This window comes from Phascolarctos cinereus, unplaced genomic scaffold (assembly GCF_003287225.1).
Source record: "Phascolarctos cinereus isolate Bilbo 61053 unplaced genomic scaffold, phaCin_HiC Scaffold_5;HRSCAF=322, whole genome shotgun sequence".
Classification (NCBI taxonomy): Eukaryota; Metazoa; Chordata; class Mammalia; order Diprotodontia; family Phascolarctidae; genus Phascolarctos; species Phascolarctos cinereus.
In genome coordinates this window covers 338734567-338806655 of record NW_027555958.1, presented here as the reverse complement: position 1 = coordinate 338806655, position 72089 = coordinate 338734567, and the positions used below count along the sequence as shown (strand labels likewise).

The 72089-nt window shown below is 39.9% G+C and overlaps 1 protein-coding gene and 1 long non-coding RNA gene across 2 annotated transcripts in view; one reads left to right on the top strand and one right to left on the bottom strand.

The window, feature by feature from the left end:
- The window catches only part of NID1 (nidogen 1), a 108980-nt gene extending 108137 nt beyond the window's left edge, over window positions 1–843 (top strand). The window contains exon 20 of the mRNA XM_021000400.2: window positions 1–843. This exon is cut by the window's left edge and continues 2791 nt beyond it. The gene's annotated coding sequence lies outside the window, so the exon portion shown is untranslated.
- Window positions 844–37766: 36923 nt separating this feature from the next.
- On the bottom strand, window positions 37767–62427 carry LOC110217811 (uncharacterized). Its single transcript, XR_002327146.2, has 4 exons — window positions 62288–62427; window positions 61608–61676; window positions 57596–57727; window positions 37767–37881 (listed from the first exon to the last, which is right to left on the bottom strand). It is a non-coding gene; the product is annotated as an uncharacterized LOC110217811 (long non-coding RNA).
- Between the last annotated feature and the right edge of the window lie 9662 nt (window positions 62428–72089).

Here is a 72089-nt window from a genome sequence, read left to right as displayed (position 1 = left end):
ATTTTCAAAATTTCTTTTAATAACTTTATTAGCTGATAAAGGTTTATAGTGTGACCTTTCTCAGGGCTGTTTGCTCTTTTTTTCCATAGGGGGCTCTTAGAGACAAAGACATTTAAGACTCAAAGCAATTAAGCCATAATGGCAAAATAACAAGTGGGTTTTTCTGTCATTGGCAGTCTTCAAGCAAAGACAGGATGATTATTTTTTGAGAATGATATAGAGAGATTCATGCCTCGGGTAGAGCTTGTATTAAATGAACCTTGAGGTCCACTCCAATCTTGCAATTCTGTAATTCAGTGATTTTTCCTTCCCAAGAATGGTCTTCCCACAACATCTCCCCTCTATGCTCACTCCAGTTCCTACCCGTCTCCCTCTGTCTTTCTATACATCTAGAGAAGAAGAACCTTGGGACCCAGGTGAGGAGAGAACCTTTCCTTACACATGATAAGTATAATTTTATTTTATGATGCAGGCAATACATCTCCATGAAGCACAAGATTGGGGAACCTTTTGGTCCCTGCAGTAGGGTTGGGGTTGATTTGAGGCCTGTTCTACAGATGAGATTCCTTTTGATTTATATTTATCAAAACATATCCAGCTCTATATAAAGTGTTCTTCATGATTTTGTATAACTTTTATAACTTCATTTTATTCATATTTTATCAGATACATTTTTCAAAAAATTTTAAAAGCTGTCAATTCTAAAAAATGTGCAGAACATTGAAGGTGCTTAATAACTATTTTCCCCCAAAGTTATGCAATTATCAGGTGATTCCCTAAAGTTTACATCTGTGCCACTAATAGTGCAAAAAATAATAAAGTGGTTTTTTTGTAAAAAAAAAATCTTGTGTTCAATGGTGTCAGCCTTTCTGAATGATGAATTTTAGGACTTGTGGTTTTCTTATCACTGGTTGATTAATAACTATTTTTTTAAAATCGGAGCAAGAAATCTAACTTAGGAATAAGATTTTTCTAACTTGATTAGGAAACCTGACTTAAGAATAAGATTTACTTTTTTTTTGAAGAAACTGTAAGAAACAATTCAATCCAACGCGTTTAGTAAGTCTTCACTTCAGAAATGATTCTGTTTTGTTTTGTTTTGTCTTGTTTTGCTTCTCTTTCTAGTTCCCAGTGCTTAGCATAGTGCTTGGCACATAGGTGCTTAATAAATGCTGGTTGACTAGTTAATTGACTATTTCGCATGGTGCTCTACAATAAAGTACCTGTTGTGTGCCAGGTGCTGTGCTAAGCATTTTTATAAATATTATTGTTTGATCCTCACAATAATCCCTGGGATTGTTTTTTTTACAGTTGAGGAAACTGAATCAGAGAGAGGTTAAGTGATTCACATAACTACCAAGTATCTGAGGTCAGATTTGAAATAAGTTCTTCCTAACTCCAGACTCTGTAATATACCTGGGGTGCCCCCTAGACACCTAATATATTTGTGTTTTTTGTTGTGCTTCCTAAAATGTGGCATCCAGCCCTGAACACAATATTCCAGATGTTAACTTCTATGTGCTCCCCCTGTTGAGGTTAGAGTTGGGCAAGCTGGTTCAGGTGTGAAAGAATTCACTTAGACCTTCTCTGTAGCCATTGGTGATGTGTTCAGGCTGGACCCCAAGGATGTTGGGGTGCTACCTGAAATGATGAGGAATAGATGTGCAGGTCCCAGTGTCCTGAAAGAATTCACTCAGGCAGTCTCCAAGTTAAAGAAAGGCATTTATTAGGGTGATGTACCCAAGCGGACCTGCTCCCCAAGGCAGAGCCCCAGTGGGCTCTAGCCCACGTAGGAGGCAGAGCATAGGCCACAGGCCCTGCTCCCCTAAGGGAGCACAGCAGCTCCTGCTTCCTGTAGGAGGCAAAGGCAGTTAGCCAGGTCAAAGGTATGGTTTAAATACAATTTTATGGCATAGGGGGAAGGGGACTAGAGAATGGGAGAAGTAAGCATGGCTCCAAAACACCTGATATCAGGTAGTCTGCAGGTGACAGGAAAAGAGAACAAGAAAAGGAGAGGGTAGGAGTTGTTCTGGAGTTGTGGGTGCTTTGTGAAAGCACACAGTTAAGCCCAAGGTGGGGGCTTCAATACATAGTCTTCCTTGATCACTTTTCTGGCTGGTCACATTCTGCGTCTTATCTCCTATCTCATGTCCTGCTTGCTCCATCTGCCTCAAGCACTTTTTTCTACCTCATCACTCACCATTGAGTTAAATAATGTGAGAATTCAAAAGAAATACAACTAATCCATGTGCTTATAAGTCTGTGTGGAGCAATATAGTTCCAAAGTACAAGAATTCCCACCTTATAAACTGGTTGTGTTCCAAAAGTTTATTATTAGTTGGAACTCAGAACACATTTTGTATATTGCTATAAAGAGTAACTAGGTTCCCAGGCTAGCCTGTAAAAGTTTAGGTAACCCATACTGTCACTGTATTTTATAACTTGATTTCCATTTATAATAACATGTAGTTCCAAATTATAAATGTAGATTCCAGGAATATATCCTCTCTAGCCCTTTTAGTGAAAAATGACCCTCTTTCAAGGAAAACTAGGGACCTTTGGTCTGGGGATTTCAGTGAATTACAAACTAAATATACATTTCTAGTGAGGTATGGTAGCCAAAATATGTGGATGCAATTTTTAGACTATGGGAGTTTCCACTGCACTCTGCCTTAGCCAGAAAACATCTGGATTATTGTACTCAGATAACATCTGGAATATTGTGTTCAGTTCTGGGTGCCACATTTTAGGAAGCACACCAAAAATAACAACAACCAAACATTTCTTATATGCCTATGATGCACTGGGAATCCTTGTCCTCAAGGAACTTACATTACACTCAACTTAAAGAAGCGGAGATGGTCAGTTAGAGACAATTCTGAGGAAGGAGACCAGATGAAGAAGGACCTTGAGTTTATGACATAAGATGAGTATCAGTTGACAGAAACTGACTAAATTACATTTAGCATAGAGAAGATTCAGTACTGAGTGGGAGAAGAGGACCTGATAGCTATCTTTAAGTATATTATGTAAGCAGAAGAGACAGGAGACTTTAATCTGTCGGCCTCAATGGGCAGAGCTAAGAACAATGAGTAGAAGTTGCAAAGAGCTTTAATGAGGCTGAAAATTATTAACAATTAGAACTGTCAAAGGGAAAAAGTTGGGCACTTGCTTGCCTCCAAAGGCAATTCCAAAAGAGGCATTCCAAAACAATAGCAGAAACTTTGGAATACATTTTTATCCTCCTAACATCCTTGGAAGGGAGAACATGCATGTGGATTCGTCCATTCCAGTGTGTTTTTATTTTAACTTTTTTGTGTTCTTCTAGGAGACCCATGGTGCTTTAGTTGTCATTATGCATCCTGTCTTTGAGATCATTATGTTTTGCTTGTATGGAGAGCATGCTTCCTTTCAATGTTCTTGCTTTTTTGCTTCTCTTCTAAATTGTCTTCATTTCTGTGCATTTGCATTTTCTATCAGTTATTTCTTTGTTGACACTGCTACCATGGATTCAAGTTTTTATCTTCTACCAATTACTTTTGCTGTACATGCCATAAATTCTGCTTTTTCAACTCTTTATTTCCTTTTTAAACCAGTCAGGAATATCCTCCTAAAGTTCCATGTTCTCTCGGGAATCCACTTGATCCTCTGATGAGTCAGCTGTTGAATCATTTTCCGTTGTCTTCTAACACTTATTTATAGATGCTTGAACTCTTCCCTGAATTGGAGGTCATTTTCCCTTCTGTTTTATTATCTTCCCTATTGTTAGAGTTAAACGGGCTTACATTTCCACAGGTAGAATAATGGAGAGATTTAAAGAACAACAGCTCCAGGTGGGGCATCTAGGTGGCGCAGTGGATAGAGCACCAGCTCTGGATTCAGGAGGACCTGAGTTCAAATCCAACCTCAGACACATAACACTAGCTGTGTGACCCTGGGCAAGTCACTTAATCCCATTGCCTAGCAAATTAAAAAAGAACAAAAACAAGAACAACAGCTCCGGGAAGTAGTACACTGCAGGTGGGCTCGGGCTTAGCCAATAAAAAGTAAGTTGATGGTTCCAAAAAGACCCCAAAATCAAGATAAGGGTCGAGCCAGCTCAGACCAGTTAGGGTCAACCTGAGGACACCTGAAAAATGCTAGTGCGCCTGCTTAATGAACTTCATTACTATTATCTGACACACCCCAAATAAAATTAGAGCCTCATTAACTAGTCATGGGACGTATGACCAAGGGAGGGAGAACTTTCTTGAGCATATCAAGGGGAAACATGTAAGGAAAGGTGTAATCTGGGAAGGGACGGACCAATCCCGGCCTGGGAGGTTTCGGGCCCGAATTCAACTGCATAAAAGCACACTTGCCCTTGCAGTCAGGGCCCACCCCTCCTGAAGAGGGATGGAGCCCACTTCTGGCCAGAAACGTCTAAATCCTCTGGACTTTCTCTGTAATAAACTTTCTTGATACTAAATTTTTGGTGTCAAGCGTATTTCTAACACTATGGATTAGCTCACGTTCAAAGTCTTTAATTATTTTCTTCTTCCTGAGGTCTTTGATAATTTCAACCTTTTTTCTTTATTTTCCCTCGCTTCCCGATTTCCTCCTCTTTGATGGGGAGTTTTCTTAGTTTTCCTGATTGTTGGATCTCAAACCTATCTCAGCCTTCTCCAATAATAGGCAATTCACAGTTAGTTTATCAGCTTAGATCTCTGCCCCAAGTGATTGGAGGGGGCCAGTGTGGAACAGAACTTGCCCCAATTGGGTGCTGGGCTCTTCCCCTCAAGCTTAGTGGAATGCCACCCAGCCCCACCCATGGGTCTTGCCCCAGTTCCCTCTGTTCTCCCCTTGTCTGGTCAAGTTCTCTTTTGACACAAACTACTATGGCTTTTCACTGTTTTTGCTCTCCTTGCTCTTATAGCAGCCTGAGCAAATTTCTGCCAGTTGGATCTTCACAGAACTGGGAAGAGGGGGAGGTTGTGATACAGAGTTGATGCTCTATTGCAAGAGCATGAATGGTCTAGTACATTCAGTTAGGTTTGAAGCAAGGTCCTTGGGATGGGGAGGAGGGAAAGGAATGGCATGGGAGACATGAGGAGAGAAGAAAAAGTTTGGAACAGCTTTTGTAGTGAGTGGGAGAAGGAATCAATTAGTGAGGAGCAGTACGATTACTTTGCTGTAGTTGAGATTAGCTGGGAAATATAGGGGTTCCCAGTGAGCATGGTTTTATGACTTTCTTCAGTACCATTCAGTAGTGAGTAGGAGCAAAGGAGATGGATGGGAGTAATAATCCAGGGTTGGGGTTTAGCAAGGCATGAACAGCAACAGGACAAGGAATTCAAGAGAAAAGGACAGTATAGAGGTGAACCAATTCACAAAAGGGTCAGTGCTGGGTGGGGAGGAGAGTATAGCGAAAGCAGCAGTGATAATATGGGGTGGAACTGAAGGCTAGAAGGACTGGAGGTAATGATGAGGCCAAAGAGTAAGTTTAGTATGAATGAGGAATATGGAGGGATAGAGAGCTAAAAGATTAGGATCAGATTTTAAAAAATCAGAATTCACAGAAGGTACCTTGTAGATCTTCTCCAGTCCCTTCATTTTATAGATGAGGAAATTGAAACCAGAGAAGGGAGGTGACTTACTCAAGGTGCCACTGCTCATAAGCATCAAAGCCAGTATTCAGACCCTAGTAATCTGACTCCTAACCAGGTACTCTTTATCCTTAAAGTGCTTTCGTGAGAGGGAAATCAGTAGAAGAGGCCTAAGTAGTTACTCACTTTCCTGGTGTGGCAGATATTGGAGTATTACTTTCCTAGGGCTGGTTGGCTTGATTTCAGCTTCTACCCTAGCGATAGAGAATCCCAGCAGACAATTAAGGTACTGAACTAGTAGCTGAGAAACCCAGATTCTACTCCCAGCTCTGCCACTAACCATTTATTTGACCTGGGATTCCAATTTCCTCATCTATATAATTAAAGATTGGACAAAGTGATCACTGAGGTCCTTTCTAGTGAAGTCAAGTCAAATCATCAAGCATTTATTGTGTCAGATACTGTGCTAAGAGCTAGGAATATGAAATACAAGCAAAAAGATAGTACTTGTACATATGGAGTTACAGTCTAATGAGAAAAGACATCACACAAAAAGGAACTTAAAAGGGATCTGAGAGAGGAAGTTGCCTTGTGGGGGGCAAGAAGGAAGGATTCAGAATGTCAGGAATGAAGCTCAGAGAGAAATGAAGGAATAAGCATGGCAATGCATGGGTACTTCCTCAAAATGGAGGTTCTGGGAGAAACTCATCCAAGGAGAAAGCTACAGGGGTTATATTATTTACCAGGAATCAATAAAAAAAGTGAAATAAGTTAGTCTAGCTGTGCCAGATCTCAAACTGTATTATAAAGCAGTATTTATCAAAACAATCTGGTAATGGCCAAAAAATAAAGTGATAGATTAGTGGAATAGATTAAGTGCGAATTACATGATAGTAAATGATCATAGTAATCTAGTATATGATAAACTTAAAGAGCCAAGCTTTTGTAATAAAAACTCATTATTTGACAAAAACTGCTGGGAAAACTGGAAAACATATGGCAGAAACTAGGTATAGACCAACATCTCTCACCGTATACAAAAATAAGGTAAAAATGGGTACATGATTTACACATAAAGGATGATACCATAAGCAATTTAAGGGAGCATAGAATAGTTCATCTGTCAGATTTATAATTAAGGGAAGAATTTAGGACCAAAGAAGAGAGAGCATTACAAAATGTAAAATAGATAATTTTGATTATGTAAAATTTAAAAAGTTTTGCACAAACAAAACCAATGCAACCAAGATTAGAAGGAACACAGAAAGCTGGGAAACAATTTTGACAGCCAGTGTTTCTGATAAAAGCCTCATTTCTCAAATATATAGGGAACTGAGTCAAATTTATGAGAATACAAGTCATTCCCCAATTGATAAATGGTCAAAGGATATGAACAGGCAGTTTTCAGATGATGAAATCAAAGCTATCTAATAGTCATATGAAAAAGTGCTCTAAATCACTATTGATTAGAGAAATGCAAATTAAAACAACTCTGAGGTACCACCTCACATCTATCAGATTGGCTAATATGTCAAAAAAGGAAAATGTTGGATGTTGGAGGGAATGTGGGAAAACTGGGATACTAATGGAGTTGTAAACTGATCTAACCATTCTGGAGAGCAATTTGGAACTATGCTCAAAGAGCTATAAAACTGTGCATACTCTCTGATCCAGCAATACCACTACTACATCTATATCCCAAAAACATCCAAAAAAGGGAAAAAGACGCATTTGTACAAAAATATTTATAGCAGCTCCTTTTGTGGTGCCTAAGAATTGGATATTGAAGGGATGTCCATCAATTGGGGAATGGCTGAACAAGCTGTGGTATATGATTGTAACTGGATATTATTGTGCTATAAGAAATGGCTATCAGGAAAACCTGGAAAGATTTACATGAACTGATGCACAGTGAAGTGAACAGAACCAGGGCAGCACTGCACACAGTAACAGCAATATTGTTTGATGAAGAGCTGTGAATGACTTAACTATTCTCAACAATACAGTGATCCAAGACAATCCCAAAGGACTAATGATGAAGCATACTATCCACCTCCAGAGAAAGAACAGATATTGTTTGAATACAGACTGAAGCATGCTATTTTTCACTTTCTTTCATTTTTTCCCTTTTATTCAAGTCTTCTTGTACAAAACGATTAACGTGGAAATGTTATACATAATTGCACATGTATAACCTATATCCGATTGCTTACCATCTGGAGGGGGTGAAGAGGGAGGGGTAGAATTTAGAACTCAAAAGTTTAAATACAATTGTTAAAGAATTGGAAAAAATATTTTCCCGGGTGAAAAGCCAGCTGGGGCATAGAGGAGAGGTCTAGAGAGTAAGGAGTGAAAATGGGGAAAGAATTTATAGTGACACATCTTTTAGAACTGAGAACTTAATTTTGTCATATTGACTATACGTGCTGTTGGAATTGAGAAAAGGAAAATCAATTAAAGTTGAAGAAATCAAGGAAGTTTTAAAAGAGGTGTAACCTGAGCTATGTCTTAAAAAAATGAGTGGGCTAGAAATGCAATGATAAAACAGACAACCTCAATAGCCTATTCCCAAAATCTAATAACTCTCTTAGCCAATTACTAAAACCTTTTAAAAATTTCTGGTTTAGGGGTGAAATAATTTGGTTATGAGGACAGTCAAAGATCATATCTCACCAAAAAATAGTTACTTCTTCAAGCCCAAAGAAACAGAAAAATTTTGAAGGCATGATATCTGTGCCCAGAGGGCTTTGAGTAATGGGAATGATATGGAGAGTTTCTTTTACCATATAACATATATGGAGCATTTCTTATTATCTGCTCCTTCTTTGAAAGAAAGTGTATAAATTGAAAATGGAAAATCGTTAAGTCACAGAATTATATAGCAGGAAAGAATATTAGAGGCCAATGAGACCAACCTGCTTATCTTACAGATGAGGAAACTAAAGTGCAGAGAAATTAAGTGACTTGTTTGTGGTTACATAGCTAAGAAAAGTAAGTCTAGGATCTAGATTTCCTGACCCCAACTCCACAGGCCTTTCCACTCCGCCATGACAGTTCAGTTTCTTCTATAGATGAGAAAGAATGGAGAGGAGACCCTTTTTTTTTTTTTTGAGAGGAGACCCTTCTTTACCTACCTTTACCAGGTACAAATTAAGAGAAAATTATGGGCAAAATTCAATTCAACCACCATTTATTAAGTTCCAGACACTGGACACAAATACAAAAGCAAGATACTGCCCAACCTCAAAAAGCCTACGTTCTAGCAAAGATAGAATGCTAATGCCGTTAGAAGCTGACCTCAGAGAGCAGAATTTTGGGGGGAGTTGGGATGGGGGTGGAGATTGTACCCAGGATCACAGATCTGGAGCTAGAAGGGACTTTAGAAATCATTCCAATCCTCTCATTTTGTAGATGAAGGAACTGAGGCACAGAAAGATTAAACAACTTGCCCATAGTCACAAAACCAGTCATAATAATAGCTAGTATCTATATAGTGCTTTAGGATTTGCAATGCACTTTGTAAATATTATTTCATTTTATCCTCACAATAACCCTAAAAGGTAGGTGCTATTATTATCTCCATTTTACAGTTGGGGAAACTGAGTCAGGGAGAGGTTTTTTTTTTTTTTTTAAGGACTTACCCAGAGTCACATAGCTGGTGTCTAAGGCTGGATTTGAATTTCCTGACTGCAGACCAAACACTCATTCCACTATACCACCCAGCTGCTTCTGGTAAATAGCAGTACTGAGATTCAAATCCAGATCCTTTGATCCAGTGATCTTTCTCAAATATCCCAATATTTAAGTGGATGGATCTGTGATCTCTGATTTGGAAATGTGAGCCAGGCAGCTCATAATCTATCCCTGCCTGCGCATCCTGTTCATAGACTTCTGTCCATGTGCAAACGTAGGTTCAACATGGAAGATTCGTCTAATGTACTGGATTCTCTGGTCATTTTCTCCTGGTCTTGCAAGGATGCCAGTGGAACACTGGCTGTCTTCCTTTCCTCCTTTACCCTCACCTTGTGACCAGTCCATCTTCTCTTTCTATCATTTATTTCACCGATGATATTCTGTTCTTCCCAGTTCTTCATATGCTTACCTTCTACAGAGTCTCTCTCTATTGCCCTGTGGGTGCTAATTTGAAGACTCTTATGTTCTGTGTCTCAAAGCAATACAACTTTATATGCCATCTTTTATATTATTATTTTGTGTATGTCATACCCTCTTCCCCCACTCCAACATAAGCTACTTATGTCTTATTTAGGTTGAAGGGTTGACAAATCAGTGCTTCTTAAACTAGACCCCCATATAGGGTCAAGACCCACAGTTTAAGAAGTGCTGAAGGAATGGTAAATGGAAAAAGTTCAAGAAGCCCTGAATTATTTTCTAGAATAGGGGTGGGGAACTTGTGGCCTGAAGGCCACACCTTACCCTCCTGGTCCTCAAATGTGGCCCTTTGGCTGAATCCAAACTTGTTTAGGGCCACAGTTGACCTAGAGGCCCACATGCAGCCTTCAGGCCACAGGTTCCCTACCACTAATCTAGAAGATTCTAGATAACCTTGGAGTGGATAGAATATCTGGAGTCAAGAAGACGCATGTTCATGAGTCTAAATCCGGCCTCAGACACTTACTAGCTATGTGACCCTGAGCCAGTCACTTAACTCATTTCCCCTCATCTGTAAAATGAGCTGGAGAAGGATATGGAAAAACCACTCCAGTATTTTTTGCCAAGAAAACCCCAAATGAGGTCATGAAAAGTCAGACACAACTGAAATGATTAAACAACAAAACTCTGGAGATTCCCTGGTTCCATGAACTGAGAAATGAATGTTTTAAAACCAATACAAATGATTGCCTTATAATATGTTTTTGAGCTAAACTTGCAACCACACCTCTAATGTACTTTGGAGAGGTTACTGTTTCCCCACGGCTGGAGGGAAGAGGAACGGCTTAAGGATCATGATCCATGTTTCGACTTCCTGGTTTCCAATTACACATTAACTTTTGCTAAGGTTTTTTGTTTGTTTATTTTTTGTTAAATAGAGCTAAGGCAACATCCACTGAACTTCACCTTTTCAGAAAGAATGGAGTAAGGAGTGAGATGATCTTTAAGAATAAGGGGAAAGGTTCCTTAGAGATAGAGCAAAAAGAAGACATTTGTGCACCCTACATAAGGTTTGAACCTTGGGCAATACTGTTTACCACAGGCTTTGTAGTACATATATTATGATGTGATTATAATATGACTATCGCAAAACAAAATACATAAATGTCATGTAGAATGATATTTTCTGGCATTAAAATATAAGCATTTAAACAAAGTCATATTCAAAAACACCCCTTTTGTCCTCCTGCTAGTTATGCCCTGAGGTGGAAGCCCCCTTTGAGTCCCTAGGCCCAGCTCTGCTTAGAGATCATAAGACAGAGGCCATAGAGTATCAATATAATCAAGTTAAAAATGTAGCCCATCCTTTGTGGATGTAGGTGGTGCCCAGAAGGCAACCCAGGGCACTTCTGGGAAATGTACTGTGCCTCCCTAGCTCAGGAAGAGGGATGAAATGGATTACTTGGAGGTAGGAAAATATGTTTCTAGCTGTTCTAGCTGACCTAGTGAAAAAAAGGAGATTTTCTGCCTTTTCAAGGCTGATATATCAGAAAACCATGAGTCTCCACACTTCGATAAACCATCACCAAGGTCTAAGGGCTTCATTCTGACAGCTTAACCAAACATTTGGATATTACAGCTCATATTTACCAATCTTCCCCTTTGTCATTTACAAAAAAAAAAAAAGCAAAGAAGTAGCCGAGTAAATGTGAATGACTTAACCAATAGGGGCTTATTGTGCGCTTACTTTGGGTGCCATTTGTTGTAGGGAATACATGACACATAAAGCATGGTCCTTCCCCTAAATGGGGAGACAAACTCATTTGATGAATACATAACAGTATATAATTGCTTCACTATGTGAAATAGACTGTTAGGTCTATGGGAATTCAGAGAAAGGATAATAGGATCATAGATCTGGAAGTAACCTTAGAGATCACTAAGTCCAACCCCTTCATTTTACAAATGAGGAAACTGAGGCCCAGAAAAGATAAGTAATCTGCCCAGGGTCACTGAGCTAGTATGAAAGATGACATTTGAATCTAGACCTCTTTTAGAGCTCTATCCATTACAACAGATCCTGAAGTTACTAGAGATAAATATGTCAGCTCTGAACACTGTCACAATGTACCTATTGTGGGTCCTCCTAATATTTTGACTTCCCTTTTTTTCAAAAGACCAAGTCTTTAGCTCCCCACATTTAGACATGAAACATCCCCCCCTGAACCAGGCATGGGTTTGTCCCACTTGTATCCCAGAGTGGTTCCTGAAGTCACTGCTGTCACTCTAGAAATAGCTCCCATGAGACAAGTGAGGTCATTACTTCTAGACCCATTCTGGAAGTAGGGGAAGCAGGGGCAGCAGAAGCTTCTTATTTGGCCTGGGAGCCTGTGTGTCAGTGATAAGATGCAAGCTTCTGTCTCACACGGGCACAAAGTCATAGGTCAAACACTCTCCCATGTCTCAGAGACTCTTTCTTTCCTCTCTCTTCCTTCTGTTCTCATTGTCTCTATTGTTCTTTCCTTCTTTTTTCCTCCCACTTTCTCCCCTACCAGTGTTACAGATGGTATTACTTAGCCTTCCTGGGAAAACTCAATAACTGAGATCTTGTCTAGAGGCCTCAGAATCAAGAAATTAATGCCATGCTGTCTGTGGTCTATTGTCTAACCCCCAAAACCCACTAAACTCGTGAAAGTGCAAGCACGGTACAAGCTGCTGTTTGGCTCTTTCTTATTTCTGTTTAAAAAGACACATATTTCTTCTCCACTTAGACCAGTCTTTTCACCATCCCATGAAAATGTCTCGCTCATTCGTGCCTCAGAATCTTTCTTGTTGTTTCCATCACCTAGAATGGCCTCCCTTTTATTCCCTACCCATCCAAATCCAAAGACTGTTTCAAGGGCCATTTGCAGTTCTCATTCCCTCCATTAAGCCTCCCCTGGCCACTCCAGCAGTCACTGGCTTCCACTTTTCTCTGACTCTCAACTTACAGGCCCGGAGGTGTGCTAGAGCTGGCTTACACTGACTTGAGAGAGCTGATTGTTTGACTATACAGCATGAGCATGTACACCTCAGAAATCAGTAAATGCTACAATTCAGGGCTTGATTTGCTGTTTCGATTGTCTAGACTTAAGAAAGTGATGAAAATGGGTGTGTGTGTGTGTGTGTGTATGTACATATACACATGCATACACATATTTTTTATATATGTATACATATAAGTATATATACGTGTGTGTGTGTATGTATGTATGTATGTATATTCCCCCCCACCTCCTGAGACCCAGTTGTTCAACATTTAGCTTCTAACAGTACCTCACAAATTAGGCATGTCCTCATATATTCTCAATAGTGTTCACTATTATTCCATATCTGAAGCAAGCTGGCTCTAATGTACATTTCTGGCCTTGTGTCCTATTACTTCACACATGCATTCTGCATTCCAGACAAACTGAACTAGTAGCTGCTCTCCAGCTCAAAGGGCCATCTCCCTCCTCTGGGCTTTTGCACAAGTCATCCCCTCATGCCAGCAATGCGCTTCCTCCTCCTTAGCTTCCTTCAAGGTTAAGCTCAAGTTCAACCTTCTTGGAGTCTCCCATCTCCTTCCCTGCTTAATTAGTGCTTTCTCACTCCTCAAATTACCTTCTATTTATTGATCTGTGTGCCTGTTCTATTCCCACGCCCAGCCCCATGTTTACCAGTCGAATGTAGGCGTTTTATTTGTGTCCTCGGCTCCCCAGTACCTGGTGTGGTGGGGCTGTTTTTTAATTGTTCTTCTTGACATTTGTTTTTATGTCACTGACATTTCCTCTTAACCCCTCCCCACTTTCAACCCTTGCTTCCTTGTAACAAACAAAAGCAAGTCAACTTAGGTGCTGGCATAGTGATTCAAACTTTTTTCTTTAAAGTCCGGACAAGGGGTTCTTCACCATTTTAGGGTCATATGCCTCTTTTGTGAAGCCTATGGCCCCCTTCTCAGAATAATGTTTTTTAAATGTGTAAAATAAATAAGATCACAAGAGAAACCAAAATTATTGAAATAAAGCTGTATTTTTTTCCCCCATCCAAGTTCATGGATCCCCTGAAATCTACCCATGGACCTCTTGGGTCTGTGGACCTGCAGTAAGAACTCCTGGTCTAGACCTGTCTCCCAGGAAAACTGCTTCTATCAACGCATAGCAGCAACTTCCTGGTAACTTAGAGATTTAGACAATTGCTCAGAGCACCAAGAGATTAAGTAATTTGTCCAGTCACACTGTTGTTATTGTTGTTGTTATTAATCCTTTGTTCTTGAAGAGGACCAATGACATCTGGAGGGCGATGTTTTGACTTGCACATGAATTGGGTTTAAGTGAGGAAGAGCTGGGCAAAGTCATCAGCCTCACTCTCTCCTCCAGAGTCAATGAAGCCCAGTGGCAAGACGAGAGTCAAGACAACTGGTGATGTGATACTGTGAATGATCTTGAGTCAATGTGTTATCAGAGGCAAGGTTTGAACCCAGGTCTTCTTAATTCTGGGGGCCAGCTCTCCTCACTGTCCCAAGCTGCCTCTCATTTTGCTTATGGTAAGAACTTAATAAATATTTGTTGAATTAAACTAAACATGTGCACAGATTAACTACATATATATGATGTAAAGTTCCATAGTGCCTAGCAAAGTTGGTAAGCATTCTGCATGGTTGATTAATTAAATAGTTACCATTATGTTTATCTCCAAAACATATACTCTAGGGTGGGGAGGGCATTATTGATGACCCAACAAAATCATTTGGAGGATTATTAAACCTAAAATTGCCATTCCCCTACGTGAGAGATTTGGTCAGTGCTCTCCTGACTTAGCCTTCTCACCTGAAAAATGGGAATAATGTTCATAAAAACATTATTTGCTATGGTGACATAAAACTTAAGGGCCAGGGTGAGATGGCCCTCAGGAATAATAGATTCTATGAGATAATATGGTATGGTGTGCAGTGGTGTCAAACCCAAATAGAAATTGGGGAGCCACTGAGCTGTACATAAGGATCCTGCAGGCTGCATGTTGAATTAGAAGACTACTTTATATAGTTTTAAGTTATATTTAATATTTATATATACATATATTTAATTAATAGATCAACACATTAAAATAAGATAGAAACCACGTTTTAATCTGGATCTGGCTGCCCTCAGGAATGATGTGAGTTGAGGGAATGATGTGGGTCACCCTTTCAAGTATTTGACACCTTGAACTAGGTTCGATATCTGCTTCTGATTCATACTGTCCTTGTGACCCTGGGCAAGTCACATAACCTCATACGGCCTCCTAGTAATTCTAATGGAATAAATTGCCAAGAAGGCATAGATCTACATTGGTAGGGGAAGTTCCTTAGAGGGAGCCCCCAAAATCTGGCCATAAAGAAAAAGGAAAATGAAGCTTTGTAAGGGATCCTCAGGGAAGAGGTTCAGAGAATCTTGCTCTTTCTTTACTCTCTGAGAAAGATAAAAGGGGAACTAGGAGGCCCAGTAAAGGTCTCTGTGGCTCTGCGCCTGGCAAAGGCAAGATGAGTCATTTGATAATGAGACACATTTGTTTTTCCTTTGACTGCATTTCTTTCTCATGGTGCCGGCAACCGGTCAATACAAATTAACCCATGTCAGGAACAGTTTGCAGCCCAGAAAGACCTTTCTTGATTGGGCTCTGTCCCTTTCCAGGGCACTTGGGGTAAAGAGGAGCTTTCTGGGAGGCTTGCCCAGGGAAGAAGAGGAGGAAAGGGGGTTGCTACCCTGGTCGATAAATAGTTAATAAACTTGTTTTGAAAATGTCTACTATGTGCCAGCCACTGTCCTAAGCACCCCAGGGATAAAAAGAAAGGCAAAAAAAACAGTCCCCGCCCTTGAGAAACTCACATTGTAATGGGGGAAGACAACATTTAAAAGGATGCTGAAAAGGGAGTTGCTGGGGTAGAGGAATGATGAAGTCCTGCAGCCCATCGGCGAATTATGAGATTGCTGTCCTGGGCACCCTCCTGAAGTGGAGGATCTGGGAGGAGCACTTTTATGTCCACCCTCTCCTCTCCAATCAGGGGGACAGAGGGGCCCCAGGGGTGAGGGGTACAGAACTGGTGTGAGTCTCCTGAGCCTTCCCTTTGAAGTTGACAAACTGATATTCCCAAATCGTGGATCAGTGTGATTACCCTGGTAACCTCCCCACCATGCTAAACAGAGAAAGCCTTTAGGAAAGCCCAAAACCTCTGAGTCACCCTGTCAGAGCAATGCCAGCAGCAATGGCCCAAGCTCCTTTTCCAGGCTGGCAGTGAGGAGTTTGAATATCAACTGACCTCTAATTTCCCAGAAGTCTTCCCTTTCCCTGACTAGCATAAATCAACACCAGTCCCCAGGATCAGCCTCCCATCTTTTAGCCAGATGTCTGGTCCTAGTGGACCCAGATAAGGATCCTATTTTTAAAACCCCCCACCAGATCTGACTGGATTTGGCTACCCCAATTCCAGCCTGGACCCCAGGGCCTCAGGACCCCTGACTCATTTCTACCCTCTCTACTCTCATTCTCTCTAATTGCCCCTCATTATTCCCTCTTTGTATATTCCCTCAATAAAACTGGCTTTCTGTGCAGTCTAGAGTGCTCCATGTTTCTTTCTAATGGATTATTGGTATTCTAAACCTTCCTAAACCTAAATCGAGACAGTCAGACCATGTCATCCTCCCACTGGAAAAATCTTCAATTGCTTCCTTTTGCCTCTAGGATTAAAATACAAATTCAAAATCCTTGGGCTGGGGGTTAGAGTCCTGAACAATTAGACTTTTGGACATTTCCTTGATGAATGTTCTGTTTCAATCAATCTGTTCTAACAGTTGTTTCCTGTACACAGCATCTTCCACCTCGGTGCCTTTGTATAGTGATTCCTCAAGCCTGGAATATATTCTACTCTCACCTCTACCTCTTAGAATCCCTAGCTTACTTCACATCATAGCTCAGGCTCTATCTATTATAATGAAGGCTTTCCTGGGTCCCTCCTCTCTCCCTCTCCTGGAAATACTTCATATTTACATAACAATCAACAAGCATGTATTAAGCTCCTAATATGTGTCATCTAGCATCTAGGAGGCACAGTGGAGAGAGTGCCAGGCCTGGCTCCTCTTCCTGAGTTCAAATCCTGCCTCAGATATTTACTAGCTGTGTGACCCTGGGCAAGTCACTTAACCATGTTGGCCTCAGTTTCCTCATCTGTAAAATGAGCTAGAGGAGGAAATGGCAAACCTCTCCAGTATCTCTGCCAAGAAAACACCAAAAGGGGTCACAAAGAGTCAGATGTGACTAAAAACAACTGAATAACAACAATAATGTATCATTGACTATTACATCCTCCAGGAAAATGTAAGCTCCTTGAGGTCAGAAAATGTCTAGATTTTGTCTTGACATCTCCCAGTGCTTGGCACAAGCTTGTCTTGCACATAGTAAATGCTTAATAAATGACAGAGAACAGTCAGCATCCACTGATGCTAAATGGAATGAAAGAGTGAAATAAGGCATGGAAGGTGATTATTAGGAATAAGAAGAGAAGAAGTCCTTAGCGACAATAAGTATAAGACGTTTGTGTTTTCTAGGCAACATTTGAACCCTGGGCATTACTGTCCACCAGAGGCTTTAGGTCTTTGCTCTTGTACATGTGACTCACCATGTCACAAAAGACATACATGTCATGGAGAATGACATGTCTATTGAATTGAAGATGATCGTGGAGGACCTATCTTTGCCTTCACCAAAGGAAACAGTCCTTCAGTAGAATGCCATCCCGTTAACACTGAGCTCAGCCACAGAGTAGGGCAGATAGGGAAAAGATCCCAATAGGAACTTTTGAAACATTCCCTGTTTTTTTTGGCAGTTTGCTACCTACTACTTAGGGTATCTCCTCTCCTCTAATGATACCTACTGGCAGGTCAACATATCTCTGCTGTACATCTCCACAACCCCCAGGGTCATCCGCTGCCTGGGCTTTTCTGTCTCTCTGAGTCCCTTTTGCCTTTCCCCCTGTTCTGTTTTCTGTGCCACACACTCTGCTCCAGCCTCTGCTCCTCCTTGGCCTCCTCCATTGACCTTTTCTGATCTTAGTACTGCTTGTGAGGAAGTTTTAGAAAGCCACTAAGCCAAGACATCAAAGATGATAATTGTTCTATGACATCTTAGGCCCAAACAGAGAACATGGGTAGAGGTGAAGCCCAAAGAATTTGACTAAGTGGGCATAATAATTGCCCGCTAGTGAGGGAAATTGAGACGTTTGGACAATGTGTAGAGGGGAAAGGAGAACCGACAGTGTGGGAAAGGCATTTTGGTGGTTTCCTCTCTCATGGGGCCTTAAAAAAAGAGCCGTGAGAAAGACACAGAGAAATTGTGTGAGACTACCTGTGTTCTGAGAATCAAAAGACCTAGGCTCTTAGTTTTGACTGCTAGCTGCGTGATCCTGGTCACAACCCTTAGGGACCTCAGTTTATTCATCTATAAAACAAGTGGGTGGGCCTAGGTGATCTCTAAAATCTAATTCTACTGTAAATTTTTTTGGTTCTAGAATTTTAGAATCAGTTCTCATGACTCTGGCTGGTTCTGCCTGAAAGCCGGTGATTGGCTAAATGAAACGCTGAGCTCCGTCCAGCAGGACTTCTGTTTCGGGGGTTTCCCCCACCCTCAGTCCCCTAACAATGAAGGGAAGTTCAGTAACAAAGGCAATACAGTTAAGGACCACTTGGGGGCAGCAAAGACTACTGAAGAGTTTCAGATCTTTCAAAGCTTGCATAGGGTACCAGGATGTTTTCTCTCCTTTTGACATCTGTAAATATTCCTGAACAGGGTTCCTGCCCTACCAAGTTGGAGGGGTTTTTTTGTTTGCTTTTGCCAAGTTTTATCAAAACCTTTTGCTATCACATCACATTGATTTCAGAACATTACTACTCCCACCACCATCATACACACATACTCAGCCTTGTAATAGGGAGAAAGAAAGAAGCAAAAACAATTCAACCAAACCTATCAACACATCCACCATATCTGACGACATATGAAATATTCCACACCCAATATAAAACCCTCTGTTTGGTATCTAAAGCCCTCATAACTTGGCCCCCATTCTTACACCTTGTTGCTGTTCAGTTGTATCAGACTCTTTGTGACCCCTTATGCTGTTTCCTTTTTCTTTGCTTTTAAAAAAGAAAAATTTTTTTTTTGGTGAGGCAATCAGGTTAAGTGACTTGCCCAGGGTCACACAGCTAATAACTGTTAAGTGTCTGAGGCTGGATTTGAACTCAGGTCCTCCTGACTCTGTATGCTGTTTTCTTGGCAAAGATAATGGAATGATTTGTGATCTCCTTCTCCAGTAGACCAAGGCAAACAGAAGATTAAGTGACTTGCCCAGGGTTTCACAGCTAGTGAGCATCTGAGGCTATATTTGAATTCAGGTCTTCCTGATTCCAGGCCCAGCACTCTATCCACTGAGCCATCTAGCTGCCTATTCTTACACTTTACTCTCCTCCATGTACTCTAATAATCTAGCTTCACTGATCTTGCAGTTCCTTGTACAGGACAGTCCAGGTTCCAACTCCATACATTAGCACTGGCTGTCCCCTCCATTCCTGGAAATCTCTTGGTTTCTCTGGCTTCCTTCAAGATTCACCTCAAATCCCAGCTTTTGCTGGAGTCCTTTCCTACTCCCCCTGGCTAATAGTGCCTTCCCCTCTGAGATTACCTTACATCTACTCTGCATAGATCTTGAATGCACGTGTTGTCTCTGAGGGCAGGGAACCTGTTATTGACTTTCTTTCCATTCCTAGTCCTAGCACAGTACCTAAAATGGTAAATTCTTAATAAGTATTTGTTGATTGACTATTGTCTCCCCCCCACCTTTGCAAAAAGGGGAAGGAGGTAGATACATTTCTTCATCTCTTGGGGCCAAGCCTGGTCATCGTAATTACACAATATTCCGTTTTATTTTGTTGCTTCCCTTTAGACTGCTGTAAGTCAGTGTGTGTGTGTGTGTGTGTGTGTGTGTGTGTGTGTGTGTGTGTGTGTGTGTGTGTTTTCCTGGTTCAGTTTATTGCATTCTGTCTCAGTTCACAGAAGGCTTACTTCAAATCCTTATATTCATTGTCTCTTATGGCAATGGGGACTAGACCTGTGCTTTTATATAGGGAATTCTTCAGGTGAGGAACTCCCTCCACTAATACAAGTGACCAACCTCTCTGGAACTTATAGAGAGTTACTGATGACCTGCCCAGCCAACATGTGACGGCAGTGAGGCTTGAAATGAGGTCTTCTTGACTCTATCCACTCGCAGCCTATTCCATGACAATCATGTGAGACACTGTGTGCTATAGCAAATAGCAGGCAAGACTCAGAGAACCGGGGCTTAAGTCCTGCCACGGGCACGTACTGGCTGGGTTACCCTGCATAGCTCACTGAACCTCCTAGTGCTTTAGTTATCTCTCTCCAGAAAATACACTCTTCTGCTTTGGTAAAGCAAGTTTCCTGATTCAAGATTTCCCTATAGCCAGGAAATCCCAGGTCCATTCCCTAGCTCTACAAATTTGTACAGCAAATTAGCCATTCCCCGGTATACAGGCACCCACCTTCCCTACTAAGCTTGGCTTTCAGACCTTCAACTTTGTCTTAGGACTCCCTTGAGAGATATCAAGGTTAGGCATTTTCCCTAACTCAACTCTAGATTTTATTAGATAATAAAATTCAGTGGTTATGGATTCTCAAATATTTTTCATGGTCAGGACCTATTTGCCATGTGACATTTGGTGGATACACCTTATTGTTAATGCATCTTTCCTGTTCATGCATGAACAAGAGTTCCTTTTTGTTCCCAAAAAATTCAGTTCCTTTATCGTTTCCTTCCTTCCTTTCTCTTTTTATTCCTTTTTTCTTTCCTTTCTTCTTCCTTCCTTTTTTCATTCCTTCTTTCCTTCCTTCCTTTCTCCCCTCCTTTCTTCTTTCCTTCCTTTTTTCTTTCCTTCCTTTTTTCCTTCCTTTCTGATTCCTTTCTTTTTTTTTCTTTTTTGGCTTTTTTTGCTCAAGCAATCGGGGTTAAGTGACTTGCCCAGAGTCACACAGCTAGTAAGTGTTACGTGTCTGAGGCCGGATTTGAACTCAGGTCCTCCTGATTGCAAGGCCGGAGCTCTATCTACTGTGCCTCCTAGCTGCTCCTGATTCCTTTCTTCCTTCTTTCCTTCCTTTGTAACAACCTCAGAGTCAAAAGAGACCTCAGTCTATCCTCTACTTGAACAATAATTACATCTCTAACAACCCTGACAGTTGTTGCTTGAAGACCTTCACTGAGGAAAATGCATTACTTCCCAAGTCTGCCCTTTTGCTCTTTTGAACAGCTCTAATTGTCAGGAAGCATTCTTTTAATCAAGATTAAATCTGCCTTTCTGCAACCTCTATTTTTTGAGCCTAGTTCTATGGAACTACATGTAGTCTGATCCTTCTTCCATAAAAGATCTCTTTAAATACTTGAAGATACCTATCAAATAAGAACTACTATGGACAAAGTATGGGGGATACAAAGGCCAAAAATAAAATAGTTCTTACCCTCAAGGAGCTTATATTTTTCCGGTAGCAGGGAGGAACATAGCATGTACACAGCTAAATAAATACAAGATTATTTGAACGTGGAGGGAGTATTTAACAATGGGGAAGATCAGGAAAGGCTTTTAGTAGGAGGTGGAACCCTAAATGAGCCTTGAGAAGCTAAAGATTTCAAGACTCAAAGGCTGTGAATTTAAGACATGGAGAACCAATCTATGCAAAAACATGGAGACTGGAGTTGGAATCGATAATGGACCAATTTAGGTGGAAAGTAGCATGCATATGTGTAAGGGAGTAAAGCAAAAATAAATTTGAAGAGGCTTATTGGATCCCAGCTATGTTATGTTAAGACTCTATCGCAGTAATGTTTTCCCTAAGCCTTTTTCCCTCAAGCTAAAATTCCCAGATCCTTATATGATGTGATTTCCATTCTTCTTCTGCTTGCCATTCTCTGGACAAGAGAAAACAGAGTAGATGGGAGCCAGACTGAGGGAAGTCCTGAATGACAGGCTAAAGAGTTTGGATTTTATCTTTGAGGCAATGGGGAGCCATTTCAGGTTTTTGAGAAGGCAAGTAACACAATGAAAGCAGAAGTTAGGAAGTTTTATGGAGGAGGAGGGATGAAGAGTTATCTCTCCCATTCCTACTATCACCTATTATAGTGATTATTCTCCTTGAAGATAGAGACTATTTATTTTTGTGTTTGTATTACCGACACCTAGCATAGACTCTTACATACCCTTAATAAATATTTCTTAGCTGTTATTGTATTGTTGGTGCTGTATTTGGGGGAGTAGATACTTGAGGTATTTAACTGAGCTTATACCCCCAAAGAAATCTGCTCTGACATCCCTGGCGAGATCCCCAGTGCCTAATACTTAGTAAGTACTAATAAATATTGTTGATTTATTGATGTAACCTCCACTTTAAGACCTTCAGTGATGGGGAGCTCATTCCTTCCTGGGCATATTTTACTTTGAATTGGCTCTACTTGTTCAAAATATTTTTCTTACGCAAAGTATTATACCTTTTGTGTGCTTTTTAAGTTTTATAATTAAATCTGAACTTAACAAATACTAAATAAAATGGGCATTTTCATATACATAGCAGAACAAAGAAAAAGAACTAAACATGAAACTGTAGATCTCTGTTATATATTGCTTGCTTTTCTTTTAAAGTATAAGTTCACCTTGTAACTTTCAAAGTTGTCCTACTTCTCTGTGTTTCTTTCTGGCCTTCTTTCTGTTTTTTGTTTTCCTCAGCATTTAAAAAATTTTGCTTCAATGACTTTTTTTTTTCCTGTCCTATTCTTATTGCTTCTCACCTTCTGACCCCTATCCTGACTTCTATTTCACCCCCTACTGGAAACAAAGAAAAACAAAGCCTTTTTAACAAGCAACATCTGCTCCCTTCTCCCCTACTTGAGGAACAACTTTGGCCCCAGTCACTCAACAGGAAAAACTAGAAGCATGAGGCGTGTCATTGCTTGGGGGCTGCTCAGTCATGGAAGACATTTTAGCAAGTCATCAGACAGCAAATTGATTTCTGCCCTGATTCACTAAGCTCTATTGGGAAATGACCTGATTAAAGCAACACATTTGTACAATTGAGAGGAGAGTGAACTCTTTAAAAAAAAAACTAATTTGAGAAGTTAGGGATGAACTGATGGGGTGTGATTAAACTTTCAGTTTAAGGAGGCTTACACAATCCGTAATTACACATTTTATTTGTATGCCTATCAGCAAGGTATGGTCAGAGTAAACTCCCTCACTAATTATAACAATGACATTTGCCCTATGCTACTATAGAGCCTGGAGCTACTGCCTAAGGAAACATGGAGAAAAATTGAAGAGAAAAGTCTCAAATTTCTGTTCTCAGAGGGTCATCCCAGCCTCCTCAGGATGGCAGTGGAACTGAGATGCATTGTCATGGTGAATATTAGCTCGTGCTGATGTTCTCTCTCTGTCTCATTGTCTTTCTCCAATCTCTCTTGCCCATGGGCATCATCCCATTACTGACTACCATGGGGTCACCATTATTCCAGCCTTGGTGGATTTGCCCATCCTTAGGTAGAGTAGTGGCCTTCCACTTCTAGGGGCTCACCATACTGATATTGGGTTTAGTGTGAACACCCAATTAGCTTTAACCCTACTGCAGCTTAAAATTCCCAAACTCAATTAATCTACCAACCTCAGCAGGGACTTGTACCATCATGCTTGGCTCCCTGACTACTCTTATGAGATATTTAAAGGACAAAGTGAGAGGGGAATAATAAATTCAACTCAATTCCATTATCAAATGGCCCCATGATTATTAATGTATTCAGGGTCCTCACAGTCATTAGAGGGCCCTCCAGTGTGGAACACAGCTGTAAAATCTCAGCACCAATTCATCTGAGTCGATGGATTAAAGACCAGAAAAGATCAGAAGCGTTAGTGATTTACCTCTCTGAACTTAGTGGTTCAAGCTGGTCCTTAGATAACAGAACTCAAATCCACTTGGCAGATCTATACTCAAATCTTTTCTAGCTTGGTAGTATCTGCCAGGGTGTGTGCTCCACTTACATAGTATACAAGAAAACTGGAGCATTTCTTGGCTACAATGAGGCACTGTAATGAAAGTTTTCGTGGAGAAAGACTTTTGATATATTGTAATTTTTTTAAGCAAATAAATCCTTTTATCCAAGTTGATATCAAAAAAGAAATCAAAGAAAGTATACATAGCAGCAAAGGTGTTAAATTCATGGTCAGTATGCTAAAAAAAAAAGACAATAACAAAAACAAAAACACTGCTTACTAGCTGTGTGACCCTGGACAAGTCACTTAACCCCAATTGCCTCACCAAAAAAAAAAAACCACCACCACCACCAACAAACTGGCCATAGAACTCTCCACTAAAACCCAGACCAGATTAAAAGGTAATTGGGAAACGTTTAACAAAATAAAATTTAAAAATATGATACAACATAGATAATGTTGATTTGTGGTTTTCTAACTCAACATGTGGACTGAAGAGATGCATTTCTATTTGAGTTTGACACCACTGCATAGGAAGATATTCACTGGATAAGCCTATACTGTGATTTTTTAAAAAAGGTATCACTTAGTAATTATAGTAGCTGACATTTATATAGTGCTCTGAAATTCACAGAGTTCTTTATATACATAATTTCACAACCCTGTGAGGTGGATGCTGCAGATATCATTCTCCCTATTTTAGAGGTGAGGAAATAGAGGCTAGGAGGATTAAATGACCTGCCTGTGGTCATACAGCTGGTGTCCGAGGGGAGATTTTTGAATCCAGATGTTCTAGACTTCAAAGCCTGTACCCCTGCTGTACCATTAAAATCTCAGAATGCTAGATCATTTCATTAGGAAAGGACCAAAAGTTGGAGTACAAGAATTTATACTTAATTAGATCATTCCTATAATTAAACATCTCTTCTGTTTGTCAAATAGATATAGTCATTCACAGAAGTATATTGTTAGCAGAAGAGAAGCATGGGGAAAGTTAAGGTGCAATGTGATCCCCTAAATAATCAGATATATGCTATTTTCCCCAGAGCTGTAGCTCTCTTGAGAACAAATGCTTCTGTGCCAGCCTTCTAGCCTTTAAAAGACTCCCAGATCATATTATGTTAGAACCAGAAATGACCTTAGATATTACTTTGATCAACCCCTAATTTTATAGATGAGTAATCTCTGCTCCCACTTGTTTTCCTACATGAACAAGCTTGTCAAAACGTAAAATTGGGCAATGATGCATATAATGGGATCTTTGGAGATAGGTGATGTAAGCTATGGCAATAGGAAATCTTTGTATGCTATCTGCAGATGATATTTTCCCCCATTTTCCCAGTAAGGTAACTAAGCCAAGGGTCTATATTTCATTTCTGAGAATTGGATATTATTTGTTGGTGCCTGTTTCTTTAAGATTTGTGGAAGGGGAAAACACCTGAATGAGGATCCTATGGGCAATGGTATCTTAGAAGATATGAATTGGATTTCATTCATTTCTTCAAATAAGTCATCTAACTTTTCTTAATTTCCTCATCTGTAAAACTGTTCTACCTGCCTTGGGTAGGATAGTTGTCAGGATGAAATGAGGGGACATTATTGAAAGTGCTTTGGAGAGCATAAAGCTAGACAGGTGTGTTGTTTAGTCGTTTTTCAATCTTGTCTGACTCTTCGTGACCCCTTTGGGGTTTTCTTGGCAAAGATACTGGAGTGGTTTGCCATTTCCTTCTCCAGCTCATCTTTATAGATGAGGAAAGTGAGCCAAACAAGGTTAAGTGACTTGCCCAGAGTCACACAGCTAGTAAGTGTTTGAGGGCAGATTTGAACTTAAGAAGATGAGTCTTCCTGACTCCAGGCCCAGCACTCTATCCACTGCACCACATACCTTCCAGGTCATGCAGGCCCGAGGCATTATTATTGTTCAGTGTTATTATTATTCAGTTCAGTAGATAGAATGCTGGGCTTGGAATCAGGAAGATCTGTGTACAAATCTTGCCTCTGACACTTGCTGGGTGACAGTAAGTAAATCATACCTCTGTGCACTTCAGGCAAATCCCTAGAATTTAGCTGCTCAGTAATAGACCAGTTAGGATCTGCTTAGATAGAGGGAGAATCCACACTGGGAGTGCCCCCAAGCTGATGAAATCGCAGATCCTTTGCGTATTATTTGTTCAAAAAAACAGGAAGAAGAGAAAAGGTATATATGGTCCAGAGTGGTAGTAGCATAGTGCCATCAGGAGAAAAGGGTGGAAGTCTCAAAGAAGCCAACTTGGGGTTGGCGGCAAGAAAAACGTCTTACCAATTAGAGCTGTCAAAACTGAAACAGGCTGCCTTAAGATGTGGTGGGTTCTTCCTCGTTTGGGGTCCTCAAGTAGGAGCTGGATGATGACTTGTCATATATGTTACATATAACATATGTATTATTTATACAACTTTAAGTTTTACAAAGCCCTTTCCTCATAAAAGACCTTGTGAGGTAGCTGGTGGAAGTAATTTTATCCCTGCTATACAGGTGGAGAAACTGAGGGTCAGAGTGGCTCAAAGACTTGATCAGGGTCACAAAGCTACTTAGCAGGAGTAGTGGTACTACCAGTAGCTAACATTTATCCAGCTCTTTATGGTTTCTAAAGTCCTTGGCATATGTTCTCATTTGATGTCAGCCTCACAACAATCCTATGAGAGTAGGTGTTACTATTTTCCCCATTTTACCAATGAGGAAACTGAGGAATAAGTTCAGAAGTAAACAGTAGCACAGTGGCTCTGACCTCAGGAGCAGAGTGAGATCTGGGTTCCAGCTTCTAGCAAAAATCCCAGACCAAAGGGGACCTTGCAGTTCTACTACTCTATACCAGCAGAGCTTTTTAGCTGACTAGTAGTGATTGAGTCCAGCAACAGTCTATTGGAACTCTAAATGGGGCGAGCCCACAGACCTGTTGCTCCAAATCCAAATGCAGGTCAAGAAGTTGCAGAGCTCAGACCAATGGGATAGTGATTAGACTTTGTCCTGGAGACTTTGCACTTTGGGAGCTCTGAAAGCTTGCAGGTCCCCAGCCTAAGCCATCTCTGAGACCCTGTAATAATAACACACTACTCAGTACCACAAGAAAGCAGCAGCAAGACCAGTCCAACAACTCTCTCCAGAAATATACAGAGCTAGGCCCTAGTCCCAAGTCTGAAGTCAGGAAGCAGGCTGGAAGAATGAGCAAACAAGAAAAGAATCCTACCATTAAAAGCTATTATGGTAACAGGGATGCTCCAGACACAAACCCAAAAAAAGAAACAAAAAGAGAATAACTCCAAAACACCTAAAAGCAAAGCCTCAAATAAAAATGCAGTTTGGTTGCAAATTCAGCTAGAATTCTTGCAAGAGATGAAGCAGAAGTTTGAAAAAATAATTTAAAACTTTTTAAAATTAAATAAGAGCATTAGAGGGGAAAATGGGAAAAGGAGCAAAAGCAAAGCAAAAAATAATTGGAAAGGTAATTAAGACCTTGGCACAACTTCTTCAAGATTAGAATGGTCCAAATAGAAGCTAATGACTCCAGGAAACAAGAAGAAATATTAAAACAAAGTCAAAAGAATGGAAAAATAGAAGAAAATGTAAGGTATCTCATAGTAAAAATTACAGTCCTAGAAGACAGATCAAGGGGATAATTAAAGAATCGTTGGACTGTCTGGAAGCCATGACCAGAAAAAAAAGAGCCTACACATCATATTTCAAGAAATCTTAGAAAGAAACTTCCTAGAGCTCATAAACCAAAAGGCAAAGTAGAAATAGAATCAAGGAAGAAACCTCAGAATGAAAACCCTCAGGTATATTATAGACAAAATTCAGTGCTTCCAAGTTAAAGAAAATACTGTAAACAGTAAGAAAGAAAGAATTCAAGTAGCAAGAAACCATGAGAATCACACACAACCTAGCAGCCACAACTGTAAAGAAGCAGAGAGCTTAGAAAATGATATTCCTGAAGCAAAGGATATATAACCTTACAACCATGAATAACTTACCCAGAAAAACTGAGTATAATCCTGAGTGTAATAGCGATAAAAAAAATGGATCTTTAACTACTTAGATGACTTCCAAGCATTTCTGATAAAATGACCACACCTGTGAAGCAACTCTGAAGTGCAAATACAGAAATCGAGAGAGATATAAAAAGGTAAACATGAACAATCAATCATAAGGGACTAAACAACAATAAACTGCTTACGTGATACTTGTGTTTCTTGTGAACTTTATCATCACTAGGCATCAGAGAGAGAGTCTAATTAAACAGGAGGCTTAGGAGTGGTTCTGTTCTATGTTGATAATCTTAAAAGAAGAATGTAAAGGAAGGGGGAAAAAGAATACACAAGGGGAGGAAAAGAAGAGAAAGATTAGGGAAAATTAGCTCACTTAATTGGGGTGGGCAAGTAGAAGTCTATACAAAAAAGGAGGAAAGGGTTCAATATTTGAACCTCACTTTCATCTGAATTGGTTAAAGGAGAAAAGAATACATATACACATTTGGGTACGTATATACATTTCACTCAACAGGGAAATGGAAGGGAAAGTAGAAAAGAGAGAAGCAGGAATAAGAAGGAGGCCGGTGAAAGGGGGGAGATTAGCCCTAAGCAAAATAAATTCTAAATAAGGAGGTACAAAAATATGCATAGCTCTTTTTTTCAGTGACAAAGAATTGGAAACTGGAGGGTGAGCGCCATTAATTGGAAAATGGCTGGACAAGTTACGGTATATAAATATAATGTAATACCATTGTTCTGTGAGAAATGATGAGGGCAGCTAGGTGGCACAGTGGATAGAACACTGGTCCTGAAGTCAGGAGGACTTGAGTTCAAATCTGGCCTCAGACCAAACACTTGACACTTACTAGCTGTGTGACCCTGGGCAAGTCACTTAACCCCAATTGCCTAAAAAAAAAATGATGAAGGGGATGGCTTCAGAAAAAACAACAACAACAACATGAGAATACTAGTATGAACTGATGCAGAGTGAAATGAGCAAAACCAGAAAAACATTTTATATAATGACAATATTGTAAAGTGACACAGTGGATAGAGCACTTGGCCTGGAGTCAGAAAGACCTCAATTCAAATCCGGTCTCAGTTACTTCCTAGCTGTTGTGACTCTAAGCAGATCACTTAGTGTCTGTCTCAGTTTCCTCATCTGTAAAATGGGATAGTAATAGCATCTCTCTCCCAGGGTTGTTATAAGGATCAAATGAGATAATGATTGCAAAGTGCTTAGAGGCACAGTGCCTAACACTTAATAAGCACTGAATAAATGTTAGCTGCTATTATTATTATTATTATTGACTTCGGTACTCTAATCAGCGTAACCAACCATGATTCCAGAGGTCTAATGATGGAACATGCTACCCTCTTCCTTAAAGAGAGGAGAAAGATTTAGAATTCAGAATAATATTTTTTTATATGCCCAGTGCTGTTTTGTTTGACCGTGTGTATTTGTATCATGGGTTTTTTTCTTTCTTTTTTTCAGTGGAAGAGGGAGGGAGAGAAGGCAGATTTTTGCTGATTGAAAAAAATAAAATTTAATTAAAAAATACATTCTTCAAACCCTTGGGATTTTATGGTGTGGATTACTAGCTTGATTTCTTCTGAATGACCCTCGGTCTCGTTAAGAAGCCCTGATTGGGAAAGGGTGAACCAAATTGTGATATATGTATATAATGGAATATCATTACGCCATAAGATAAAATGGACAATTTTGCCGGAAGCTGGGAAGACCTTTACAAATTGTTGGAAAGAGAAGTGAGTAGAACTAAAAGAACAATTTTATATAAATATGACATTATAGAGAAAAACAACTTTGAAAGACTTTAGAACTTTGATCAATCCAATGATAAATGATGAGTCCAAAAGAATAAACATGAAACACAACACTCACTGGTAGAGGTGATAAACTTAAGATGCAGAAAGGGGCATGCATTTTGAGAAATGGCTAACGTGGGAATGAGTTTTACCTGACTGTATAGATGTGTATTTTGTTACAGATTGTGCTATTTTGCTTTGTAATTGGGTGGTAGAAGGAAAGATTGCTCCATGGTGGGGGGGAGGGAGCGGAAAGGGCAGACAAATTCTTAAAATACTTGTTACTTGAAAAAAAAAACACAAAAAAGCAAATGCCAGACCTTAGAAATATATTTGCGTAAGAGACACACTTTGAAAGAAGAACCTTTAAGCCTATGTTTTATATACTGCTAAGGCAAAAATAATAATTTTTGCAATCTTAGTCAATAAGAGCTTACTATGTACCAGCCACTATTATACAGTGGTCACCAATGATTTCTTATTTGTCAGAGGTGATGGTCTTATTTAAGACCTAATCCTTCTCCATCCCTTGCCACATTTAATACTGTTGGCCATGGTGTCCTCCTTACACTTTCTCTTCTCTGGGCTGATATGACATTAATCTCTCCTGGTTCACCTCCTACATATTTGACCATTATTTAGATTCTTTTGCTGGCTAATCATTTACACCCTGTACCCTAACTATGGGAGTTCCCCACGTTTCTGCCTACTTCATCTTCCTTTACACTCACTTTTAGTAACTTCGTTAGCTCCCATGGGTTTAATGATCACCTCTAAGCAGATGATTCCCAGATTGAAATATCTAGTTCCAATCTTTCCCCTAAGAGTCAGCCCTGCATGACCAATTGCCTATTAGACATTTTACACTAGATGTTTACTTTGACAAAAACATGTTAAGTTCAATATGCTTAAAACTTAACTCATCTTTCTCTTAAGCCCACTCTTCTTCCAAACTTCCCTATTTCTGTCAAAAGCACAACCACCCTTCTTGTCTTCCAGGTTTGGCAATTTCCAATTTGGCAGTATCCTTGATTCCTCCCTCTTTCAATACACACATACACATTCGCTGTATTGCCAAGTGTTGTTGTTTCTGCCTTCACAACCTTTCTTGCATCTGATCCCATCTCTCTCTCACACAGCTACCGTATTGGTTCTCGCTTTCATCACCTCTCCCCTACTTATCTGTATTATTACAATAGACTCCTAATTAGTCTCCTTGCTTTCAAGTCCCTCCTATTCCAATCCATCCTACACTCAGTAGCCAAAGTAATTTTCATTCAGTGCAGATCTGACTATGTATCTCCCCTACTCAGTCAACTACATTGACTTCCTATTGTCTCTAGGATAAAATATAAACTCCTTTGTTTATCTTTTAAAGCTCCATACAATCTAGATTCAACCTACCTTTCCAGCCCTAATGGACTTTACTCCCCCTTCTACACTTTGCAATCCAGCCAAACTGACCTTCTTGCTTTTGCTCATACATGACAGTCCATCTCCCATCTCCCCATCTTTGCACTGGCTTTCTCGAGTGTCTCTGTAGTGGCCATCACCCATGAATGGAATATATTCTCTTCTTACTACCACTGGTGTCATGGGGCCCCCTTCCTTTAAAACGCAACTCAAGCGCCATCTTCTACATGAAGCCTTTCTTGATCCCAACTGCTGGTGCTTTCTCTCCACAACTACCTTATATAACTACTTTGTGTATGTTTGTATTTATTAACTTTTCATCTGTGCTGTATATGTACCTACTTGTCTCCTCATTGGAATGTAATATCAGTGTGAATACAGAGTGCTTCAGTCTTTGAATTTGTGTCCCCAGTACTTAGCATGGTGCCTGGTACATCACTGTTGAATTGTTTCAATTGTGTCTGACTCTTCATGACCCCGTTCAGGATTTTTCAAGGGCAGAGATACTGGAGTGGTTTGCCACTTCCTTCTCCAGCTCATTTTACAGATGAGGAACTGAAGCAATCGGGGTTAAGTGACTTGCCCAGGATCTCACAGCTAGTAAACATCTGAGGCTGAATTTGAATTCAGTAAGATGAGTCTTCCTGACTCCAGATCAGGTGCTCTATTCACGGCACCACCTAGTTGCCCGTAGTAGGCACTTAATACTTGTTGATCAGTTCATTGATACTGCCCAAGATCTTTTTCCATTTGTTTAAACTCTTCTCTCTGTTAAGGTATCTTTAAAATTAATCCCCTGGTTTCTCTAAAGTTTTGTTGCCCCCAGCACGGATTTCTTCTGTGTTTTGTTCAGGTCCAGATTTTCCTCCTGTGATAAAGCCTAACTACTAGCATTTCTACAAACGTGGGTTAGGGCTACAACTCCTCCTTCCTTCCTGTGACAGAGATTAGTTTTCCCTAAGAGGAGGCAAATTTGTCCCTGCAATTGGCCCCGGCTTTCCTGATGCAGCTGACTGGTCAGCTAAAGGCATAAAACATCCCATATGTGTGGAGTCTAGGCCTCTCAGACTCGGTGGGTACCCGAGACCATGCAGACTGCTGTATTATAGAAGCCCTGCTGAACTGCTGATGAGATATATCTCCATAAAGAATAGGGAGACTGTGTCTACCAAAGCCTAGGATAATGTCACGTAATCCTAGTTGCATATCTTTGCTGTGTTAGAATAACGCATAAAGTAAATTCCTTTTTGTTAACTATTCAGTAACTCATGTGTTTCTTTTCATCCCCAAATTGAACCTGAACTAAGACATAGATGGTGTTAGGCCCGCCTCTAACACCTCCCGACTTCATGTTCTTAATTTCCATTTTTACTTCCTCACATCACACAGTAGGGTCAGAAGTGGTAGAATCCAAGTGTAGACATTGTCATTGGTGAAGAGATCACTGTGATAGCACTGACAAACCTGTTCCATTTGTTGTTTTCCTCCTGATTTTATCTATAAATGCTTTCAGGATGATCTGGTTTGGCTGTCTTCTTCTTCACCGCTTTTCACTGTTTGTGGAGGTGTCACTGCTTCTGTCATCCTTCTCCATAATGTTTTGCTTATACTTTCAACTAGTTTTCTTCTGGAATGCTATATCTCTCCATTTGGAAAGAAAATCTAGTGTTAGCTGGATGAAGTTATTTCTGGGATTTTTTGGCCTCCTCACAATGGTGACTGTTTTATACCATCTAAAATCCTACAAGAAAGTGATAATCAGAGTCAGTATTTTTACTTTCATCTATAATCAATGTCGTATTTCCCTTATCTGTTCTGATTTATTATTCTACCTTAGAGCTCAGCTGATGACAAAATTTGTTTGTGTGTATGCTTGCACACAAATGGTGGGGTGGGGAATTGGGAGAGTACTAATTATTGACAATCACTATACTCTCTCCTGTCCACTTTCAGATGCACGTCTTTTATTGAGATATTTTCTAAATTAGTATCTTGTCATGTTTTTCATAGCATTTCTCTCCTTTTTTATTTTCTGCAATATGTACTGCTATCTGAGCAGGAAATATTTTCACGGTGGTATATTTAACCATGTTTATATTCTCTTTCTCTCTCTCTCCTTTTTTTTTTTGCTTTTTGGTAAGGCAGTTGGGTTAAGTGACTTGCCCAGGGTCACATAGCTAGTAAGTGTCAAGTGTCTGAAGCCAGATTTGAACTCAGGTCCTCCTGACTCCAGGGCTGGTGCTCCATCCATTGCACCACCTAGCTGCTCCTGTTTATATTCTCCATACAAACTGTCAGCAGGACTATACTGGAACCCCTTTCAACTTGGTGGCATCTATGAAGACTAAATTCTATTGGCACAGCCTTTAAGAACCTAGATACCAAAAAGAAAAAAAAATATTTAGTTCAAATCCAGCCTCAGACACTTGATACTTACTGTGTGACCCTGAGCAAGTCACTTAACCCTGATTGCCTCATCAAAAAGCAAAGAAGAAGAAGAAGAAGAAGAAGAAGAAGAAGAAGAAGAAGAAGAAGAAGAAGAAGAACCTAGGTATCTCAGGGAGGGGGAGGGGAGGGAGGAAGGGAAGGATAGAATTTGGAAATCAAAACTTTTTTTAAAAAATGTTTTAAAAATTGTTTCAACATGTAATTGGGAGAAACATAAAATATTATATGAAAAAACCCTAGGGTTCCTGCTACACCATAATGAGACACCACAGAAGGACTTCTATGGTGGTACAAATTTCTTATTACTCATAAATTTGGCAAACATTTAAGTATCTACTATTTCTCTAACCTAATGGTAGTTGCGTGAGAAATTACAGATGAGAGAACGGCCTCTACGCCAAAGGAAATTGCAATCTGTTTGGGGAAAGAAGACAAGTATGCATGAAACAACTGAAGAACTAACAGAAGTGCAAGGTAATACAGTACAAACTAAATATATTATGGCTAAAGCATCCCTTCTGGGCTCACTCTCCCGACTTGTACTGCACTGACAGGTTAAGTTCCCAGAAAGGAGAATACCTCATATAAAGGGATCCCAACCTCACCAAAGGAGTACTTGGGTATGGGATGTCTTCTCTTGTCTCTTCTTTGGAGTTAAGCTTGCTCATCATTTCACAACATTCAGTTTCAATTGTTTTGCTGTTGCTGTTCTTTCCATTGACATAGTTATAATTATTGTGTATGCTGTTTTTCTGGCTCTGCTTCCTTCACTTTTCATTAGTTCATGCAAGCCATTCATCTCTTCTAATTAGAAAAGCTGTCTATTTATTTAAGTCAAGCTGTATGCCTCCTTCACAAATACTTGTGTGTTGTGAAGACTTTGAATGAACTTGACTCTCTGGTTTTCAAACAAAACTTCCAAAATTCCAAATTATTTGAAATATTAAAAGGCTGGCTTCACAGTCAGGGAGATCTGGGTTCAAGCCTGGCACATTCTGGCTATGTGACCTTGGATAAATCACTTAACCTCTTAGCACTCCAGGCAATTCTCTGAGGCTATAAATTTCAAAGCAAGTCCTGTTCTCCTTTTGATAGAGTCAGTTACTTGACCAGAGTTTCTTATACCAATAAAATCATAGGTCTGGATGAAAAAAATATCATCCCTATTTTACAGATGAGGAAACCCTGTATCTAAGAGGTTAAAATGACTTACTTGTGGTCACATTGCTCACGAAATTTGGGCAAGGCATCCTTTTGACTGCCAATGGCCTATAAATCTAGCTGTTTTCTGTTTAAGTATAAACAAAAGATAATTTGTGAATTTCCTCCTTATTCATTGCTCTACCCCTGCTTTGGTCTATATAGCCTTGATTTGGCATGCACTAAAGAAAGCAAATATTGTATGTGAGATTTATCAGAGAAAGCTTTATGGAGGATTTGAAACCTCTATAGCTGAGTCATAGTTCATGCTGATTACTCTCCAGGGATATGTTCCAAGTGCTTTCACTCAATTCTTTGTTGCAGAGTGTTCTTTTGAATAAAGGTATTCCTCTATTTCAGAATTTTGCTGGATACAGATAGGTGGGATGATGTAGGGGAAAATGATGCTCATGACAGTCAGACTGTGAGATGTGCAACCTTATTCAGCCAGCAATGCATCCTTCCCACATTCCAGGGCGTTTAAAGAAAGAAGTGGAGCAGCAAGTTTTTTATCTGTGGGAGTCTGGGAGGAGTGCAATAGACCTATAGACCAGGACCATTCCTTATCAGCCGGGAGCAATTAAAATTCAGCTGTGTGCAATCAACATACTTATGTGGTTGCTTAGCAACCGCTTTTAAATTTAACTGACACACCAGAGACGCTGATGTAGGTGACTTCCTTTAAGTACATACCTTCCAAGAGAGAAGACCCCAGACTTTCAGAGACAACTAGAAAGAAGAGATAAAAAAGAAACCTGATAGGCAGTCAGAAACCTTCTGTCTAGGACTTGAAAAAGGTTGAAAGTTGGAGGAAAGCCTTCAAAGGGATCCTTTCGTGTACTTGGAAAACTTCTGTGAGAGTGCTCACTATAGACAGACATTCCATATTTATCAAGCACCCACATTATGCATAGCAAACCAGAGCTGAGAAGTGTTGAACACAGTTCTGGGTTGCCAGGAATGATGATTCAGGATGCAAGGAGACTGGATGAATAAGAGCTGGGGAGAACCAAGCTTCATCCATGAAGAGAGGACTATGGGTCCTTTTTAAGTAACCCTCATTGTTACAATGAAAGACTTTGAAGAAAGCAGCAGCCACAGTGGATTGATTATGGTGCTGATTTAGCTGTTGAGTAGTCAGAGAAAGGGCAAAGGCCAAGAAACACACTGAAGCCTTAACTCCAAATTCTGAATTTAGTCAGAAAAACCCTTAAGCTTGGAGACAGGGGGTAGAATCACAACCTACCCCACCCCCAAACCGCAGGGAACTGTTGAAACCTCTTACAGGAAACTGTGCCATATTTCATATCTGTCAGAAAACAACATTGATTACCCAACTTCATAAAGAGGGCTCTAGGTGTTACGGTGGTATAAAAAGAGCACAGAGATACCCTAAGTTGCTTTTAAGTTAACCTGGGAGATATGCAGAATACATAAAAAACAAACCAAGAATTATTCTTTCAAAGAAATATTTCAACAAATGCACATTTTATACACTCCGCTACTAGCTGAACATACCAATACCAAAGAGACAGAGCCTACTATTTATTCTTTTTTTTATACAAATTTTATTTTGTAGTGGGAAGCCACTCCTACCCTTGGCTTTCTTTCTACATAGGCTCACCACTTTCCTCTAATCAGCACTCCCGTGGACAGGCTGTAATTCCTAAGAGGTGTGGCTACCACAACTACATTCAGGATCCTAGGGGTCCCTGGTGGGGCTACTTTCCTAACATTGTAGTTCCCAAGTCTCCATCAGTGTGTTTCTTATTAGCAAATCAGCCAGCTGACTCAACTCGTAAAACAACATTTATTCAGAAGGCTAAGCAAGAAGGATAATCATACAATATCCCACCCATAAACCCAGAGCACAATCTTCTACCAATGCACATAGTTTCCCTTGGTGAGAGTGGTCATACACTTAAAGCACCATGTTAGTGAGGCACATGAGTAGAGAGTACATTTGACCAGGGCATTCACAACTTTGAAACTGCAGGCGTCAATGACTTTTCTCTTTTGTGGAGACTGTCCTTACAAAGTTCACTGATGGGTGTGGCATCTGTGTTGGACTGGTGGTTTTGGTGCTAAGCTGGAATGTTCTACAGCTGGGCTTGGCTATTCTGTTACTAGGCTAAGGTGGTTCTGCTACTGAGCCAGTCCTCTTCACTGGCTGGGTAGTGCTGCACTCTTTCAGAAAGGGCAGAGACCCTTGGCCCGGGATCTGCACAAGATTCTTAGTTCTGCTCCATTGACTGGGTTCTGAGGAGGTTCCATGTCCCAGCAGCAAATGGGAGGGCACTTTCTTTTGCCAAATAATTCTAACAGGCAGCAGGTAACAATACAGAGAGGTATTACTTCTCTTTCATCTAGCTCTAAGGTATTTTCTTGGATCAATGCTTCCTGAGTCAGGGTTGGATATTCAGAGCAATAGATTTCTTTTTAACTTATCCTCATCTCTGCTAGCGAAGCCATAGCTAAGTAATGTACATTTGTTCAATAATCACAAAACAGCTATAAGATTCAGTGTTTCCCAATGTTTTCCAGTGGGTAACATACAAATGAGCATCTGGGGAATAGATCACTGAGGCAGACTACCCTGAGTAAGTGTATTATCTCTCTTGGCTGCCTTCTCAGTGTTTTTTGTATGAAATCTCACATTCATTTTTATTTTTGTCCCTTTCAATCAAGAAAGTTGACAGAGGGGCACAGTCTTATGTTAACTGCCATTGGTAAGGTCAGGTATTCAAACATGTAAATGAAAGCACAAGAAAAGAAAATAGAAAAACACCCACAATGAAACAAAAAAGAGTGATTGCACATATGTCTGTAGATATCTGTTATTAACCTGTTGGTAATAGGTAAATTTATTTTCCTACAAATAGATAAATTTGTTTCCCAACAAAAAAGCTGGGTATTCTGACTTTTAACACCTGAGCCTGCTTATTTTTAAGATCTTTAATTTTTTTCTTTTATGAATATTTAACATAGATTTGTTGCTATTATTATTTTTAATTATATAGTTATAGTCAGTACATCATTAATTTTTGTTTCTCCTCTATGCATCACTTCATATATCTTTCCATATTTCTTTGAATTGCTCATTCGTATTGTTTCTTATGATAAAAAAACATTACATTCACATACCATACCTTGTTCAGCCATTCCTCAGTCATTGGACATCTGGTTTGCTTCCTGTTTTTCTATTACAAATAAGAATATTTTATATTATTATATTACTAGGATGTTTGTACAGACAGAACAACCTGTTTGTTCCCAGAACTGGTACTTTTGGGTCAAAGGGGATACACATTTTGGTAGTGTTTTTTGTGTCATTCCATACTTATCTTGCAGCATTCTTCTTAGTTATGTCCAAGTTAAATGTGCTCTTTGGGGGTCAGAGTTATTTTAACTTTAGCCAAAGCCTCTACCTAGTATGTCATTCTATTGCAAAGCAAGCCAGATATATACCTAACAGTTATGAAAAGCCTTGGCCATAGCTATCGGCTTTTCAAAGTCTACTACAGTTATGTACCATCATAACAGTGATTCATCCAAAAAAATCATCCATTATGACAAATCTTGATTTCTACTAGCGATGCAAAGATAATTCAACATTAGAAAAACAGTTCATATAATTAACATATTAAAGGCAAAAACATTCAAAACGATTATCTCAATCAATGTAGACAAAGCTTTTGACAAGGTACAATACTCATTTATGAAAAAAAAAAGTAGAGACAAAGAATGATCTATTTTAATGTTATAAAGCTAGCTAAAAACAAAAAAAGAAAGCATCACATGTAATGGGAATGCACTAGAATCTTTTCCAATAAATACAGAAGTAAAGTGAGGTTGCCCATTCTCTCTGCTATTATTTAATATAGTTCTAGTGATGCTAGAAATATCAATGACAAGAGAAAGAAATTAAAGGTATAAAAATAGGAAACGATGAATAAACTTATCCCTCTATTTTGATGACATGATGGTTGACTTTGAAAACCCTAGGGAACCAGCAAAGACAGTAATTGAGACAATTAATAACTTGAGCAAAATTATAGGCTATAAAACAAACCACATAAAGTCAATAGTATTTTTATGTAATAATAAAATCCAAAAGAAAATAAAAAATAGAAAGGAAATTCCATTCCAAATAAATACAGAATGCATAAAATATATAGGGATCTAACTATCAAAGCACACAAAATACTTACATGGATTCAATTAGAAGGTGCCCTTGAAAGAAATAAAGAGCAACTTAGCTGGAGAAATATTCAGTCCTTGTGATTGGGCCAGGTCAATATAATAAAAATGACAATGGTACCACAGTTAAATTACTGTTTTAGTACTATAGCAATCAAAATATCAAAGGAATACTTTACAGAACTTGATAAAATTATAATAGAATTCATTTAGAGAAACAAATGATGCAGAAGATCATGAGAAATGATCAAAGAAGGTAGGGATGAAAGGGGAACAGCATTCCAGATCTCAGACTGTATTATAAAGCATCAGTCATCAAAACCATTTTGTACTGGTTTAAAAAAATAGAGAAATAGACAATAGAACAGCTTAGACAAAGGAGAATCAGAAACAATGGAACCAAACAATCCAGTGTTTAGTAAAGCAGAATAACTCTGTGTTTAGTAAACCAGGAAACATGAATTACTTAGGAAAGAACTTCCTGTTTGATAAAAACTGCTAGGAAATTTGGCAGAAATTAAGTTTAATCTAACATCTTATACCATATTCCACAATAAATTCAAATTTGATGCACAACGATATTAAAGACCATATCACAAGGAAAATTAGAAGAGAAGCCTTTCTATATACTTTTCACAGCTATGGATAGTAGATGTGTTCTTAACCAAAGGATAGAGACAATTACTAAAAATAAAATAGATAACTTTGATTCCATGAAACTGAAAAACCTCTCTACAAATAGAATTAATATATCTAGGATAAGAAGAGAAGAAGTCAAATGGTGGTGGGGGGGAATGGATCCTTTGTATCAAATTTCTCAAATAAGCATTTGGTATCCAAGATACATAGACAGCTGATACATACATATACATTCTTTAATGTTGTTCTTTTCCATCTCTCTAGGAATAGAATCAGAGAATCATAGGATATGAGCACTGGAAGGAATTTTGGAAAACATTTAATTCACCTACCTTCTGTCTATGGATAAGGAAGACTTAAAGAGCTTAAAGTCAGGGTAAACTGTGTTGTATGGAGCTCAGCCTTTAATGCCTCCTTCAGAATTATATCATACCCATGGATACCACTGACAGACGGAGGGCATAGAGCAGAATAGGGAAAAGGGGAGGGGAAAAATAAAAGAGGAGAGGAGAAAAATAACAGAGCAAGAATAAAAGGATTAAGAAAAGAAATGTAATATTTAGCCTGGAGAAGATGCAGAAGGGATATGACAGCTGTCTTCAGCTATTTGAAGAGCTGTCATTTGGAAGGATTAGATCTTAAATTAAGAAGGAAGGGCCAGAAACAATGAGTATAAGTTGCCAAGAACCAGATTTAGTCCTGATATCAACAAAAATTTCCTAACAATTAGAACTGTCCCAAAGCAAAATGGGCTGCCTTAGAAGCCAGTGGGTTGCATGTCATTAGAGGTCTTCAGACAGGGCCTAGATGACTACTTGTTGGGTATGTAACAAATGTGGATTCCATTTTCAGGTATGGGTTGAACTCGGTGGCTGCTGAATTTCCTTCCAACTCTGAAATTCTGTGATTTGCAAACAGATGTCAATGGGGAAAGAGGCCCAGGTAAGGATTGTCTTTGGGCATTCATAGTATTGAGGCAATACAACTGAGTGACTCTAAATCTAAGCCTTAGACTTAGTATTTACCCAACTAGGAGTTCAAAGCACTTCATATTTTAGATAGTTGGCTAAATGTCATGAATGAAAACCAGTTTCATTCAGCCTATTTCATTAGATAAACCAATTGTTCTCAGAATTACATGCAGGAAAGTCAGGTTCATCACATTATGGATTGTAGAACCAAACAGAAAGGAAATTCTCCAGTTCCTCTTCACAACTGTAATAGTTACCAAATTATTTCATTATTTCCAGTAGTCTTTGGGAGTGATTCCATCCCCACTTCCAGGAAAGGAGAAGTGGACTTTTTCTTTTGCTTAATACTCTCCAAAAGAGAGTATTATCCAATATATCCAATCTCCAGCATTTATTAGTTTGGCTAATTATGAGCCTAATTCATCGCCTCAATCCAAGAGTTACCACAGTTAGAATTAGCTTATGTGTGTATATGTGTGTGCGCGCGTGCGCGCATTAAGGAAAGTATTGTATTTTTAGAGCTATTTCATTCACTGGTTTTGGAGGGCTTGTAAATACATACAAGTTGCTATTTTAGCCCAAGTTTATTATATTAAAGGGCAAATAAGATAAAATATTGACAACAAAAAAATTTAGTATGTGGTTGTGTCATTTAGAGGGAAATGGTTGGGAAAGAGCTCACATGGGGCAAGAACATGTTTCTCAGACCCTATCCCTACATAGTGTTGACCAGAAAAGATCTAGTGAGATCCTATGAAGCTTATAGAGTTCATTAATTCCTTCCCTTTGGGAGATTAGGAAGTCAGTTTTACCAAGCATGTTAGTTTTTTAGAATTTACCTTCATATCTATAGCTTTTACATGGACAGCAGAAGAGCCTTATAGCAGTAGTTGTTTAGATTTTCTCGCTGTTAATATGTACTTTGAAAATATTAATGGTTCAAGCAAAAGCTTGCAACTATTTCTTCTGTACTAAGGAGTCATAGCATGAAATTAAATAGGTAAAGCATTTTCTTACTGTATTTTTTAATCCCTTAAAACCCATTCACCTAGTATTTCTATTGTATGTGCAAACTTTTACGCCTATATGTTTCTTAATATATGTAATAGAGGATTGGCCAATGATAGCCCGGCCCTTATGAGCATGTGCAATGAGCTCGTCATGATGCAATCCTTCATGTAGATGTCAGAACACATGTAATTATTCTATGGGGATGTATGGGGTGAGGGCTTGCCAAGCCATTTTCAGGGCTGCTTATCCCCCTTTTGATGTCCCCCTTCACCCAACTCTCACTTGTGGCTCCAAGAAACTCTAACATGCACAGCAGTCACATCCTGGTAAAACCCTCTTGGCAGGTGGAGCAAACCAAGTTGAGGGTAACCAACAGGCCTCAGATTCATGGGTGAGTTAGGGGAATGTCTGCTCCAAACCTGTGAAGACTTCCCCTGGCAGAATGGGTGGATGAGAACAATTTGTTCCAATGGCAGGTACGGTGAAACACTTACAGCTTGGTCAGACATCAAAGACACCAAGGTCACATACTGCATCCTATGCCATCATTAGTCTTTTTTCCTTTTATCTTGACACTGGACTTCAATAACTCTGGAAGTGAGAGGCTGACAACTTTGTGCAACTCTGCCTCACTTAAATCCAATTCACAAGCAAGTCAAGACATCACCCTGTGATGTCATTGGTCCTCTTCAAAGACAAAGGATGAGTAACAAGAAGTTATACTATGATTATTTTCTGTCCACTCACTGTATGGTGAGGAATTGGTTTCTTCAATTAACTACTGATTCAGAACTGGATGCATGTATGAAAGACTCCTATGCGGTTAACTGAAGCTTTCTCTATCCTTGACTTCATCTGAGCAGGAAGGCAACAAATGCTGTAAGTCTTTGTGTTGGTAGGACAAGAGCGCTCTGTTCTCCCCACCTGGTCCCCATACTCTATTCACTGCCTCCCGCTACATCAGAGTAGGGTGAGAAATGTGTTCTAACAATACAGGTCAGGACCTTCTCTCTAATTTATAGTCTTAGAGAGTTTCCTGACAGGGTTTCAAGGTTAAATGACTTGCTTAAGTTTACACAGTCAGTATGTGTTAAGGGTAGGACTTGAACCTAGGTCTGCCTGACCCTTGGGCCTTGCTGCCTCTTGCGTTACACATGGAAAGAAAATAATTTCTTTTTCAATTGACTCATTTCCTTTGAAAAGGAAGACACAAAGCATGGATAAATTCACTGACCCCAAGGTAAGAACTGCTATTCTGGTCTAAGCCCCCATTTTTCAGATGAATAAATTAAGCCTCAGAAAAGCTAAGAGATTTGCCCAAGATCACACAGTTAATTAATGGCTGATTTGGTACTAGGACCCATGTCTCTTGACAAGTAGTCTCAGCAAAGACAAGAATGAGGGCCTTAGGGGACCAATGAACAAAGTCCAAAAGAGTCTATTTCCCAGACCATCACGGTAGTCAAGATGATAAGCTTTCTAGAATAATTTCCCCCCTATTTTTAACCTGGTAACAAAAAGGTAGCTGATGGTCCCTAGATGGCAGATGCTACAGTTGGTGTAATAAAACCTTATGCAAACCACACTACATGTAACATTGCACAAGGTACTTCCTCCAAATTAAATATAGTGAGAGGCCAAAAGACCTCTGAAGAGGAAAGAGAACAAAAGCTTGCTACAAATGGAGTGAAAGGGCAGCTTCCCGAAGCAGTCCTATTGTACTCCTTGTACAATATCTGTAGATACTGTTTCTCACAAAGAGTAGCAGAACTTGTTCTCAGCCTCATTTTCTTCTTGAAAACCTGTAACTGCCCTCCGTATTAGCCTTCTGGGGAAGTTCCAAAGCTATCATTTGACCTTACCAGAAATGCCTTTTTGTGTTAACACATGTTCTAATGATTCATCGGGTGACGGATAGCATTAATGTTCTGAAACAGTCCAGTATTAGGACTCAATGTCATCCTGTTAATTTGTGTTTCACGTGTGACTTGGCTTCAAACTGATTCCTTTTAGCACCTGTGAGCCAGAAGAAGGGAAGTGAGCTAGACTCAAGGCTACCACTTCCCTACCTCTCTTATATAACCACTATTTCCCATCACTAGCATCCCACACTCTTCTATGATAGTCAGCGCTCCGTCTTCCTTTTACCCCTGCTGATAATAAGGCTGTTAGTAGTAGCTTTGGCCCAGTCAGTCACTAAGCATTTATTGAGTGTCCATTATGTGTCAGGAACTGTGCTAAGTGCTGAGAATACAAAGAAAGGCAAAGGGCAGTCCTTGCCCTCTGGGAGCTTACAATCTAATGAGAGAGAGAGAACATGCACATAAGTATCTACAAACAAGCTATATCCAAGATAAATAGGAAATAATCAATAGAGGTAAGGCATGAGAATTAAGTGGGATGGGGAAAGGATTTCTGTAGAAGATGGAATTTTAGTTGGGACTTGATGGAAGCCATGGAAGCCAAGAGACAGAGATAAGGAGGGAGAGCATTCCAGTCATGGGGATAAACCAGAAGCAATGCTCAATGGTCCACCCCATTGGTGGTGTAGGGGAAGTCTTGACTGAAGCTACCTCCTACTTAGCAAGGAAATGCAGACAACAGAGGGGATGGATGACTAGCATAAGTCTTGAGGGTCAATGAGGAATGTCCCAAATTAGTTAAGGCAGATAAGAGCAGCCATCAGCATAGTAGCAAGCGATCAAAGATCATAAAATTTTAGAGCTACAAGAGAAGTTAAAAATCATTCTAGTCTAGATGTCCTTAACCTTTTTTCAAACCTTCCCTCCATTAATTATCTCCTATTTACCCTGCAAATGGCCTTTTTGAACATGGTATCTCCCCCATTAGACTGTGAGCTTCTCAAGGGCAGGGATTGTCTTTTGCCATTCTTTTTATTCCCACTGTGCCTAATGCATAGCGGGTGCTTAATAGATGCTTATTAACTGACTGGAAACATCAAAAAAATTTCATTGACCTCAGGATAAAAATATATTACAATCTAAGCCCCTATTTTACAGATTAGTAAATTAAATTAAGGCTCCAAAAAGCTAAATGACTTGCTTCAGGTTATACACAGCTAGTTAATAACCGATTTCATACAAGGATCCTGTCTCTTGAGCAGTGGTCTCCGCTAAGGCAGAGACAGGACCTGAAACTTAGAAACCAAAAGTCTGTGCAGCAAGAGACAAGACTTTTGGCAAGGGGTCAGACTTTTACAGGAAATGATGGTGTAATGGGTACAAGGAACCAGACAGAATGACAGAGCTCAGTACTGAGACTATTGCTTTCTACAGCAGGGGCCACTTAAGTGCATCCTGCCCAGAGCCAGACGTGAACTCAAGAGTGTCAGCAGGAGTAAAACTGAAAGGCACAGACAAGTCCAAACACCTGGCTCCATGAAGAGAATGCAGGAGCAAAGACAGGAAGTCTGCCACCTTCCCAGGCAAGACTGGTGAAAGCCAAACTGCAAAAGATGCCGAATAGAAGAAACTGAAATTTTCTTCCTTTATATTCATCCTGGCTCTAGAGGAGTTTTGTTGAAGCTAAAGACCTATTAGCCCTCTAACTGGTTAAAATTGCTCTGTGGGTATCAGGAGGGAAATAAATTCCTTCTAGGTTCATAAGGTTTAGGGGTTTTTTTAGTCTCAATGGGGAGTCATCACAGAGCTCAGCCATGTGATGTAGCTGCTGTTGCAAATGTTCTTTCTGAGCTGCTCCCCATGGCTATTGAAAAGCAATGTACAAAGCCTGGCTTCTGGCCAAGCACAATGCCAGTTAGTTTCCCATTGGCCCCCCTCTGGCCTCACTAAATGTATTTTTTAGCTCCCTGAATGGATCAGGGTTCTTTGTGTGTGTCTTCTTAACTTAAAATCTCCCTCATTAAGTTTTAAAATCCATCCATCTCAAGACTCTTACCTTCTTTTTAGCTAGGTTTGCTCTTCTCTGGCATGAGAAGTGGTGGTTGGTTTGAAGGAAATGTGGCAATATATTTGTTTTCTCTTTTCAAAAGGCATTCTTTCCACTGGGGATATATTGCCTAATAATCCATCACTTCACAGAAATTGAACAAGGAAGCACTGGCACAATCTCAACTGCTGCTGTGTACATGGCGCCCAAATGATCATGTTGTATTTGCTTTTGGCAAATACAATGGATGGTAAGAGGAATGGTTAGCCACAGTATTTGAGTTGCAGTTGGGTGTATCAGTCCTTTAAGCCAAAGTAACCAACAAGCTATACTTAAAACTAACTTGGCATGAGAAGGCCCAGTTTGTAGTATCACAGGATCATAGTTTAGAGTTAGGAAGGCAACTTGATGGCCAAATGGAGTAAGAGATAAAAATAGATCACAAGATCCTACATGAGAGATGGAAAGTACTCAAAGGCCATAGGGTCCAATTCCCCCATTTTACAGATAAGAAAAGGGAGGGCCAGAGAAATTAAGTGAATTGGCCAGGATCATAGAGCTGGTATGTTTGAGGCAGAATCTGAACTCAGATTTTCCTGGCCCCAAATCCGCTTCATCTTCATCCAGAATGAACATGAGAATACAGTCCTCTACAAGGGGCAGCAAGGTGGTGCAGTGAATAGAGTACCAGCCCTGAAGTCAGGAGGACCTGAGTTCAAATCCAGCCTCAGACCAGACATTTGACACCTATTAGCTATGTGACCCTGGGCAAGTAACTTAACCCCAATTGCTTAAAAAGCAACCCCCCCAAAAAAACCACCCAACTACAGTGAGTAAAGGTAACATATAGCATTTTGGAATCACACATGCTAAGAACAAAGCACCTCAGTTTCCTCATCTGTAAAATGGAGTATAAAATCAGTAAAGGTCTCTTTCAACTCTGAATCCAACTATCCTAAATGACTAATAGCATCCTTTCTAACTGAAATTTACCAGACAACCCAGAAAAGTCAGAGAAGGTGATAGAAAAGAGGGAGACCTGTGGATATTCTAAAATGCTTTACTTAGGGAACCCTATGCTGCCCAGTTCCTACTGTCTGTCCTTTAATTACTTTCCTTTTTTTTTTTTACTTCCTTCCCTTTTTCTCTTGTTCTTTGGATCCCTTCTCTATTTGGAAGCAAGAATTACAGTGTCTACTTGGAAAATTCCTCTAACATCTTGCCACACTTTTGTTCACAGCTACTTTCTTGCTATCTCAACTGAAATAATTAGTTTCTGATTGGTCTTTGTGACTTTTCCTGTGGGTGCATACTTCAAAACCCATAGGCATGCAGGTGCTAAATATTTTCAAAGTAGTCTTTGACACTTTGTGAATAAAATTTTATCTAAAATGCATTTTGGAAAGGTTATAATTATAGTTAATAGGGTAGGAGTTCCAGAGATCAAAAAGATCCTCATTTTCAAGGCTCATTCAGCAAACATCTCATTTTACCCTCTTTTTCCTCATTTAGTGTGTTAGGTAGTATCATCAGGTAGCACAGGATCTGGGCTCACTATTTTAACTGGCGTGAGCACTGACAGACCAGTCCTCAAAGGGCAGCAGTTCTAGGGGGTAACCCTGGGGGGTTGTGGGGGGAAGAGTTCTCTATCACTCAGGATTCCTCACTGATGAAGTCCCCTTTGATTATCCACTTGATATCAATTAGCCAGGCCAAATTAATTAGTTTCTAATTAAGGACATTTACTAAGATGGTATAATAACATTTAGTACAAAATGGAGTAGAACAGCAAAGTCCTATTTTTCCCTCAGAGCAATGCGGCCCTATCCTTTTCTTATATACTGATTAGACAACCATTAACATCTTATGAATATGAGAACAAAGGGACTCTCCAGAGTGAAAGTATAGCTATTTCAAGGTAGCCACCCAGAAGACCCAGTAAAGAGGGAGCAAATCTTTTTTTGTTTGCATAGCACAAAGATTATGCCATAGCAAATTTCAGTAAGTCAGGCCCCCTTCAGCTCTGATTTAAGCAAGTCCCCCATTCCCCTTCCACCCAACCAACCAGTATCCTGAGCTGCTTGGTTTCATTTGCTTTTACAACAATAAAATCCTGCTTGGAAGGACTCTGGCCTTGGTATTCTTACCGACTCTGAACCAGCTCTCCCATTGCACAAAATATCCCTCCTCCTAAAGTCTGAGACCCACTCTCCCACAGGTACGTACAGAGTTCAAGAGGAAGTGGATTCAAGCTTAGAGAGCACATGTTGCATCAGTGAACCAACAAGGGGCAGTTAGGTGGTGCAGTGGATAGAGCACCAGCCCTGGAGTCAGAGGGATCTCAGTTCAAATCCAGCCTCAGACACTAGCTATGTGACCCTGGGCAAGTCACTTAATCCCAATTGCCAACAACAAAGAAACCAAATGAGTAAACCAATAGCTCCAGATTATTGGGATTCCTTTTCTCATTTTATGGAGTCCTCATGAACTTCCCTTTAGCTATAGCTTTCTGCTAGGCTCCTTTATAGGATCCTTTTTTCAGTCTCTCTAGTTTGCCCTTAGCTCCACGTATACATGCTGCAATCAGTGTTGCTGTTTTTCAAACCCTGCTAGGAGGATTATGGGAAGTGGAAATATTCTGACCTTTCTAAGTTTACAAGGTCACCTTCTGGTCAAAGGGGAGTGCTAGAGACTTTCACTTCCCCCCCAAGCAAATCCCTTTCAGAAGCTTGGTCCACTTCTAGGCTGACCCACTATTGGAACCCCTGGATTCCAAACAGGCTAGCTGTTTTTTATCAGAGCTGCATTGGGTGTGACTGACTCTTCTCAACTAACCACAAGTAATTTCCTGTTTGACACCATTTGCTTTTATCCCTGGCTCAAAAATATTTGACTCCTCTTTTGATTTCTTTTTAAGTGCAGAGTTTGTACTTTGCACCAATGATTCAGTAGAGGTGTCTAAACCTGTTCACACCTATTCACACCTCTGCTTGTTTGATTCAGTTGAGAAGACTGGGTGCTCTGTAATTACTCTCTTAAACTCTTTCTCTGACCTATTTAACATTTGTTATCCTTGGCAAAACTGTAGTAATTTTGGCAAAGTCCATGGTCCAAAATCTTGGATGTCTCTGGAGTAACTTCAAGAGGTTCAACATTAACCTTTTTTGACGCTTTCCCCAGTGCCTTGTACTAAACTGTCTCAGGAAGAGTTTATGTGGTGGCATAGTTTATAGTCAAATCCAATAATTAACATACCTCCATCCTTTCAAATAAATGGCAATACAATTTAACAAACAAACATCATTTTACAAAGTTCTCATAGGTTATCGACTGGCTTGATGCTTACAAAAGGCCATTTGATAACCCAAAAACAATAAAGGAAAAAGGACAAAAAGAAATCAAACTGCCCTTCTCAGAAGGAGACCTAGAACATGTGGGCCTCTCCCTACAAGGTTCACGGACCTGGGGTTGACCGATACTCACTTGTCTTCTCACTGAGAAACCAAGCCGATTTGGCTTCGGGTCTATGTAGTAACACTGAACCACTGTCTCTAGGGGGTACTTGCCCTTTTCCTCTCTCATTGATTGCCCCTTCCCCTGCTCTGGGCTCAGTTGGGTACCAAGTACTACAACAAACTCCCCTGGGAAGAGAAGTTGGGTGGGGTGGGGGATGAGGCTCGGGCAGCAAAGTTTTCAGTACAGATCAAAAGACAGTAAGGAAAGCCTCCCCTTTCATTTAACATCTCTCAATGAATTTTCTTTCTCCTAAAACAAAATATGTTTAAATTTCCTTAGCAAAATCATTGAAGGAAAATTACTTTCCTACTTAACACTGTCTCAAAACCTCTGCTCTATTAGAGTAACATTTTTTTGTTTCTGAGTTAGGGGAAGAAAATAGGAAGATTCTCTGTAGAGTTTCTGGTGTTAGAGGAAGAGGATAGCCAGAATCCAGAGAAGGGACATGAGATGTGTAGAATAAAAGGAGTCTCTTCTACTTGGTCTAAAACAACCAAAGAAAAAGTAGAATAGGAGATTTTAAAATCTAGTCAAGCAAATTTAGGCATAAAATAAGACTCCTTCCCTGCCCTCCCCTCCCCTCTCCTCTCCCTAGCTTTGTCTTCTGGTTTTCACTGGGAGTCAGCACTGTGACCAAACATTAGAACACAATTGTTCTATGACAGTTAAATAAGTCTGATTTACTTCTCACTATAGTGGAAAGATGATTCTCCTAGAAGTAGGAGATCTGGGTTCTAGCCTTGGCTCTGACACTTACTACCATGTTACTTTGTATTAGCCTCTGTGCCTCACTTACCTCACTTGAAAAATCAAGAGATTGGACTAGATTATCTTCAAGGTTACTTCCAGTTTTAAATTTCTATGATTCTACATGATTTTTAAGAAAAAAAGTTATGGATTGGTGGAGATAACACTGGATTTGGAATCAAAGGTCTCAGGTGTGAATCATAGCTCTGCCTTTTGGCAAGTCACTGAACTTCTCTGGGTGTAGTTCCTCAGTGTAAAATAGTGGGGGGAGTGGGGAGGAGGTGGACTAGAAGACCTCTAAGGTTCTTTTCAGCTGTAAATCTATTATCTTCACTTAAAATGTACCTCATCAGTTTGCAGGTCACTTCTGGAAAGGGACAATTTCCCATTTCCAGTGCTCATTTCACAATGAATGCTCAGGAAATATTTACTCACTGACAGATCAAATAAAAACATGAAAAATATAACCTTAGCATTGCCCTTTTGCCTCTGTACTCAGTCCCCTAGAGACAGTGGTTCAGTGTTACTACATAGACCCGAAGCCAAATCGGCTTGGTTTCTCAGTGAGAAGACAAGTGAGTATCGGTCAACCCCAGGTCTGTGAACCTTGTAGGGAGAGGCCCACATGTTCTAGGTCTCCTTCTGAGAAGGGCAGTTTGATTTCTTTTTGTCCTTTTTCCTTTATTGTTTTTGGGTTATCAAATGGCCTTTTGTAAGCATCAAGCCAGTCGATAACCTATGAGAACTTTGTAAAATGATGTTTGTTTGTTAAATTGTATTGCCATTTATTTGAAAGGATGGAGGTATGTTAATTATTGTACTCAGAGGTAGACTGCTGCCATAGCAGCTTTGTGACTCACCTTTAGGAGCAAATACTGGTCCATTGTAATTGATTTCTATAGGCTACGATGGCAGCATGCTCAGCAATAATTTATAGCATAGTATGGCATAGTTTAGGAAGAGAGAGGGACAGAGAGAGGGAGAGGAGAAAGAGAGAGAGAGAATGGAGAGAGAGAGAGATGGAGATGGGGGAGGGAGGGAGGATGGGAGAAGGAGGAGGAGGAGAAGAAGAAGAAGAAGAAGAAGAAGAAGAAGAAGAAGAAGAGAAGAAGAAGAAGAAGAAGAAGAAGAAGAAGAAGAGAAGAAGAAGAAGAAGATGGAGGAGGAGGAGGAAACAAGCATTTATATAGTGTCTTCTGTGTACTGGGAAATATAAGGACTTTTTACAAATATTATCTTATTTGATACAACAACCCTGAAAGGTAAGGTGCTATGATCATTATCACTCGATAGTTAAGAAACCAGGGCAAAACAGAGATTAAGTGACTTGACCAGGGTCAAGTAAGTGTCTGATACCGGATCTGAACTCAGGTTTTCCTGACTCCAAGCCCAGCACTCTCTACTGCATCACAAGCTATCTTGTACTTATTTGTAATATACCTTTGCCTTAAGCAGAGGCAACTTAGGCAATCACAGTCCACAGCCCAACATGGAAGCAGCTTGGTCTGTGTTAGGACCTGAAAAAAGATAATCTTATTGGGTCCTGGTTGCCATGATTTTGGAGAGGAAGAAAACTGTGCTGGCTCAAAGGACTGACCAAGTGACTACTCAAATCAGCCAGTGAGTGGAGGATAAAGGAAAGATAGAAAACCCTAAAGAACAAAGGGTAACTGGCAATAGTGGACAAGAGAGGAGAACTGAGAAGCTATACTCATTCCATTCAGGTCTGCCACAGTCACATCCTTATGTCTCCACCTTTGATACCAAAGCCAGGCTTTCACCAGCAGGAATAGTTTACAGGGTGGTGTAATTTTTGAACTCCATATTCACAAAGAACCCATTTACCAAAATACTCATTAAACAGACAGGCCATGAGCTCTACAAGTTTACAATCTGAAATAGACTATATTAACACATATATCTATATTCTGTATTTGCCTGTGTAAGCAGCAGGGAATTATGAAAAGTACACTATAGAACATGCTACTCACCTCTTGACAGAGAGGCGATGGACTCAAAATATAGAATGAGACATACATTTTTGGACCTGACCAATGGGAGAATTTGTTTTGCTCAACTATACATATTCATTATAAGAGTTTCGTTTTTCTTTTTCCTTTTTCCCCAGTAGGAGAGTTGGGAAGGAGAGAAAATAAATCCTTGTTCATTGAACAAAGAAATTTTAATAAATTTTTTAAAAAACTAAAGAAAGCAAGCAAGCACTATGCTAGAAGGCAGAAGAGCTGAGTTCTACTTCTACTTCCATCCCCTAGCACTTACTATCTTAGGTTATCTTAAGCAAGTTAAGTTATTTAATCACCTGGACCTCAGTTGAGATTTCTGCAAGCTAGAGAGAATAAAATAGTGGACAGTATACTAGATTTGGAGTCAGAGGAGGTGGGTTCAAAACCCCATGCTGCTGTGCTTTCTACTCATGTGGCCTTAAGTCACTTTGTATCTCTGGCCTCATATGTAAAATGATGGTGTTAAGACTGGACGGCTTCTAAAGGTCTTTACCACTGTAAATCTATGATCTCGTGAGGCTACTTGACTTGTTTTAAGGCAGGTGACTGGAACAGATGATCCTTTGAAGTGTCTTCTCAGTCTAAGATCTGTGATTCTGTGTGTTCATTTGAATGTGTGTGTGGTGAGGGGTTCTTATTTGACAAAATCAGAGAACTCCTCTAAGGTCGTAAGTTCATAGGATCCTAGATCTAGAATTTAAAAGGATTTCAGAGTTCATCTAGTCCAGAAGTATCAGACTTGAGGGCCTAGCCTCAAAGATGAACAAGATTAAAATAGAACTGGGAAGTGACTAACAAAACAAATACAAATACAACACAACATAGAAAATGTTAATTTGTGGTTATCTAAGTGAATGAGTGGCTTCAGGAATCTGTTTCTAATTGAGTTTGACAATACTGATCTTGACACCAACCTTCTCATTTCAAAGCTGAGGAATTGAAGCCTAGAGAGGTTCATGGTAGTTATCCTTAGAAGTGGGATTTGAACCCTGGTCCCCTATCCCCTGATTCTAGGGCCAGTGCTCTTTTCACAGCTGTAACTCAAGGCTACCTATTGTTCTAACCTCAAAAGGCCATTTCAGAAAATGTGTGCTACTGATTACAAGGAAAGTTATATGCATGAAATATGCATCTCCATTGCTGGAGGAAAACATAACTCAATGGTGGGTTGGTAGTGCAACCTTTGTTTACAAAGAACATGAAGGGTGCAGAAGACCTAGATTCTTCTAGTCTTTCCTCAACCACTTAGTGGTTAGTCTATTTTGGGCATGGCACTGAACCTCTTTGGGCCTCAGGTACTTTATTTGAATATTCTCAACCTGCTCAAATAGAAGCAGTTCCCCAGAATTTTTTTGTCCTCACTTGCCCAGGGGCTTGCCCCCTTTTATCTACCAAATGAAGATGCCAAGGCAGCTTCCTTTTCCCCTATCCCTGTACTCTCCCCCCAAACCCCAGGAACTGCCCCCCCATCCCTCTCCCTTCTCTGAGGTCTCCTCCACCTCCATCTTGAGGCCCTTCTTTCCCAAACCTACAAACAAAGCTTCTAGAGGAAGAGAACAAGAACCTTGCTCTCAAGCAGTTTACCCACAAGGATGTTGAAGTCTGTTCAGAGTCAAATAAGTGGTGATGACTCATCTATGGAAAACTGCTAAGTTTCCCCCCCCCAACATTCAGAAGTTGTTAGCTACTTTTGCCCCAAAGGGTATAAACTGATGTCCTTACTAGGTTCTCAGGGCTACCCCCTTCTAAATCTTCCCCCACCCCCACTCCCTGCAAAATAGCAGAATGTGAGAGCTGAAAGGAACTTCAGAGGCCATCTAAAAGATGGTCACCCAGACTTTCCTTGAAACCTCCGTAGAGTAGAGTGTGCTCAGGGAGATGAAGCCTCAGAAAGCAATGCTTCCAAGAGACTCATATCTGGCAAAACAAGTACAGAGACTTCACTTGTATCAAATGCTGCCATCTGTCCCAGGAGAATATCTTTTTGTTGTAATGTGAACAGGAGATTAAGTAGAGTATCAGTGCTACAAACTGTACTAGTCAAACAAGTTCAATTACCTTCATTAATTTTCTGAAGTTTCCAATAGCTGCTTGACATCAAAGGTCACAGGCCACTTCTTGGTCTGAAGTGTCTATTTTCTCTCCCCTCCAACCTCCCCCTGGCAAGAATGATGCAACCCACGAGGAGATGGGGAACTAAGCAACTACCCTTGGAGTAAAAAATCTCCTGAGATTTCCCTCACAGTGGGAAAAATTACTAGCCAGTTAAACTTGAGTCCAAAAGAATAGGTTTTAATGTCTCACCTGGCCAAAAAAATAGTCTGAAATAAAGACTTGTACCATATAGTTCCCAGTACATTAGCCTATTCAATAACATTCACACATATTTCTTTAGGAAACAGGGATGTAATCATTATGACTATGAATTTCATTCAATACAATTCCTCCCAATCTCTTCCAAGGAGAATGTAAGTTCTTTGCAGGCAGACACTCTCACTATGTTTCTCTCTTTGTCTCTGTCTCTGTCTGTCTGTCTCTCTATATCTGTCTCTGTGTGTGTGTCTCTGTCTTTGCCTCTACATATAAATCAGTCTCTGTCTCTCTGTGTGTCTTTCTCTGTCTTTCCCTCTGTGTGTGTGTGTATACACACATTTATATTATATCTATCTCTCTGTGTGTCTCTCTCTGTCTCTGTCTTTCTATATATATGTGTACATATATATATGTCTCTCTGTGCATGTCTTTGTCTCTCTTTGTCTCTCTTTCTCTTGCTGTCTCTCTGTATCTCTATCTCTCCCCTTCCCCTTTTCCCTCCCTCTCTCCCTTTGTATCCCCTAACATAACATTGATACTGCACTTGATCTCCTGTTCAAATTACAACACAAAAGATAGTCTCCTGGGACCGATGGCAGTATCTGATACCAGTGGTACCTCTGGACTTGTGTTGCCAGACGTGACCCTTATGGGAGCTTTGCTTTGTTCCTAACTCAGGCTTCTTCTCACTGACCAGGTTTCACACGTTAGTAAGCACATTAGAGTAAATGCTTAAAAACTCTTGTTGATTTTCATTAAATTGAACTCAGTTCAATTCAATTCAAAGTATGCATGGATCGCCAACTATGAACTCAGCATTACAAATGGTGATGTAACTTTTGTGGAAGAGCCACCTATAACTCTGTTTATCTATATATGTTATTTTAAAATATATGGGGAGGACAGTATCAATTTTTCCTCTGGAGGTGGGTAGCATGCTTCATCATAAGTATCAGATTGCTTGCTGTCTCAGGGAGAGAGGAGGGGAGGGAGGGCAGGAGGGATAGAATTTGAAACTCAAAACTTTTCTTTAAAATGTTTAAAAATTGTTTTAACATGTAATTGGGGAAAAGTAAAATATTGTATTAAAAATAAAATATATGGGGAGAAAGAGGAATATAAACTCTTTAAGAGTTCTCCCTCCCCTATCGGTGATTATTACTTGCTCCTCAAAGGTTTTTTCCTTAATTATAAATAGGTGTCTACTTACGTGTTCACATACATACACATCCCCCATGTATTGATTAGGTCCTGAGCACTGACATGATGGGCACTGACATAATGGGGGTCAGGGCAGAGTCTTTCACAAAATCTCTCTTAAGCCTCCTGAAAATGTTTCATTTCAGTTTCTCAAAAAGGCCCACAGACTAATAAAATATGGGCTATAGGATAAGTTTTTTTTAACTTGACAGAAAAAATTGCAGAATGGATTTATACCTGTGTCTCTCAACCTTTAGGAAAATTCTCCTTTCCTTTCTGGAGGGTGTCAAGCAATTTTCTCTTGGGCCCCACCTTCTTTAGGGACCTTTACAATCCACCTGATTCACAGTCCCAGCAAAGGCAAAAGTCTGGTGTCCTCACCATGATTATCTGTTGCTCTTTCTTATTTTGCTTACTAGCGCAGGTAGTTTCTTCATGTGCTGATTTCTCTAGTGCTAGCCAAGTCAAGGTCCTCAGTATTTGCTCCATCCTATCATATATACGTCATCATTTCAGCGTTTCCGTCTGGCACTGGTTCTTAGGTCCTTGTGGTGGTTTTTTGAAGAGGCCTAATGAATATTCAGGCCTCCATCCAGGTCCTATGTACAACTTGGCCTCTACATCTCTCTCTCTCTCTCTCTCTCTCTCTCTCTCTCTCTCTCTCTCTCTCTCTCTCTCTCTCTCTCTCTCTCTCTCTCTCTCTCTCTCTCTCTCTCTCTCTCTCTCTCTCTCTCTCTCTCTCTCTCTCTCTCTCTCTCTCCCTCTCTCCCTCTCCTCTCAGGTACTATATTCTCTTATTTCTAGATCCTTTTAAGAATTAAAAATAAGTTACATAAATTATCTATGTAAGGACTCAGCTTTTAAAACTTTCTGGAAGTTCCATAAGTTAGTAAAGAAAACAATTGCAGGACCCAGAAGAGTACAGTGAAAAGAGAAATGTATTTGTAGTCTGAAGAGTTTTATTCAAATTCTAGTTCTACTTATTATCTATTATCAAGTCATTTAACTTCTCTGGGCCTCAATTCATTCTTCTGTAAAATGAGGGTTCTTGATTGGCAAGGTCTCATCTAGATCTAAATCCTAGGAATCCATGTGTTAATTTCAAGTAGTCTCTTAAAAAGGAGCTTTGAGTGAATCAGATTGTGACAGAAGAATTATTCTTTTCTTATTGGAAAAGGATCATTACCGAAGATTTTACATTGACCACATGCCTACACAGAGAGTTATAGTTTCTCACTCTTTTTTGTTTTTGTTTTTGTTTTTTACCAAGCATTATGGTACATAAAGCCAGGTTCTTTCATGTGCAAAGAAATAGATATGAGACAGTTAAATAGCAAGAATACTTATTGGGAATGATTTAAAAAATAGCATGACTCTTTTTCTTTAATAAGTACTAAGAAAGTTATAACATTCTCATGAAAGGCTAGGTAAAGTTAACTGCAAGAGTTTTTGATGTCATGCTTCTCTGAAGCTCTAAAATTTCAGAGTAAAAGCCAGGAATTAGATCTGTATGGTCCAATGAATTTTTGATTATATCCTTAATTACTGGGGTTTTAAAATTACAAATTTTTGTGCCACTGTCCATCTTGGCTATTTGGGTAGACCAATGCCAATCACTCAGACTTTGATGATGAGATAAATATCCACAAACCTAGTTTGATAATAAATCTCAAAATACAGAAGAAATATAAACATGACAATAGCTATTTGTCCATAGTGAGAAATATTCGGATTTGGATTTATTTCTAGTGGTCCTGATCTACAGCACGTCATGTGTTACCAACTGCTAAAACTAATGGTTCCTGCTTCCTGAAAATTATCACAGCATTTACAAACAAGAAATGGTACAGCGGAATTAAAAGTAAAGCAATTTTTAAAGCAAAAAAATGTGATGAACTGGAACAATCTGGTTTGTTAAAGAGGAATTGAAAATGGTTAAGAAATATTTTATGATTTTATCAAACAATAATATCTTTCTGCCACATAGCTTCTGCCCTCCCAACCATATTTCCAGCTCCTATTCTTCGGCTGTGCTGATTGGTGACTGATGAGAGCTCAGAACATCAAACTGGCGTCAGTCACCCAATCACTCAACCTTCTTGTCATGTCAAATACCCTCTCTGTCCTGGGAAGAGTAATGAAATCAATGCTACTGTTGCTTCTGTTTGTTTGTTTGTTTGTTTGTTTTTTAGGGCAATTGGGGTTAAGTGACTTGCCCAGGGTCACACAGCTAGTAAATGTCAAGTGTTTGGTCTGAGGTCACATTTGAACTCAAGTCCTCCTGACTTCAGGGCCAGTGCTCTATCAACTGCGCCACCTAGCTGCCCCATTACTGTTGCTTCTGGAAAAGGCACATCATTCAGTTCCTTTATGGTTTCACTTACCATCCATGCCACTATACACTTTCCTGTGCACAACTTCCATATATGTCTTATCTTCATCGTTAGAATGTAAGCCTCTTGAGGGCAGGAACTATTTCTCTTTTGTATTTTTATCTCCAGAGCTTAGCATAGTCCCTGGAACATAGTAAGAATTTAATAAATACTTTGCATTCACTCATTTTTTTTTCTCATTAAGTTGTTTATGCTGTTAGACTTGAAATAAAATTGATCTAAAAATACAGGATTTCAATTTTTAGTTTGTAATAAGACTTATGTTACATGTTATTATTTGTAGTGAACATTTTAAAAGATTTTACTGAAGACATTCGACAAAGTTTTACTTAAAATGAAGGATTATCTTAAGATTTCATCTCATACTCAACAAATTGGCAAATATGACAATATTTCAATATTGAAGGGGTTGTGGAAAGAAAAGCCCTCTATTGAATTGTTAGTGGAGTTGGATATTGCTTCCATTCGGAAAACAGAACTTCCAAACCTTTTCATCCTTCCTCAAACCTCCCATGGTTCCCCCTCTCCCCACTCTCTCAGTTGAGGACCTTGCCTCATATTTTACAGAAAATATTGAGGCCATTCTCTGTAAGTCTCCTCTCCTCCCCTCTTCCTCATCTCCCATCTCTCAGGTGCCTTCTGCTACCATCTCTTCCTTTACCCCTGTGTCATGTGATGAAAGTGACTGCTGCTTACCAAGGCTAACCCCTCTCTACCTGCTCAAGGAACTCCATTCCATCCTGTCTCCCCCAACACACTGTCCCTTCTCTCAGCTCCATTCTTTTACTTATTTTCCACCTTTTCCCTGTCTACAGGCTCATTTCCTACCACCTGAAAACATGCCCATGTCTGCCCCATCCTGAAAATATCCTCTCTTGATCCTTCCATCCCCACTAATAATCACCTTATATTTCTTCTACCTTTTGTAGCTAAACTCCTCAAAAAGGCTATCTGTAATCTCCAACTCTCTTTCTTCTCATTCTCTTCTTAATCCCTTATAATCTAGTATCTGATCTTATCATTCCACAGAAATTGCCCTTTCCAAAGTTACTAATGATCTCTCTCTCTGTCTCTGTCTCTCTCTCTGCCTCTCTGTCTCTCTCTGTCTCTCTCTCTTTCACTCCCCTCCCCCAGGCAATCGGGGTTAAGTGACTTGTCCAGGGTCACACAGCTAGTAAGTGTCAAGTGTCTGAGGCTGGTTTTGAACTCAGATCCTCCTGACTCCAGAGTAGGTGCTCTAGTCACTACATCACCTAGCTGCCCCTACTAATGATCTCTTAATTGCTAAGTCCAATGGCCTTTTCTGCATCCTCATTCCCCTTGATCTTTCTGAAGCCTTTAACACTACTGATCACTCTCTCCTCCTCGATACTCTCTAGACTTTAGGGACACAACTCTCTCCTGGATCTCTTCCTGCTTATCTGACCATCCTCTGTCTCTTTTCCTGGATACTCTTCTAAATCACACCATCTAATTATGAGTGTCCTTCAGGTTTCCGTCCTGGGCCCTCTCCTCTTCACTACTTCACTCGCTGATCTCATCAGCTCCCATGGATTTAATTACCATCTCTGTGCTGATGATTCTTAAATCTACTTCCTGCCCCAAACTCTTTGCTGATGTCCGATCTCATTTCCAATTGCCTTTCAGACATCTCAAATTGGATGTCCAGTAGACATGTTAATTTTTTTTTTTAGGCAGTTGGGGTTAAGTGACTTGCCCAGGGTCACACAGCTAGTAAGTGTCAAGTGTTTGGTCTGAGGCTGGATTTGAACTCAGGTCCTCCTGACTCCAGGGCCAGTGCTCTATCCATTGCACCACCTAGCTGCCCCATGACATGTTAAACTTAATATGTCCAAAATTGAACTCAATATCTTCTCCCCCCCAAACACTCTGTCCCCTAACTTACTTGCCATTGTAGAGGGCAATGCCATCCTCTTAATCCCTCAGGCTTGCAACCTACAGTCATTCTGGACTTTTCACTATTTCTCACACCACCCCCCCCCACCACCACTATGTTCAACCTATTGCCAAGGCCTGTTGGTTGTACCTTTGGAACATCTCTTCAATATGTCCTCTTCTCTCCTCTGCCACTACCACCACTCTAGTGCAGGCCTTCCTCACCTCACCTGGGCTGTTGCAATAGCCTGCTGATGTGTCTGCCCACCTCAACTCTTTCTCCACTCCAATCCATCTCCCATTCAGCCGCTAAAGTATTTTTCCTAAAGAACAAATCTGATCATGCAACACACACATTTGCTCTCCCAATAAACTCCGATGGCTCCCTATTGCCTCCAGGATCAAAAGCAAAATGCTGTTTGTCATTCAAAACCCTTCATAGTGTTATCTCCCTCCTACCTTTCCAGTCTTCTTATACCTTACTCTTAGCCATGTACTCTTTGATCCAGTGATCACAACCTGCTGGTGCTGTTCCACGAACAAGATGCTCCAGCTCTCCACTTTGGGTGTTTTCTCTGCTATCCTCCATGCCTAAAACACTCCGCCTCCTTGGCTCTAACCACTGACCTCTTTAAGTACCAACTAAAATCACATCTTTTACTATAAGCCTTCCCCAACCTCTCTTAATTCTAGTGCCTACCTGCTGTTAACTGTTTTTTATTTATTTAGCTTGTTTATCCACATCTGTTTGCTTGTTATCTCACCAATTAGACTGTAAACTCCTTGGGAGCCAACAATGTCTTTCACCTCTTTTTGTATCCCCAGCACAGTGCCTGGCACATAGTAGTAGCGGCTTAATAGATGTTTATTGATTTTAGTCCCATCCCACCGTCACCCACCAAGCAGAACTTGGCTGATAGTAATAAGGGAAGCATTGTATGCTTTTGTTGGTGAAAAGGAAAACCTTTTTTTTCAGCTAAGAATTTAACTGTCTTTTTGTTATGAAGTTGCTTTTTGTATCATAGTCTGAGAGTTGAAAGTGACCTTAGAAACCATCTAGTACAATTTTTTCATTTTATATGCAAGAATGGGGCGATTTGGTTCCTTTCCCCGTACTTAGTCCGGTGGCCCTGGGCAAGTCATTTAACTTTTACCTACCTCAGTTTCCTCATCTGTAAAACAGGGATAGTAATAACACCCACCTTCCAGATTTGTTGTCAAGATCAAATGAGACAATATTTGTAAAGCACTTAGCACATTGTTGTTGTTGTTCAGTTGTGTTTTTTTCCAGCTCTGTCCAACTCTTTGTGACCCCTTTTTGGGGCTTACTTGGCAAAGGTACTGGAATGGTCTGCCATTTCCTTCTCCAGATCCTTTTACAAATGAAGAAACTGAAGCAAAAAGTGTTAAGTGACTTGCCCAGACTCATGCAGCTAGTAAATGTCTGAGGCTAGATTTGAACTCAGGTCTTTCTGACTCCAAGCCCTGCCCTCTATCCACTGTGCCATCTAGCTGCTCATATAAATGCTATTATTATTATTATTATTATTATTATTAAAATTAATATCTAAAGCAATCTTAAAGAGGCAAACAAGAGATGCTATGAAAAGATAATACATATCCTGAGTGGGAGAAAGCATAAGGGGGAAGGGGCACAGGGTTTAGCACTAAATGCTCTTCCTCCCTATTAGCATTTGTTGTCAGTAGTCAAACGTCCATGCAACGGCATTTTTCAAACCTTAAAGTGCAATGTAAATATTATTAATTTACTGTTGTTATTATTAGAGCTAGCATTTATCCTGCTAGATTTCACCTACATAGCAATGTTAGTGGAAGGGCCATTCATTCTGACAGCCTGGATTGTGCCCTGTATACCTGATTATAAAATTTATCATAAATGCTCAATATTAGCCTACAGCTTTTAAACACAATTCCAATTTCTTAATTGCCCTGGAATGATTCAGCAACTTGAAGACAAGCCAAAAAAAGCTCGGAGAAGTGAGGAGGGAGAATGGTGCCCATCTTGGCTTGGTTTAGGAAAAAACCAGGAAAGCCTTGAAGTCAAGATAGAATGACACTCTCTCACTCTTCCTTCTTACGTACTTACCCCACCCAATACAGACTTCCTCTCTGTGACTCAGAGATATTCAGAGGGTAGAACTCTGGCCTTTTCCATCTGTAAGAAGTAGAAGACCACAGTAACTTCCCTTAGGGAAAAAGTGGGCAAATTAAAGGCATCTTGCAAACATACACAGGAGATAAAAACACTAGCCAGTTGCTCAGCAAAGCCAGAGATAACTTTCCTATAAATTGTCCAGGAAGTTCCTAGGAAAACCCTTCTGCTGCCTAAGAAAAATAGAAACTAGAAGCTGGAGCCTGGAATTAGCAGGAGACATTCATTCAAGGTAGGGACATCACTGAAAGCAGAAAAAATGACAGGTCCTATTTTTGTAATGACACTGAATTCTGAGTCACTGCATCTTCTGAAATTCTGACTGGGGGGAAAAAAAGTATTCTGTTTGTTTTTCCCCTCCACTGAAGTTACCCAGAAGAATCAATTTCCTGGGTAGGTTGATACAAAGACCCACCCCCCACCCCTAAGTGCTATGAGTCTGAGGTTGGATTTGAACTCAGGTCCTCCTGAATCCAGGGCCAGCACTCTATCTATAGCAGTTAGGAAACTACACTCTGCAGACATGAAGCACCCCCAGATATGCCCGATCTTTTCTACAGACTCTGACAACATTAGAGGGTCCAGCCCCTTGAGTCTCATAGCTATGTAAGTACCTGTATCTCTAAGATGACCTGGTCTTGTTCTGGTTAGAGATCGAATTTTTTGCTAGTTGCCTCCACAGTTGAAACTATAAGAATCTGATCCACCTTCAGTCCTGGTAAAATTCTGAATTCTGTTATTATTGTTGTCAGACAAAAATCCAATGCCCCTGCTGCCTTCTGCTAAATTTAGAACATAAAACGCTGGTCATAATTCTTGCCAAAGGATCTCTGCCAGCAGTAGGCACAAACAATATTTGAAACAGTCTGGGATTTCTCCAGTGCTGGCACTGTCAAACAAAAATTTGAGAGTTTAACAAGGAAGTATCTTAGAACAAGACCCCAGGTACAAAGTAGCTGAAAGAACACTGGAGAAGAAATCAGAGCTAGGCTTATGTTTCCCCTCTGCTGCTGACTGGTTGTATGGCCTTGGACAAGTCATTTCCTTTCTGTTGGCCTCAGTTTCTCAACTGTAAAAATAAATGATTGCACTGTTTGTCCCCTAAGGTTGTTTTCAGCTATAACAATCTTTGGTTCTGTGAGTCTGTGGGAGGACAAATCATTTTACTAGTGTCTTAATCCAACTGGTGACTCACTGTGAAGGTTCCTGTGACAGAAGTTGTCCTCAAGGAAAATACATTGAAAAATGAATGACAGCAATCCATAGCTAACATAAGAAGAAAAGAATCATTGATGCCATATTTGATTCCTAACTGTTTTCTCACTGGAGCTCACAGAGGTAGGGCTTGTAATAAGAGCTCCCCCCTAGTACCACACACCCTCAGCTGACTATAGGGCAAAGATAAAGAGGTGGTTGTCATTTCCAGAAGCAAGTTCTGCAGGACTTGTAGCCAAGCATACCCCTGACCTGCCCTAAAATATGTAGATTAATTTCAAGGGACTCATCTACTATTTCTGGACACATGGGGAAAAGCACTGTAATCCAAGCCAAAGGTGCCCCTGTGGAACTCTCCATCTTCTTCTTCTTAGATCCTAGAGCCTCTTCTGCACTGTTCCCTGCTGATTGGATGGTCTCCCTGAGGTGAAGGAGGAAAGGGAAAAGGAGGAAAAGAAAAGAGATGAATTTGGGGGCCTCATAGTTGCTCCCTATGCCATGGCTTATGGTAATTGGTGGTGATAGGAAAAACTACAATCAGTTTTTTTCCCATTGGATATCACTTTCTGCAGAGGATGACCTATTTTCTTTCAAAGGAACTGATGAGGGGAGAGAAGAAGAAGAAGGAAAAGGGGAGGGAAGAAGGTAAAGGATGGGAGGTTACTATTATTTATACAACAAGTAGTTTTTAAGTGTCTATTATATTCAAGATGTTGTGTCAGGCTGTGGGATTGCAACTATTAAAAAATGACATAGCCTTTGCCCAGGAATATAATCTGGATTGCTGTGGTCACTGACATTCTCTGAGCAGTGGGCTGTTAACCATTTCTTTTAAGCCTATCAGATGCTCTTAACACCTCTGAGGCATGAAAAAAAATGGGGTTATCAAGGCAGAAAAGATTGGACCTACATTGCAATAGCTCTTAGAGCTGTAGGTCACTCCTCTGAGTGACCCAGGCTTTTACCAAACTACCTCTTCCTAATCAGAAAAAGGATGTGGGGGTGGGGGAAAGGAGGAGCACAAAGAAATTTGAGGAACTTTGATCTGCAAGTGAATCAGCACACACACACACTCACACTCACACATCCAGCATCCTAGTGCAATGATAAAAGCACTGGATTTGGCTATGCTTGAATCCAAACCCTACCATATAGTTCTTATGTGACCTTGGCAAATCTATTTCTCTTTCTAGGATTCATTTTTTCATCTGTAAAATGGAAGATGAGCTCTAAGGGTCATTCCAACACTGAAAGAGATGATCCTTCAGGTTTCCTCAATGCTTGACAAGCTGGAAATTTAGATAAAAGAGGCTCGTCTGAAATTCACTGAACAGAGGTGGCTGGTAAAGGGATGGGGAAGGGTGGTTTGGCTGGCTAGAGCAGCAGGAAGAAAGTGCTTGGGAATCCTATCTTTGGATTTTGAAGAACTTGTCCTTTTTAATTGAGTTCTACAGACTCTGGGCTCTTTGAGATCCTGAATTGCTTCTGGAGTCTCAGCAGTGGTCATTTCCATTGATTAAGTGCCCACCATAAACACAGCCTGGGTGCAGTCCTAGAAGGAGATAGCTGGCCAGAGTTAGGACGCTGGTCACCGCCACTGTCACAGCAATCCACTTACCTTTACAATCTATAGGTTCAGTTGCTTCAAGAGAATATCAGATGGAACTAGTCTTAGAGTCAGTTAATCAGTAAATAAATAAATAAATATGTGTTAAGCACTTACAATGTGATAAGCACTTTTCTAAATAGCCAGAATGCAAAGAAAAGCAAAAGACAGCCCCTCCTCTCAAGGAGCTCACTGTCTAAAAGGAGAGACAACATGCAAACAGCTATGTACAAACAAGAACTATACGAGATAAATAAGAAATAATCAAGACAAGGAAGGCAATTGAATTGGGGGGTGAGGGTAGGGGTGAGGAGTAGGGAAAGGCTTCCTGTAGAAAGTTGAATTTTAGTTGGAACCTAAAGGAAGGCAGAAGTGCAGAAGAAGAGCATTCCAGGCATGAGTTACTGCCAGACATGTGGAAGCTTCAGCTGTCACAGGGTACCCAAGTTTGACCGCTAGATGGCAGTGGATAGAACGCAGGGCCTGGAGTCAGGAAAACCTGAGTTCAAATCCAGCCTCAGACATTAGCTGTGTGACCTTAAGCAAGTTCCTTAACCTCTGTTTTCCTCAGTTTCTTCATCTGTAAAATGAGGATAATAATAGCACCTACTTTGCAAGATTGTTTCGAAGATCAAATGAGATAATAATTGTAAAATGCTTAACACATTGCCTGACATATTAGTAACCATATATAAATGTTAGCTATTATCATTATTATTGTTATTATTATTACCATGAACACTACTACTAGTAGTATTACTACTAATAATAATTATAATAAATTGAAGCACACAGTAGGCTCTCTCAGCAAGACTCTGAAATCCACATTGGCTTCTCATTATGACGTTTGCATGCCATGCCATTGGCTTCCAGATAATGCTATTCAATCTCTAACCAGAACAAGACCAGATCATCTTAGAGATACAGGTACTTGCATAGCTATGAGACTCAAGGGGCTGGACCCTCTAATGTTGTCGGAGTCTGTAGAAAAGACAGGGCATGTCTGGGGGTGCTTCATGTCTGCAGAGTGTAGCTTCCCAACTGCTATTAACCTTGGCCTGCTACCTTTTGGAGCCAGATACAAAAGTTTTTAAATTGGTCAGCCTGGAACTAAGAGAACAATTTATAACAATTACATCGTAAAGACAAACAAATTGGAAAGATATAAGAACTCTGATCAACACAGTGGTCAACTATGATTCCAAGGTTTCAATGAAAAATGCTCCCTATTGACAACGACATCCTCACTCACTAGCTGTATGACTCTGGGCAAGTCACTTAACCCCTTTGCCTAGCAAAAAAAAATGCTCCCTACCTCCTGACAGTGAGGTGATAGACTCGATATGCAGAATGAGACATATTTTTGAACATGGCCAGTAAGAGAATTTGTTTTTGCTTTTCTATACGTATTTGTTACAAGGTTTTTATTTTCCTTTTCAGGCATGGGTAGGAGGAAAGGAGAGAGAGGAATAATAAATGCTTAATTAACAAAATAAATTAGTTTTAAAAAGGGAAAAAATCAGAAGGCCACACACAGGAAAAATAAATCAGCCTGCCCAAGGAGCACCAATGGCTCACTTCTCTTTTATTATTACTACTTTAATCTTTAATATTTGAATCAGAGACCCCATTCTTCTCATTCCCCATGGCCTTAAGGAATACACAGTTTTTGCTTTTTAATCTAATAAATAAATAAAATAAAATGGTATATCTCCCCACTCCAAAGGGAGGGGAAAAAAAACACACAAAATGAACAAACAGTAGTTTATGTGACTGGAGGCCTGACCTGGTTTTCACTGCAAATGGTAATCCTGCCCATGACTACCATCTGTCCATTCAAAGCTGCCATGCCAAATCATATCTTCAGGGCTTACAATCACATGATTGGGTGCCTCATGCCTCTGAATCACAACATCAAATGATTTATTCAATGGCATGCGGTTTTGGTTTTTTTTGTTTAATTTCCTACTCCTTTCCATTCCTTTCCAACATTCCCAGGAGTCTGAAGCAGCTGATCTCGGTCTTGGACTCTTCTGTGGCACCGACCTCTCTACTGCTTTTTTTTGGGGGGTGGGGAGGGAGGGTAAGTGTGTCATTCTAGAAGCTTGATTTCTTCTTCTGAGTGCTAGTGACACTTCTTACCAAAGGTCCTGTGGGAGTTGCAGATTGATGCCAAACAAAGGCTCCTACAGGGTTCCTTCCTGTTCACTTAGGGTACCTTTATCAGAGAGGTACATGGCATGCTGGTGCACAGGCTGGGTATCTTAATTGTTTATTCCTGTTCCAGTGCTTTTGGGGGTGAGGGGTGAGGGAAAGGGAGACAGAGGGCAAAACTGGTCTATGTGTATTTATATTCATTCATATATATATATATATATATACACATACATATACACATATACACATAGATACATACACATATACACACATATACACACACATACATATATAAATATATATACATATATGTATATGTGTGTATACATATACATATATGCACATACATATACATATCTACATATCTACTATATATACACACACACACACACACACACACACACACACACACACACACACATATATATATATATATATATGATCTTCCCTTTGGAATGTAAACTCCTTGAAAGCAGGGAATGTTTTGTTTTTGTTTCTGTATCCCTAGCCAGTAAGTAATAGAATGCCTGGTATACAGCACATGTGTAACCCCAATCCCAAAGCCCGTGGGTATGGGACTCTCTCCTTATTGGTGGAGATCAATGTCCCATGAGTCCCATACCCATGGGCTTTGGGACTGAGGTTGCACATACTTAACAAGTGAATTGAAAACATTACCCAGACCTCAAAAACCAAGTTTATTGTATGATAACAGCTAACATTTATATGGCACTTTAAGGTCTGCAAAACACTTTACCTACATTATCTCATTTGATCCCTATGGCAACCTAGCAAGGGAGAGGCTATCATTGTCCCCATTTTATAGATGATAAATTGAGGCAGAGAAAGGTTAATCTACTTGCTCAGGTAGTAAGGGTCTGTGGCAGAATTTGAACTCAGGCCTTCCCAACTCCCCGTTGAGTGCACCATCTACCACACTACCTACCTATATGCTGCTTCCTAAATAGCTCCTTTAGTATAGTATGATAAGGAAGAAAGAACACCCTGACGTGGAGCCAGGAGAAAGCTGGGTTTGAATACTGCCTCTGATTCTTATCAGCCATTTGATCCTTGGCAAGCCATCCAACCTCTCTAATCCTCAGTTTCCTCATCTGTAAGATGTAGATGGCTAGGCAGTACAGTGGATAGAGCCCTAGGCCTGGAATCAGGAAGACTCATCTTCCTGAGTTCAAATCTGGCCTCAGATACTTACTAGCTGTGAAACCCTGGGCAAGTCACTTAACCCTGTTTGCTTCAGTCTCCTGATCTGTCAAATGAGAAGGAAATGGCAAACCACTCCAATATCTTTGCTGAGAAAATTTTAAATGGGGTCATGGAGAACCAGACATTAATGAAATGACTCAGCGACAACAATGAATGCTTCCTTCTAGGAGAATGTAAGCTCATTGAGCTTTTTTTTTTTTGTCCTTACATTGCCAGCAGCTACCAAACTCCTGTCACAAAGTAGATGCGTAATGCTGAGTCCAATTATTCATTCTATTCTAGTCTGGGGCAACTAGGTGGTGCAGTGGATAGAGTGCCGTGGGCACGCCCCTTCCTCAGATTCATCTTCCTGAGTTCCAACCTGGCCCTTACTAGCTGTATGACCCTGGGAAAGACACTTAACCCTGTTTGCCTCAGTTTCCTCATCTGTAAAATGGGCTGGAGAAGGAAATGGCAAACCACCCCAGTATCTTTGCCAAAAAACAACTCAACAAATGGGGTCATGAAGAGCTAGACACAACTAATATACCAGGATCAAATAAGGTAACATATATGAAGTGTTATACAAAACTAAAAACTACACAAATGTCAGTTACCATTTGTCATTGTTTTTGTCAGGACACAGAGATGTAATACTCTGGGACAATGATTCCCAACTTTTTCAAGTGTGAGGACATCTTTTTAATGTCACAAATTTTCTTAGACTTCCTTGTAATCATAGTTGTAATATTACTTTAGAATTTGTTGGTTAACATCATACCTATCAGATTGGCTAACATAAACAAAACAGGAAAATGATAAATGTTGGAGAAGATATGGGGAAATTGGAACACTAATACATTGTTGGTGGAGTTGTGAACTGATCCAGCCATTTTGGAGAGCAACTTGGAACTGTGCCCAAAGGGCTATAAAAATGTACATACCCTTTGACCCAGCAATAGCACTTCTAGGGCTGTTATCCCAAAGAGATCATAAAAATGGGAAAAGGACCCACATGTACAAAAATATTTATAGCAGCCCTTTCTGTGGCAGTAAAGAATTGGAAATTGAGAGGATCGCTATCAATTGGGAAACGACTGAACAAGTTGTGGCATATGGATGTAATGGAATACTATTGCCCTATAAGAAATGATGAGCAAATAGACTTCAGAAAAAACTGGAAAGACTTATATGGTCTGATGTTGAGTGAAGTGAGCAGAACCAAGAGAACGTTGTATACTGTAACAGCCACGTTGTGTGATGACTAACTTTGATAGACTTAACTCTTCTCAGCAATGCAAGGAACTAAGACATCCCCAAAAGTCTCATGATGGAAAAAGTGCTGTCCATAGCCAGAGAAAGAACTATGGAGTTTGAATGCAGATTGAAGCATACTATTTGCTCTTTTTTTTTTCCTTCTGTTTCATTTTGTTTCTTCTTTCTTGTGGTTCTTCCTATTGGTTCTAATCCTTCTTTACAGCATGACTAATGTGAAAATATATTTAATGGGAATGTATATGTAGAACCTATATCAGATTGCATGCCATCCTGGGGAGGGAAGGGGAGAAAATGTAAAACTTAAAAGCTTATGGAAGTGATTGTTGAAAACTAAAAATAAATTTTTAAAAAATTCATAAAAAAGAAGAATTTGTTGGTTAAGAAAATACAAGGTGACAAAAATTTTACTGGGAATTCAGTGATAATTTTACATACTCCTTGGCATATACACACTTTTTTTGGGGAAAAAAAGCATGTACAGTTATCCCTTCCACATCGTGACTTTCCCCATCAGTGTTTCGATATATTGCTGGTCAGCATAAAAAATTAAATGGGAATTTTACGGGAGTTTTGAGGATGCCACAGACAACACAGAAAAAGTTTAGAAACTCAGAAATGCATAAAATATATGTATAGTATTGTATAATATCAACATGCTTCATTTTTTAATATCATAATAATTCAGACTTCTTCTTTGGTATAATGGGTAGGCCAAAACCTTTTATGACCATTTTCCAGATTGTGGGGGTGCTACACCCCTAGCCTCTGGAATGTGGAAGGGATAACTATGCAGACAAATGCACATATTTAGAAAGTAATAACCCACTGGGTGTGGTGGCACACGTCTACAATCCTCGCTGCCCAGGAGGCTGAGGTCAATGGACTGCTTTTAGCTTTAGAGTTCTGAGTTAAAGTGGATTAGGCTGATTGGGTGTCCACACTACGTCTGGTACCAATATGGTGAACCCCCAGAAGAATAATAGTGATACATATTAATAAAGATAAACTTATCCAGGCTACAGAGGAATGCTGAAAGAACACCTTTCTACACACATGTGTGTCCCGATCTGATGGTGATCTAGGTTCTTTTGGTGGTCGTATGCTAGGTGAGGGCTCCTTCAGGAATAGCACAGAAAGGAGAATGCTGGTGGGAATCTCTAGGCACTTAGGACTTCCTAAGGGCAGAAGTGGCCACATTTCACCCTGGCAGCAGCAATAGCCAAGCTCAGGAAGAAGGGTGTAGTGGTGTTGACAAAAGCCTTTCCTGCACGTATAAATGTCATTTATAAGTGAAGTGTTCATAGTCAGGGAACAGCCTGTACTATAAAAGTCTGATAAGATGGTTGGCTTATAGGATAAATCTAAGCACTATTTCCAGCCCTAGGGTTATAAAGGACTTCCAATGAATGTTATCTGCTATTATCTGTGGGACATAAAATACTTTTTTTCTTTCATACTTTTTTTAAACCTTTCAGTAATTTCTTTATTATTTTACTTAAATAATATTTCATTTTCCCTCAATTACATGTAAAAACAAATTTTAACATTTGTCGTTTGTTTTGGGTTTTTTTTTTTAAGTTCCAAATTCTATTGCTCCCTCTCTCTCCTCACCCCTCCTTGAGGTGGTAAGCAATCTGATATAGGTTATTTCTTTTATACTTTTAAGAATGAGTTGGGGAGGGGGGAATGTCAGACTCAGAGTCAGCAAACCTGGATTCTAGTTCCGGTTCTGTCCCTCCTCCATTAAGACTCTTATTCCCTGTTCCAACTGTATGACCTCAGATGTGCAATTTCACCTCTCTATGCCTTGATTTCTTTATCTGAAAAAAATAAGGGGATTGGTCTAGAGCAGGGATTCTTAATCTAGGGCCAATGAACTGTTGTTGTTGTTTTAATTTGATTTCTTTGTGATCCTAGGTATTTTATTTAATACATTTAAAAACTTTATTTGGAGAAGGGATACAAAGTCTTCACTAGCCTTCAAAGGGGGTCCATGGCACAAAAACAAGGTTAAGAACCTCTGGTCTCAATAACGTCTAGGCTCCCTTTCCTAGGATGCCTATGAATCTGTAATTCTGGTACAATAAAATTTGAAGGTATGAAGCTGGAAATTGGGGCTGTAATAGCAATTCCGTATAAGTCAAGCTGACTCAAAAGTTCCCTGTACTTTTCTGTTCTCTCTGCCTCTTTATTGCCTGCTCCACCTTTTCTCCTTTGCCTAGCAGAATGTCTATAGAAACTGGCTAAGGAATCCTCAATTCACAGTTGAACATTACCCAGGGTACTAATGAGCACAGGCCTCAGGAACTGTGAGAACACCCCCACATCCAGTCACAAAGTCTGCAGTGACAGAAAAACACATTTTGTTCTACTCTGCCATACTCGTACTGGAGGAGGACAATGGAAAATATGAGAGGCACACTGGAGAACAATAAATAGAATTTCAGGATGTGTGTGTATGTGTGTGTGTGTGTGTATATGATTCTGATCATTCTTTTATATGTCCACAAATTCTTCTTTTCTTCTTTTCCTTTTTTTAAACTTGGATAGATGTATGATCTCATTGATGGTATCTATTAGAATATAATCTCCTCCTGAAGGGCAGGACTGTATCCCTTTTGACTACGTTTCCTCAGTACTTAGACATAGCCAATACTTTAATGAATGCTTGTTGATTGATTGATTGATTGATGCAGATTCCCCCTCCAATGATACAGATTCCAACCCATTCACATCTTCTCATCCAGGACAGCTCTTGCCCCTGTCCCTTCAGGAATCATCCTTGAAGAGTCAACTCAGTATGCTAGAGGCTTTCCACTAGCTCTCCTGACATTTGATGGATAGGAATAGAGACAGCATGTAGGATTTCCATGATCATGACCGTAATAAACCCACCTCCCTTTTTGGGGTCATACATCTCTCTGATGATGTCCTTTATGCCTCTCTTCCTGAGCAAT